A 60,948-nucleotide genomic window follows, 5' to 3' on the forward strand; every position below is an offset into this window, starting at 1 on the left:
TTCTATTGTCAATGCTTTCCTCACTTTGAGATTGTTTCTATTTTTATAGTAAATTTTACTTTCTTTCTTTTGATAGGTAACTATATCCTGCTATTTCTGGTTATATTTCTGCTCATATTCCTTGGAATAACTTATTTAATAATGCGTCGCAAAGAGACACCGCATATTATACCAGGACAAGTAGAAAGCTTTGCTCAGTTCCATAGCAAAGTTGGTGGCAAAACGGTAGAGTTTCGCTTTAGTATGTACGAACATTGATAGAAAGAAACATGACTCATTTGCAGGATTGTTTCAATATTATTATAATACATTCTCTTTACAGCATACATCTGTCCTCGATAAGATACGTCCGAAAAGTTTGGACAAAACAATTGGAATCGTAAGCTTCAATAATAACACACAGAAAGTCCACAAGGAAATGCTTCAGCGCGCTTTAAATTCAAATGATAGAAATACTGAGGTAAGCGTTCTTTGACATTTAAGTTTTACAAACGATTATATTGTTTGTAACAATCATCTACAAGTTCCTCACAAACTTGGATTAATTCTGTCATTTTAATTCGTTTTATTCACAGATTGTTGCTGTTGTTGTAGACAGAGCAGATAAAATTCTGACGATACATCCTTCATGTTTATTGTTTATTTTTGTGGATAGAAATGATCGAAATATCATTCTTGAAGACCCAGACTCGGAGATTGGTGACCTTAGGCGACTCACAACACAAGGTGTTATGAAGATGGGATGTAAGTATTGGAAAACCCCCCAAAGAAAAAGGTCCTAATGAAATCTTGATTCCCTCTCGTTTAATAGTTAATATGTTAAATTGATAAACTAAAAAACATTTCTATTTTATTTTGTTTCGAAGTTCATCTGTAAATAGTTCTAAGAAGATAATGATTGATGAAATATTATACATAATATAAGAAATATACATTAAATGAAAAAAGAATTCTAACTAGAAAAATATGAAAAGTCGTTTATCTTATATGTTGCTATCTTAGAATTGTTTAATGTTCTCGCTGTTTTAATTACAGGTACCGTGGCGGTAGTCTATGTACATGACAAAGAGTCTCGGGATTTAGATGGGCGTGACCTATATAATCCCTGCCTCCAGTCAGTCAAACGACACCCTGTATTAAAGGAATTGCAGGCAGATGGGCGTGTCTTCTCTGTGATGGACAATTTCAATCAAAATCAAAATAAACATATTAACCAACTGCTGAAGAAATGCGGATTGTAATGTGTTTAAAACGGAATGATTGAATAAAAACTATATCTTTTTTCCTAAATAAAGGGGAATTCGGGATAAAAAAGTTTAGTTTTACTTGGCTTTAAATGAACAATGCATGGATTTTTAGCTCTTTTGAGCCAAAGGCTCAAAGAGCTAATGCTATGGCATTTGTGCGGTGTGCATAAACTTTTTACAATATGGGCCATAACTCAAGAACCCCTTAGCCAATTATTGTCAAATTTGTCACAGGGTATCCTTTGCCCAAGGGCTCCCGTTTGTAATAAAACTAGGGCTGTGACCCTTAAACAAGGGGAGATAATTAGGAAAATAGAAACAAAAGTACTGGTTGCTAAAAAATCTTCTTCTCAAGAACCACTGGGCAGATTATCACCAAACTTACACAAAAAGATAAGGATATGTTGTAGATTAAAATTTGCACAGGAACTTACCCTGGGTCAAAGGGCGTGGTCTCAAAGATCACTTCAAAACTGACCAAAATTTACATTTTATTAAAATGTTGATATTTTGCTTACTATGAGGACTAGGATCATCAAGTCTTGTCAGTTGATGCATCTAAGGACCTCATATCATGTTGACTCAAAAGTAGGTCACGATGACCTAATTTTAAATTTTTGCGGCCATTCTTTTTCAAAATGATTTAGAGGCATATTTTGAACAATTTAAGGCCTATGATCATCAAACTTTGTCAGTTGATGCATCTTGGGTCCTCGGAGTACGTCAACTAAAAAGTAGGTCACCTTGACCTACTTTTTGAATTTTATGGCTAATCTTTTTCAAAACAATTAAGGTCATTAATATTAATTCGAATACTGAGAGGTTTAGAATCATTAAATCTTGTGAGATGATGTATCTTGGGGCCATAAAACATATTTATTAAAAAGTAGGTCACAGTGACCTAGGTTTTGAACTTTGCATGCATTCCATTTCAAAATATTTTAGAGGCATAATTTGGACATTTTAAGGCCTATGATCATAAAACTTTGTAAGTTGATGCATCTTGGGTCCCCCAAAAACGTCAACTGAAAAGTTGGTCACCGTGACCTACTTTTCAATTTATGTCTATAACTAAATATTTTCAGGTACTAATTGGCTTAGAATAATCAAACTTTGTCAGTTGATGCATCTTGGGTCTTCGGAGTAGGTCGACTGAATAGGAGGTCACTGTGACCTATTTTTGAAATTTTATGGCTTTAATTAAATATTCCGGGTACTAATCGGCTTCGAATCATCAGTCTTTGTCAGTTGATGCATCTTGGGTCCTCGGAGTACAAAAACTTAAAAAGTAGGTCACTGTGACCTACTTTTGAAAATTTATGGCACTAATGAAATATTTCAGGTACTAATTGGCTTAGAATCATCAAACTTTGTCAGTTGATGCATCTTGGGTCTTCGGAGTAGGTCGACTGAAAAGTAGGTCACCGTGACCTACTTTTCAATTTATATGACTATAATTAAATATTTTGGGTACTAAGTGGCTTAGAATCATCAAACTTTGTCAGTTGATGCATCTTGGGTCCTCGGAGTACGTCAACTAAAAAGTAGGTCACCTTGACCTACTTTTTGAATTTTATGGCTTTAATTTAATATTTCAGGTACTAATTGGCTTAGAATCATCAAATTTTGTCAGTTAATGCATCTTAGGTCCGCAGAGTTAGTCGACTGAAAAGGAGGTCATTGTGACCTATTTTTGAAAGTTTATGGCTTTATTTAAATATATCAGGTACTTATTGGCTTAGAATCATCAAACTTTGTCAGTTGATGCATCTTGGGTCCTCAAAGTATGTCATCTGAAAAGTAGGTCACTGTGACCTACTTTTGAAATTTTATGGTTATAATTTTAAAAATAATTTAGGTACTAATTGGCTTAGAATCATAAAAATTTAGTTGATGCACCTTGGGTCCTCAGAGAATGACAAGTGAAAAGTAGGTCACCATGACTAACTCTCAGGTACTAATTGGCTTAGAATCATCTTGAGTTCTCAGAGTGTTTCATCTAAAATGTAGGTCATGATGACCTACCTTTGGAATTTCAAGGCTTTATCTAAATATACAGGATACTTAGAGGCTTCAAATAGAAGTGATAGGTTGTACAGTTTATCAGAAGAGCGATTCAAGGCCCTTGGGCCTCTTGTATAATTGTGGAGTTCTAATTTTATAAATGACAGTGAATTATTTCCTACAATTAAGAACCCTCTATACACTGCACACTAAATGGGTCTATTTCTGTGAAATTTCATGCAGTTAGAGTGATCTGCCCTTAGTTCAAAAATAAAAAAAAATCAACACTAAAGTATTCACTTTGTAATCAATTCAAGCATTTTTGACATATAATAAAACAAGATACATTAAAATGAACACTGTATTTATACATGTGTGCATTTTTCCAGCTTTGTAAACAACAGTGATTGCTGGGTTTTTTTTTCTGTGGTAAATGAGAGGTACGCTATGTTGAAAATGAAATCGATAAGCTCAATTGTTACACCTTTATACAATAAAATTTTCTCAGTGTCCAAAATCGATCGAAGTGTTGCCATTGAAATAAAGCTAAAAAAACAAAGTCTTTTCTGCAGAATTACGTCATTTCCTTTATTTCTCCTCCAATACCTACCTGGTTTTCTTCTGTGTATGTTCCTCCCACCGACGTAAAAATGAAGGCCTGTACAGACACATAGAATGTAATGACTATGTTTCTTATTAAAAGGCCAGTGAATAGAATTACATATAGTAGTACAATGCTTTTATTTGACATAATATCAAATGTTGATTATGAAAATAAAATCTTTTCATATTCTATCCTGCATTTTCTAAATAAATAATTCAAAGTAAACATAAGCTAGTTTTCTTTTTAGACAAAACGGATGTTCTTCCCCCTTTTAAATTAATATTATATCATGTCATCACTGCAAATCTTGAAGACTCTCTTTGAATTAGTATTTACTGCAATGACCAACTACATTAATAAAACACTGGCTAAATTTTAATCAGCGGTACTAAGTTATTAACTCAGCAATAACCTTTTCATAATTTCCACATTCTGTTGCCCATGCAGTCACATTATGCTCTTAAATGAAATATGGAGATAACGAACAGTATTCAAGCTCAAAGTCTATTAAAACACTACAAATTTGGAGCAGAGCAAACGCGGACCTCCAAAAACATCAGAGGTGAGATCAGGTGCCATGGAGGAATGAGCATCCCCTGCCAACCGGTCCCACCCTCCGTGTGTTCCTTGTCATGATCGGGGAATAACGGAAAAATCTGTCGACAATTAGATATGATGCGAATGGTGAATTAACGAAAAGGGATCAATCTCAAAAATCCAGAGAAAAAAATGAATCCTTAAGATGAAGAAACAGTTAAGATTTATTCAAATTTAAAGCACCAAAATTTTGAATTGGAGACAACTAAAATAATCACACTTCCGCTTGAAAACGCGAATAAAAAAAATCAAGATCAGTTTGTTGGTAATCGGCACAACATTCTCATGCTTGACATTCCAAGCCTGGGATTTTTTTTTGGCATATTTATTAAATTTCATGCTAGTGTACCTTGATGAAGCTAGCCGTAAATTGCCAGTCCGAGATGTTATAAAAAAGTTAATTTCGACAACCAATGTGTTAGCACACTAAATTTCTAGACATATTCGTAAAAGTAGGAGCAAATTTAATATAGTTAAAAAATACTATTCATAGACACTTCAGCTGAACAACTAAATATTTTTGTATTTTTATTTTTATTGTTCCTCCTTCCATTAATTTTGTTAATCAATAAATGCAGATTTAGCAATATATATCTGCTGTTCATAATATTTAAGAATTCAGTGACTTATCTAATTAAGAAAAACACAACATTCATGCACCTGCTAGTACCTGAATTTCTATCAATTTTTGTTTCGTCAACATTGATTCCTCCAGAGTCTCAAACTTGGCGAGGTATGCCACCATATGACTACAGCGGGCCTTTAAAAGAAGAGGTACTGTGAGAACTGTGCTCACAGAGTGATACCACCCACTCCCACATGAGTATAATGGCAAGGTGAAAGTTTTGCAATGGGAAATTCCAAACATCTATCCAATTAGAACATGAAATACGATGTGCACAATGACACTATGTAACACAGATTCAGTGAAAATCTCATTAAATTACATTCAGTGGTATGGGGGGAGTTGATAATGGGTACTTCCGATATTGAAAAAATGGCACTGTCCCTGTTTTGATATGGGAAATCCCCCCAAAAATCTGTCCCATCAAAAGGTAAAATAGGAGATCACAACAGCACTATGTTATTAAGATTCTGTGAAAGTCTCATTAAATCTTATTCAGTGGTATAAGAGGAGTAGCGGATGAGAGATTGGTACCCCCAAGTTTATGGAAAGAATGGCCATGTTTTGCTATGGGAAACCCCAATTATCAGTCCGATCATAACTTAAAAAGAGGTTACAATGTTATAAAGATTCCAAGAAAGCCTCGTTAATTTTTATTTTGTGGTATAGGAGATGTGGATAAAGGGTTCCATTATTATTGTAGAAAGAATGGCAGTGTCCATGTTTTTCTATGGGAAACCTCAAATATTTGTCCGATCAAAACGTAAAATATGAGGTGCAAAGTGGCACAGTGTAATAAAGATTTGGTGAAAGTTTCATAAAATTGCATCTAGTGATGTAAGAGTAGTTACGGATAAGGAATGGCTACCCCAAGTGATTCGGAAGTACAGAGGAAAATAAAGAGGAAAATAAAGACCTAAAGAGGAAAATAAAGACCTACTGACCGAACGACGGACACCCCATTCACTGTTTATCCCCTTTTTCAATCGAGAGTTTAATAAAACCTTAATTAAAACAACAATAGTGTGTTTTGCTGCATGATGTTTGCTTACAAATGCCTCGTCTCCAGGAACTTTATCTTTGCTGATGTAATAACAGTTTCCCTCGTAAATTTGAAATGGAGATGAACATATGTAGGCTGTAAAACAGAAAATATAATATTTTTTATTGTAGAACTAGGCACTTGATTTTTAGACAAGTATAGCTTAATGTTCAGCAAGATAGAATTATTCGGCTTTAGATATTGAATAACAAGTTTTATCATTTTCTAACTAGAGAAGTACAAAATATGCTTTTACTTTTTAATGACAATATTACATGGCCGTAGGAACCAGGGGGCACGGGGGGGGGGGGGGGGTCGTGCCCCCCCCCAATAATTTTGCCGATATATAGTTTACTATAGAAAATAATTTTGCCGATATATAGTTTACTATAGAAACATAGCTAATATATACTTGTGCCTCCTCAATAAAAACGTCTGATGACCTTTTTTTTTTCTTGTCAAGGAATTTTTTGGTAGTTGATAGTGCCCCCTCAACTGAAAATGTATGGCTGTGCCCCCCCCCCCTCCATCTGAAATTGCTTCCTACGGGCCTGTAACATTATTAAATTTGTATGCACCGTGTAGTCACAGTCCTCAAAAATGAAAGAAAAATTGATTTCTTATCGGAAAATAAATATGGATTAGCCTCGTGATCAAGGACTTCATAGAAGATTTGACAGGTCTGGACGATTTCCATATATGGATGTCAAGAACGATAACTGAACGTTCCGCTTAAATTATAATCGCTAAATGCACGCTTGTGTATGAATATTGAACGCAAGAAAGATAAGTTTGATCAGTATTAAACATTATACATGTACATTAAACATTATATTTATGCCCCCGTATCGCAGATTTAGGGGTATGTAGTGTTTGCCCTGTCCTTCCGTCTGTTGTTTGTCCGCAAAAACTTTCACATCGCCCATAACTTTTGATTGGTTGGAGCTATGGCTTTCATATTTCATATGTGTATTCCTTATGACAAGACCTTTCTTTGAATACCATCATATTTGACCTTGACCTTGGAGTTTAACCAAGTTTTGTAAAATGTTATCGAACTTTAAATTTGGTCATAACTTTTGAAACGGTTGGTGCTAGGGCTTCATACTTCACATATGTAATCCTTGTGACAAGACCTTCCATTAGATACCAACAACTTTGACCCTTTGACTTTGACCTTGGAGTTTGACCTACTTTTGAAGAACTTTAACCTTGGCCATAACTTTTGAATGGTTGGTACTAGGGCTTTCATTCTTCACATATGTAGTCCTTGTGACAATACCTTCCTTTTGATATCAACAACTTGAACGGTTGGTGCTAGGGCTTCATACTTCACATATGTAATCCTTTTAACAAGACCTTCCATTAGATACCAACAACTTTGACCCTCTGATCTTGGAATTTGACCTACTTTTGGAAAACTTTAACCTTCGACATAACTTTTGAACAGTAGGTGCTAGGGCTTTCCTATTCAACATGTTTATTTTTGTGGCAAGGCCTTCCTTTGGATACCAACAATTATAATCCATTGACCTTGACCTTGGAGTTTGACCTACTTTTGAAAAACTTTAACCTTGCCCATAACTTTTGAACGCTTGGTGCTACGGCTTTCATATTTCACATGCGTATTTCTTGTGAGAAGGCCTTTCTTTGGGCACTATTAATTTTGACCATTTGACCTTCATGTTTGACTTGTTCTCCTGTAAATCATTCACTTCTGTACTGTATCTGAATGTATATTGTTTTATATTGTATATACTGATAAGCTGTTAAGCTTAAAGTAACAATAAAGAAGAAGACTTCCTTTTGAAAAAACTTTAACCTTTTCCAAATCTATTCAATGGTCGCTACTAGGGCGTTCATATTTCAAGGGTATATTCCTCGAGACAAGGCCTTACTTTGGGTACCAACATATTTGATTTGCAATTAAGAAAGTTTAACCTTTGCTATAAGTTGCCATACGGGGGCATCGGTGTTTCACAAACACATCTTGTTTTCATCTGGTATTTGTTTTACTCAAACTCTTGCGTAAATCGTTATACAAATATATAAACACACTGTCAGGATCTGCCATTTTACAATACATGAGTCTGAGAATTAAATATTGTATTGGCACATGCAACAATATTTAGCCTCATAAGGGGAAAAAGGTGAAGATAATTAATAGTGATCGATCTCGTAAATGTTGGGATCAGATGCACAGGATGAGGAAGACTCCTGCACTGACAAGGCAGACTGGGCAATCACTGTCAAGGCATATTGGGCAATCACTGACAAGGCAGACTGGGAAATCACTGACAAGGCAGACTGGGCAATCACTGACAAGGCAGACTGGGCAATCACTGTCAAGGCATATTTGGCAATCACTGACAAGGCAGACTGGGCAATCACTGACAAGTCAGACTGGGCAATCACTGACAAGTCAGACTCGGCAATCCGCAGTCAGCATTAAAAAATGGCATAACATGTACAGCTGGTATGAAACATACCAGCGAAAACATGAAAGTAGAAGATTGCATGGATACCAGAATTGTTTTGAATCTACCCAAAATCTAAATATGGAGATGGTATGGAAATTTAAAAATATGGAAAGAAAAATCCTAATAATCTGTAGTAACGAGGATTTCTTCAAAATCCATCACATTATAAAACTGTAAATAACTATAAATAAATTCAATTAATTAGCTGAGATCTTTTTATGTTTTTTTTATTACTTCGAAAAAGGGTTTTATGAAATGCATGATATATGCATCCAGTGGTTCTTGAGAAGAAGATTGTTAAAGATTTTTCCTATATAGTTCAATGTTAAAATTGGATTCCCTATTGCGACCCCGCCCTACCCCCGGGGTCATGATTTTAACAATTCAGAATCTACACAACCCAAGGATACTTCCACATAAGTTTCAGCTTTTCTGGCGTAGTGGTTCTTAAGAAGAAGATTTTTTCTATATATGCAATAATTGTGCTGTTGTTTTCTATTTATTCCTATATATGAAGCAAAATTTATTCAAAAGATTTCTTCATGAGAAAAAGAAAAGTCTGGCTGTGGCCAGAAACTCAACATTTAGATTTATCGACAACGTTTTATCAATTAACAATAGATACGTTAATTCATATATGTCTACTCGATTTATCCCTTTAAACTCGAAAAGAAAAAAAAAACACTACAAAGTTTGGCACATCTGTTTCATATTTGGATGTTTATAATTATTGACTACAGACGTTAATAGCCAACAAATAACTAAACTGTATGACAAACAGATTGACTTAAGCTTTTCCATTCTCAACTTCCCTTAATTATGTAGCAACATTCCAACATCACATATTGAATCAAATATCACAACAGCATATGGTGTTTATGTCTCCCAACTTATTCGATACGAAAGAGCATGATCTGAATACGATCAGTTTTAAAACTGAGTTACAAATGCACAGGACTTCGTGATAAAGTAAAATGCCTGGCTGTTTATAGTTCATGCTTCCTGTTACAATTCAATCCATTAATTTTGTAAATACCATTGCTCTTACACTGTATTCAGCATATATGGTTATTCCATCCGGAACACCACGGGTCTTTCTTGAAAGGCCCGATGTGTTCCGGATGATGCTTATTCCCCCACTTTTGAGGAGTAGCTGTTTTTTTCAGTATTTACAACAGGAAATCAAGTTCCCCCCCCCCCCCCTGATTTTTTCAACAAAAATCGTCATATATAATTTAATTTGCTTTCTTTTAGTTTTTTTGTTTGTTTTTGTTTTGTTTTGTTTTTATTAAATTAAAAAAAAACCTCCCCCAACTGACAACCAAACCAACTATCATTCTGCACAGTGTGAAAGGTATCACACCAGTAATTGACCAATCAAAATGAACTTCAATTGTAGTTCCATACATAATAAAGAAATATTTTTTGTTGTGAGAAATTTTATATTTTCCATTCTATTTTAACATTTCTGGTATCTCTGCTTAGGATATTTTATGTACTTTGTAAAATTTTGAAGGTATTTGACAGGAACTATTTCTCTCAGGGCATGGGAGGCCACTTCCTGGGGTGCACACACAATGTCTACAAACACATTGAAAACACGTGGTTTTGAGGGTATTCCTGATTGCAGATGGAAAAAATCAGAAAATTCCGTTTACGTACCCTATCTTTGGTGTCAGCTGATGTGACGGGTAATGTTTAAGGTCAGATGACACGTTCCTAGAAAATGTATAATTTTTCCCACGAATTTGTCATTGAAGTTTAACTCCCTAAACAAGTTGTCTCACCAAAGATTGAGGTATCTTACCAGGCATTTGGGCATGATACAAAAGGGCGATATTTGTTACATAATTCTTATGGGTAATCTTTTGCATTGCCAATGTCACAATTTTTGGTGTACTTATTTTTTTAAACATATTGAAAACTATTTAGAAATCACAAAAGAATGACAATTATGAATAAATTTTGATATAATACCAAGGTATGCAAAATATATATTTGAGGAACGTGTCGTCTGACCTTTACACTTCCTGCTAAATATTTTTTCATGAATTCAAATACCTGATTTTTAAAGATTTTTTTAAAATTCTATATAGGATTATATACTAGTAGTAAAACAATTACCGGTGTGATACCTGTGGCACATACAGCGGTTTATAAAATCGGGCTCGGTACTCCATACAGAGACGAAAAAAGTGGTTTATTTATAGTGTTTGGAAGAGGTATAATATGTAAGTATTAAGATTTTGATAGATCTGTTTGCCATTTAGAAACACTTGCAGAAATAATATGCTTTCTACCTAACTGACTCATATGCTACAAATCTCCTCGAGCGGATTGCTGTCAAAATGTGTCATTCTACTTTCGATTTCAGTTATGTTAATGGGTTGCTGTAGGCCTTATTTTTATTTACATCATATCTGCATTTTGTTGTCTACCTTGTACGTAAAATTTAAATGCTTAAATTTATTTGAGATGTATTTTGGCAGTTTTAAAATGTTTACGTTCTTGTGTTTCTTTAGTTGTTCATTAAGCATGGTAAGGACATTGGCAAGTCACGGTTATCCGGAGAAAAAAAGAGGTTTTTTTTCACTTATAAAACTGTGATTGAGAGTGATCTCCCGTGTAAAATTCTATACTCAGTGAAAACCAATAAAGTCTGTATTACAGAGATAAATCTAGCTATGTTGGGAATTAATTAAGGGCAAAGATTTGACAAATGGTGAGAACAGTTTCTAGTTCTTGTGAAGGAGGTGCTATTTATAGTAAATACGAATAAAAATTAAAAACAAATCCATGCCAATATTTTTATAACAAGTTTCTATAATCAAGTAAATTACATTATAGTTCTAAACAGACAAGCAGTCTTTTTGCCATTTATGAATAATAAAAGATTCTAAGGGAAGTAACTAAAAAATAAAGAACAGTGCTGGTATATCTGTGTCTTGTTTCTATATTTTCATTTTCAGCCAAATATCTAGATATGATAGGAAATAACGATACAATAATGTATATTAATCATAAACTTTATGAAATAAATGGGTTTTGGAGAAATCTTACAGTGAAAAATTATGTAAGTTCTTTTTATCAACATTTTACATAGGAAATACATTGAGAATTGTAAAAACATTGATTTGACAAAATCTAACAAGGAAGGGTAGTTTGTATGGAAGGGAATTACCGCCAAAAGTCTATTTATCTTGCTTTTATTCTTATTCCGCCTACTTCTTTATTCTTTGTTATTATTGTAACTATATGTCACTTTATTGTTTTCATATTCGTCTTCATTACATTTTATTTGAACTTTTTTCATTCTTCATTTTGTCCTTACTTCTATGTTGCTTTATTCTTGTAAATTCGTTCTTTTTTCTTTTAAATTGATACAGTTTCTTTAATAAATAATTATGATCATCTCTATTACAGATGTAGATTCAGTCACGCAAACCATGAAGCGCATTCAACGAAGACGAATACAAGTATTGTGAATTTAATGCGGCATTATAACGCTAGGTGGCAGGATGTTCGCTGCGATTGTTGGTAAAATTAGGTACGCAAACCCGGGCCGGGGTTATTCGTGATTTTTCAATTTTCTGCCTTAATACTTTATTAATCGAACCCAAATTTAATGATGTATGTTATAGGTTCAGGTATGTACCCGGTGTCGTTCCCCCTGAAGGCTGGCTAGATGGTACAGTAAGACTTCCCCCGAAAGACTAGCTATATAGTGAGACTTCTCCAGGGGAAGTCTCACTATATAGCCAGTCTTCCGGGGGGAAATTCTCACTATATAGTTAGTCTTATCTCCCTCATAGCGAAACTTCCCTCTTTAATTTAGTTTCCGAATATCTTTTTTTATTGTAAAACAATGTTTTTATACTAGTCTAACGTTTTCAGAGTTCGGATAAAAGTTCTCCGTCCTATATGAATGAATGAATAAATATATGAATAAATAATTAAAGCATTTTAATAGTGATTTTTAATTATAATTAAAACATCTTAAACATGCAGGTAAACATAGGTAAACTGCATGTTTCTACGGGTAATGACCTCTTTACTGTTAAACTAATTATGTCTTTTTTCTTTTGATAAGAATCGTCTCGAAACAATACAATAATCTGCTGTGCACGATAAATTTAATGCGCACTTTTATATTGATTCATTTGAAACTATACATCTTTATTTTTGTTTGATATATAAGATCATAACCTAATATGCAATATATACATCTTCGATGTAAATCAAATCCAAACCAAACACGGAAGGGGAAGTCTCACTATATAACCATTGACCCCCCCCCCCCCGGAGGGGAAGTCTCAGTATATAACCAGACTTCCGGGGGGGGGACTCACTATGGGGGAATTCTCACTATATGACACCGGTAGCAGGGGGGAGGGGGGAGGGGCTGGCCACCAAAATTTTTCTACCCATAACTTTTTACTACTGAAAATGTTCAATGAAAGTCTGGTTGCTCCCTCCCACTTTTTGTTGCAGTGTAGTCAAATAAGGGCCATGTATGTGGTGATGTATGAGTAAAATTTGGTACTGAAAGAAGTTGGACCCCCCTCCCCCCAAATAGAATTTTCGAGTTTGACGAAGTTTCCTCTTTCCTTCTTCTTCTTTTTTTTTTTTTTTATTTTTTATTATTATTATTATTTTTTTTTTTTTTGCTTGTCAAGATTTTAAGGTAAGTGTTTTTTTTCTCTGGCTGCCCCTTTCAAAAACAATGCTACGTCTCTAGGTTTTATCTGTAATCGCTGTAAAAATTGCCAATATTTATATTCATGTATTTATATTTTGAAAATCTCAATATTTTAGATTATTTTTGGCGATTTTTGATTTCCAATTTGCTAATATGGGTAGGCAATATCAAGCCGACATTTTACGTATTTTTTGCCAAACGAGACATTGACAAAATGATTTTCTGAGTTATTCTGATGTCAAACACTTTGTGCTTACTAGAGATATTTATTTCTTTATTGAAAAGTGCTATTTCTGTACAAAAAATTAATACAGATTTTCATAAAACCGGAGGAAGTTTCTAGTATGCCCCGGTCTAGCCTGGTTCCGGCCACGCCTACCCATGACGTTCCGCACTACTTTGCAGAGCATTATGGGTTGGCCAAAACCAGACTAGCCCCGGTCCCCAGAATCAGGCGACTGCGCATGAACAATTATTATCCTGAAATAAAGAAATGTGAGTTCAGTGGAAGAATATATAGGGGTCCTGAAAAACAACTCAATTTATAAGGGTATACTAGTAATTATCAAAATATTTAATATTTTTTATATCAATAAAACTGAAATTCAATCATCCAACAAATAACTTGAATAGAGTTATATTTTTCAGGTGACAGAAAATACACAATTATTTCGGAGTTTCCATCATTGGTCCGGTTTTAATGACCCAGATTTTCTTAAAACGTGTTATTTAAAGCAACAAAAGCACATTTGAAAGAAGAAATGCTTATGAATAGTTAAAATATAATGTTCAACATCAGAATAATTTATTTATATTAGCTTTTTGTCAAAAAAAAAAAAACACCTAAAAATGTCAGTTTGATACTACCTTCCCATTTTACCAACTTGGAAATCAAATATCTTTGATAAAATCTAAAATATTGAGCATTTCGGGGCAATTTTACCGCGAATACAAATAAACCTATAACTAACATAACTTGAAAATTTGGGTTCGATTGATAAAGTATTAAGGCAGAAAATTGAAAAATCTCGAATAACCTCGGCCCGGGTTTGCGTACCTAATTTTACCAACACTCGCAGCGAACACCCTGCCACCTAGCGTTATAATGCCGCATTAAATTTACACTATTCGTCTTCGTTGAATGCGCTTCATGGTTTGCGTGACTGAATTTACATTTGTAATAGAGATGATCATAATTATTTATTAAAGAAACTATCAATTTAAAAGAAAGAAGAACCAGAGACATATAAAAACCAGGTTTTTATATGTCTCTGGAAGAACGAATTTACAAGAATAAAGCAACATAGAAGTAAGGACAAAATGAAGAATGAAAAAAGTTCAAAGTGAAATGTGATAAACATGATAAAGACGAATATGAAAACAATGAAGTGACATATAGTTACAATAATAACAAAGAATAAAGAAGTAGGCAGAATAAGAATAAAAACAAGATAAATAGACTTTTGGCGGTAATTCCCTTCCATAAGTTTGGTGGGTTAAATGTACATATACAATATAACATGTTTAGTACCATTACACCTACGTCAAGAGTTCTTGAAAATTCTATACGAAAGCCAGGAACCTTGCCACTCTCTTTAAACTTCATTTATATGTGAGAGGAAAACGGAAGTTCAATTGGCACCTGACCCCACCTCTGATGTCTTATAGGTCCGTGTTTGCTCCTATTTTGTAATGTTTAATGGACTTTTGAGATCGAATACTGATCGTTATTTACACATGTTTCATTCAATATCCATTCATCTTATCTATAAATCATTGACTGATACCAAAAATAATCGGCTTTTGTGAGCTCCAGTGGAGAAAAATGAAAAGCAACAAAACTCTACGATTTTCATGTCAGGCACACAGGTACTTGTGAACAGGACCCTCCCCCCCCCCCCCCAATATTCCACCCCGCGGCTTGTTGGACATAAATCACAAATTATATTTATTAAACTTATTTGTCATGTATGCCATTGGAAAAAATCGGGAAAACTCCCCCAAAAAATCGTTCCACACAAAAAAAATACTCCACTATACATTATAAGAGAGAAAGGTATACCACTCCAGTTTGTTTGTAAACATTGTATCCCCGCTGGTTTTTCCGAGTCACAAAAAAATGTAATTATTTTATTTCAACCTTAAATGTCGGTTGACATTGTCTCTACATATATTTCTTAGTTTTCATGCTATCGGATTGACTCTGCAACTCGTAAGAATCCCACAATTAATCCTTAAAAATGATTGCAGGCAGTGCGTTGGAAAATCCTTATGTAAAAGCAAGGGAAGCGTATAAAGAATGTATTACCTTTTACGATAACACTGAGAGAGATCATTACGTCAGGAAAAACATATCTCTCGGATGTTTTCCTTATAGATAATACATGCTCGGTGTACATTCTTTGCGCTTTATAACACACTGACAGTAAATGTAATCGTTTTTGAGGATTAGTTGTGGAAATTTTATGGATCCAAAACCAGTTTAACTGCATAACTGAAGTCAGAAATATATGTAGAGACAATGTGATGTTTATGGGGTAACGCAAAATCCAAAGTTTTTTGACGTTATAGTAACAAAAATTGCTAATAACCTACTTCGAAACAATAACATTTTTGTGCTAACTTAGATTTTTCATACAATATATACAATTCAGCACATCTCAAGAAATTTCCAAAATTTGACTTTTATGGGGACAAAAGTATACATATATCGCATAAAGCTCTTTTGACTGTCAACGTTAACAAATTGTGAATATCTTTTGATCCATAAAATACTTTAAGTGACTTGGTACCTTTTTAGCTCACCTGAGCCGAAGGCTCAAGTGAGCTTTTCTGATCACATTTTGTCTGTAGTCCGTCTGTCTGTCTTTCCGTCCGTCCGTCCATCTGTAAACTTTTCACATTTTTGACTTCTTCTCAAGAACCACTGGGCCAATTTCAACCAAACTTGCCACAAAGTATCCTTGGGTGAAGGGGATTCAAGTTTGTTCAAATGAGGGGCCACGCCCTCTTTCAAGGGGAGATAATAAAGAATTAATGAAAAATTAATAGCATCATTTAAAAATCTTCTTCTCAAGAACCACAAAGCTAGGGAAGATGAAACTAACGTGGAAGCATCCTCAGGTAGTGTAGATTCAAGTTTGTTCAAATCATGACCCCCGGGGGTAGGGCGGGGCCACAATGGAGGATCCAAGTTTTACATAGAAATATATAGGAAAAACCTTTAAAAATCTTCTTCTCAAGAACAGCAAAGCCATGATGAGTCATATTTAAATGGAAGCATCCTCAGGTAGTGTAGATTCAAGTTTGTTCAAATCATGACCCCCGGGGGTGGGGCGGGGCCACAATGGAGGATCAAAGTTTTACATAGAAATATATAGGAAAAATCTTTAAAAATCTTCTTCTCAATAACAACAAAGCCCAAATTGGTCATATTTATATGAAAGCATCCTAAGGTAGTGTAGATTCAAATTTATTCAAATCCTGACCCCCCGGGGTAGGGCGGAGCCACAATGGAGGATAAAAGTTTTACATAGAAATATGAAGGAAAAATCTTTGAAAATCTTCTTCTCAAGAACAGCAAAGCCCTGATTGATCATATTTATGTGGAAGTATCCTCAGGTAGTGTAGATTCAAGTTTGTTCAAATCATGACCCCCTGGGGTAGGGTGGGGCCACAAAGGAGGATCAAAGTCTGAAATAGAAATGTATAGGAAGATATCTTCTGATGAAGAACTGCAAAGCCATGATTAGTCATTTTGATATGGAAGCATCCTCAGGTAGTGTAGATTCAAGTTTGTTCAAATGATGACCCCAGGGGATAGGGATGGGGCATAATGGGGGATCGAAAATTTTACATAGGAACATACAGGAAAATATCTTCTTCTCAAGAACTGAAAATCATGTTTAGTCATTTTGATATGGAAGCATCCTCAGGTAGTGAAGATTCAAGTTTGTTCAAATGATGACCCCTGGGATAGGGAGGAGCCACAATTGGGGATCAAATTTTTACAAAGGAATATATGGGAAATTTTTTAAAAAATCTTCTCAAGTACAACAAAGCCATTTGTTATATTGACATGGAAGCATCATCAGGTAGTTTAAAATCAAGCCCCCCCCCCCCTCCCCCGTAATCTTTTCTATACTGAACTGATTTGTGCTTTTGCCTTGCCAATGTGCTCAGGTGAGCGATGTGGCCCATGGGCCTCTTGTTTTGAAGAAAAAAGGCCAAGCTGAGGTATTTGTCCATTTTGGACAGTTCTGATTAAGGTTTGACATTAAAATATGATTAAGCTACTGTGGATGCCATTTTTTCAGGGGACCTAAAAAAAACAAAAGAAATAAAACACCAGTACAAGGTGAAAATACACAGGAGATTGGTTACCAAGGTGCAGTGGGTAACGAGAAAAAAGAGATGAAAAATTGTCCACAAGTCATCCATGGAGATGGTGATGAAAACAATGGTGACAAGACATATTTTAACCAAAAACAGAAAAGGAACAAAAATGGTTCAACAGAACAAAGCGATTATTGTACTAATGATGCTGTAAATTCATCTGTTAAAACCACAGAGAATGTCAAAAACACCCAGAAAACGACCGAGGTAGCGAATGCCTTGGGCAATTCTACAAGAAGCACAGCTGATTTCAAAGTTAGATCATTTACAAAAACTCCTGATGAAAACACATGCAGACCGCATGGAAGAACTAGTAATGGGGACACTGACAATCATTCTGAGGGAATTGTTGATAAAAGTCCAGGCAAAAAAACTGACAATCCTGATGAAACGAATAATTCGATGGATTGCCATTCTGTGGAAGGAAGTAAAACTGAACGTACTGACAAGGGAGATAAGAAAGGAAGTGGTACAAAATGCAACGAAGAACCCAACGTTTATGAAAATCAAAAGAGTTTTGAAAAAAGAGACGAACCGATCCGAACACAAAATGAAGCAGAGAGCCGTAAAAAACTCGAAGTTTCTGAAAATAAAATTTCGATTCTGGATAAAAGAGATGAACAGACTCAAACACAAAATGAATCAGAGTTCCCTGCAAACATAAAAGTTTCTGAGAATGAAATTTCAATTTCTGATACTAGTAAAAGAGATGATCAGACTCAAACACAAAATGAATCAGAGTTCCCTGCAAACATAAAAGTTTCTGAGAATGAAATTTCAATTTCTGATACTAGTAAAAGAGATGAACAGACTCAAACACAAGATGTACAGATAAAGAACAAAACAGTTACAATTGTGTTGGTTCTCTATGGGTAAGGGTTATAGTCGAAAAATCCTAAAAGTTCACCTGATTTGTATTTTGTATTGGTTAAAATTCAATGTGTTTACTACTTTATTTTTTCAGTCTTTTGATTCTTTTATTGTTATATTTGGTGCTGAATGCATCTTTTTCATCGATCCATGTACCAAGAACAACAGATGAAGGTATAAAACTATATGATAGTAATAATGTTTTTGTCCTTGCTTTTCCTTATATTAATAGTCAACGTTTCTTTCAAAGGTTCATTTTTGAATATAACTTTGATATGAGTACATTGATATTATTAAAGGATAATAAATACTAAATGTATAAATGTTGAACATTTCAGCATTAAAGAAAATTTCTGATATCATTGAGGAGTTTGGACCCCTAAAACTAGAAAATTCAAAACTCGACAGTAAAATTGACAATCTAGAAAAAGAAGTACAGAAAAAGAAAGATGAGATTAGCAGACTGTATGCAAAAATGGTAGACCTTCAAAAAATGGTGGATAACCTGAGAGAAAAACTTCCCTTCCTGGCCGGGAAGATGAAGTGGATGGAGCAGGAGCAGACAGAGCAGGGTAAGTGAGATTGTTCTCATGGCTTTGTAGAGAAATGTCAGTAACAATTGATGACAGAGCAGGGTAAGTGAGATTGTTCACATGGCTTTGTAGAGAAATGTCAGTAACAATTGATTTACTCCATATTTTAAGGGAACCTATTATCTTTGTAATTTGTACACAGTTTATTAAGGTCTTCCGTTTCCAACGGAAGACCTTCTACTGATTGTGATGATTAAGATTATTCTTTTTTTTTTTTCCTAGACGCCAACTTTGACGCTTCATATCTTCCTCATTTTTAAACAGATTTTGTTCAAATTTTCAGAGCTTTTAGACTTTACAAAACACTGTCAGAATACCGTAATACAATTCGGAAATTACCTTCTGTTCACGAGTTATTCCCCTTTGATTGAATTTTGCATGCCTCCGATTTCCAGACAAAGGCTCAGAAATGGTTATAATTGGAGCACAAAACCCTTTGAAATTGAAAAGAGGAAGCATTGAAGTTGTGCACATCGGTTTTTGTTTTTTGATTTTTGCATTAAAAATGGCGCTAGAGAGGGGTCAAAAGTTAGAACGCGGAAAACAGCAAAAAATTTGACATATTTTCCTTTATATCTTGAAAACTAGAAATATTTTGTTAAGACATGTAGAACAAAAGTTGTGCATAATTGCAAGGGCTTTCATATTATACTATTTAAAAGGGGCTGGCCCCTATGATTAGGGATCTTGGGCCCTTAAAAGTTTTTGCTTTATAACTCAAAAATGGTAAATATTTCGATCTGGATCTTGGGAACAAAATTGTTCTTTTACACCTTTTTGATCTAATGAAAATGTTGTTTTGTTCGAGTATACCATGGGTATTGCGTAATACGAATTAGAAAGCAGGCCAGGTAAACAGGTAACGTTTTTCATTCGGCAAGGAAATCAGACCTCTTCATGTGTATAACTTAAACAGACTTGCTATCAATAATATACCCTGCGGTATTTAATGTTAATTTTCTTTCTAATAAGGTTTAAAACGTGGTTTATGGTTCACTATTAAATTATTTATTACAACTAGTCTTTCTTTTCTTCTTTTTTAAATTAGATTAATAGTGTTCAAAAGCGGAGAATATTAAATCTATCTTTCTACGTTTATTATTACAACAAACTTTGTAAGTGATTTTAAACTGTATGCATTGAATAATTCACGATCATTAGCTGTATGCATATTACGGTCTCCATGGTCAGCTCGATGTTTAGTTATGTAACCCAACGCGCGAATCCCACGCTGTTGATTGAGGTCACCAGTGTACTAGCCACCTGTGGCCATATACCAAGCTAGTATTTGTGATCGCGTATAATGTCAATTTTGTACAAAGAGCTATTAATTTATGGAACGTTATGTTTTTAATTATATCGAATCAGTAAGATTACTTTAGCGATCTTTTATAATCTTAATTCCAAACACTGGTGCATAAAAATCATTTTGAATTTTAATCGCTGTTTTTGTCTGTTCACGCAACAATACATTTAAAAAAAAGTATTGCTCTATCCCGTGTTGTTGTATTTTAATTCATCTGCAATTGTAATTGAATGGGGGCTTCGGTAAATAATTGTAATTACTACGCATGCTACGCACATATTATTTTTACCATCACTCTTGTGAATGTCCATTTATTATTTATAGAATTAAATAAACATTAACATAAATAAAAATTCCTTCAAACATACATGTACTATAATTCAAGTCTTTGTAATATAGCAAACAGTTTCATCCATCTCTGCCGCTTTGTGTCTTAAGTGTTGTAGTCCAGTCCTCGTTTACATACACGTGGCTACAGAGAGCCGCGGGCACCTCGATGTTGAAATACATTGTGTACTCTGATAGTTGCTCTACACAGCACAAACAACTTACGTGTACATGCAGTGTAGTAATTGGCAAAGATTGTTTGAAAAATATAAACTGGCATGTGTTCGCTACGAAGCATTCATTTTAAAATTTTATTTACATGTAGATACCTTATAAGAACAAAATAAAGTAAATGTATAACACTTAGAACAATGTTTAAACAGGTAAGCGTTTTCATTCGGCAAGTAAATCAGAACTCTTCGTGTGTATAACTTAAACAAATTCGCTATAAATAATATACCCTACTGTATTTAATGTTAATTTTCTTCTAAATAAGGTTTTAAACGTGTTCTATGGTTAACTCATAAATTATTTTTTTACAACTTTCTTTTCTTTTTTAATTTAGTTTTAAAGAGAACAGCGTCTTCTAATAAAGGAAGGAATTAAATGTATCTATATAACTATATAAGTAATATTAAACTTTAAGCATCGAATAATTAATGATCATTAACTGTGCCTTTTTACGTTCTCCATGTTCACCTAAATGTTTTTAGTTATGTAACACAACCCGCGATCCCACGTTGCCGAGGTCACCATCGACCAGCCACCTGCGGTCATAAACCATGTAAACAAAACAAATATCTGTGAAGACTGTGATCACGTTTTTAATCCATCGTGCAGAAACAACGACTAATGAAACATTATGTTTTTTTTTTATTTATATTGAATCTTTAAGATAACTTAATCTCATCTTTGATTTAATCTTAAGCGTTCCAAACACTAGTGCATAAAATCATTTCGAATTTTAATCGCTTTTACCGGCCTGTTCACTGTCGACACAACAATACGATTTAAAAAAAACAAAAAAAAAAAAAAAACAACAAACAAACAATTTATTTCTCTGTCCCGTGTAATTGTATTCAATTGTTATTGAAAAGGTGCTAAGGCAAATAATTGCAATTAGTGATGGAAGTATTAAGTATTAATACTTGTGTAAAGTATAATTTTTACTATCAGTCTCTTAATTGTTTCTTCATTAAATATTAAACTATATACATCAAATAATACTTTTAAACATACAATAATTCACGCCTTCTTACAGCACAGGTTACATTCTGCTCTGTCGCTTTGTAACCCAGTCTTCGTGCACACGTGGCCGCAGAGAGCCGGGGTCATATCGGTGTTAAAATACATTGTGTACTCATAGCGATTAATGGAAAATTGGGTTTGAAATCATTTCGAATCTTACATATTATTTTATTTTACTCTATCTCACGCTTATTTTTATCAATCCTTACCGCCCGTGCATTTATTCATTTCAAGTTTTACGCATTTTAATTGCCGACTTAACCATTAAGTTTGCAACAATTTATTTTTCTGTCTCGTGTTTTAAACTGCATGTACACATGCATGATAATTGTAAGTGGAGGTGACTTTCTCAATTCTCGGCATCCTCACAATATCAAGGTATTGTGATTTCGGAACCTTAATTGACATTGTGAGGATGAATTCTCGGGAAAATCGGAAAGTTTTACGGATACATACATACATACATGCATGCAAGTACAGAACATGCTCTTTTTATAAGCACGATCATGAATTCGAATGTACATGTATATGCAAGAGCGCCCCAAATGTACGCATATCGAGTGTTTAAAATACAGAGAAATACAAAATCCCCGGTCTCTGTTTTACATTATCTTTGCAACAAAATATTAGTTTTATTTATTTTTTATTTTAAACATATTTTATTGAAACATAATCAATAGGATTGGACACAAGTTTTACCAACTTAGAATTGTCCTCTCCAACACAAACAAAATGATATATACATATACACGTGATGTACAACCAACATATGTACAATACAAAAAAAGTGCAGGGAAATAAGAAAAGAGTGGGGAGGGGGGTGCAAAGAAAGAAAGGAAAGGGGTTTTAATAGGTACAGAATGGTTACGCTGCGTATTCATAAAAATCTTTTCGATTTTTTAATATATTTGTGTACGGCTTTAACTATGTTCATATTATTTTGTTGGTTAATCTGAAATCAATTTTATTGATCTATAGCTTATTTTGAAGTAAATTATCGGTCCACTGAGTTGATAATGAGTTGTTTTTATAACGGGTACATTTAGAGTATTCCGAATCACTTTTTACTTTTTGACTGTAAACGATTTTATTAACAATTTTATAAATGGTTGGTTGGTATTAAAGGAAAGCCAATTCAATGAAAAATCAAATCTACATTACACGGCGAGTCTATCTACGATACAGGCCTTGACAGGGGTTATATTTACATCACCTTTTTAGTGTATTGCAGGTCACTTCCGGGTATTTCGAATAACCAGGTAAATGGCTAAAAACAGTCAGATAACAACATTATAATTAATGAATTAGTTGGTATTGTTTACCAAAAGTATAAAAAAAAATAAAAAGAATTATTTTCTTGTTGAATGTTGTTGTTTTTTTTATTAAGTTATTAAAGCCCCCCCCCCCCCCCCTTCTGTAGACACACTATAAAACAGCGTTCTCAGAGGCGGATCATGCAGAAAAGCAAATACCAACAGAATATTACTTTCTGAAATTACCTGATTGTAAATTGTTGTCCTGTAAATATAATCATCATGGCCGTAGGAACCGGGGGGGGGGGGGGGGGGGAGGGGGGACACGGGGGGCCGTGCCCCCAATAATTTTGCCGATTTATAGAATACTATAGAAAATATAGCTACTATGTGTTTGTGCCCCCTCAATAATAACGTCTGATGACATTTTTTTTTTCGCTTGTCAAGGAATTTTGGTAGGTGATAGTGCCCCCCAACTGAAAATGTATGGTTGTGCCCCATCAAAGTGAAATTGCTTCTTACGGGCCTGATCATGATAATTTTGTAATTTTTTTTTTTCCTATGTGATTTTTTTAATGCAAATAATTAACATTGAACTGTCATAATTCTACGAGTAGGCTACCAAATAATGATATAATGATGATAAAAAAAATTGTGAAAAGGAATTAAACCAACTCATGTTTAGATTTCATGATTATTAAGAATGACGTATATCACTGCATACGTGTGCTCGTACATATCAACATTGATCAACACTGATCACGTGTATACCGGGACCCGGGATAGTCTTATTATAGCTCTTGCTTTGTCAAATCATTACTTTCATACCCCTTGCATTTAAGAAAAACAATGTTATAAAAAAAAAATATTAATCTGACATATAACAAGTATACATGTAGCGTGTGCAATTTATTTGGCTAGGGGCATGTACACACGTGGTTCGAAACTGTAGGGGGCTACAAATGCGGCCATAACTAGTATATTTTTGAGGTGTTATTAAAAACAAATAATACTCATAAAAGCTTATAAAATTGCCGTTCTATCGATACCTTATATGCCATGTTTCATCCACCAACAACGCCACGACGTCGATGAGAAATACCATGCAACGTTTCTACACGGGCATTTTCTTCGAAAAGGATAGGAAGTTAATGAATTAAAATAATTAATTCTTTTAGTTAACGCATTCTGTTTACCTCTTTATTTGTTGTATGCAATAAGTATAGACCTTACTAATAATGACTGTTTGGTTGTCACACTTGTGCATGTGTCGTGCGAGGTACAGCGGTAAGGTAAATTACCGAGAGTCGCGATATGCGGGGTGATTCGGAATACCCTAAATGACAGTGGTCCATTGAATTAACCTGTCAAATCTAACATGGGCCAACATAATACGACTAAATTCGTTTCATGAATGAACTGGTTCTACAGTATACAATATCTTTTCTTTAGATCTGTTTGTTTATTATTTTCAACCACAATCTGCAGTACATGTATAGTTACACGAAATCCATGCACAACGGCGCTACACCTGTCAATCAAAATCACTCGATATTGTGAACTCAGTCTGGTGCTACGGCAGCATTTCTGAAGTGATTCAAAATATTCTTTCGGCTTATTCTAATTTTTCGCGTTGAATAATAATATTTTGGAACAAAGTTGGAATTAAGGCTGGAGCTGCATGATGTGAATTTATCACACCTGCAGTCTGCAGTCTTCCCATCTTACATGTATATGAAGCATCTGTTGAGTAATGTTGTTTGTTGTTTTACTTGAACCAGAGACATTACATCTCATAGGTATACAAAATATGTACATAAATATTTATACATAAGCTTTGCACAGGATAAGTGTAGTATATGCTATACAATATACATTACATGTGGCATTTACATAAACAATAGCATTAATGTATTATCACTTCTTATTGTACACTATTTAAAACATCATTTCTTAATTGATAAGAAAAATACAGAAATTTACTTAGGTTACATAGTTCTTTAGTATTTGTGGAACTCAGTAACTGTACTAATTTAAATACTGATGGTTTTTTAAAATAATAACTCTTCATAATTATATTTAATTCTTAGTTCTTCATATCGAGGACATTTTAATACAAAGTGAAATTCGTCCTCTATCTCATCTGATATACATATTTCACATTTCTATCTTTTCTTTCTATGTTACAATACCTTCCCCTCTCTATCTTTAAATCATGCGCTGATAGTCTTAAACGACTAATAGGTATTCTATACTTTGAATGTAATGGTTTTCTTAAATACGTCTGTAGTACAACATTATCCACTAAATGTTGATATAAAAAATATTTAGGAGAATTACAAATTCTTGCCATAATATCTTGTTTATAACCGTCATACATTCTTTGAAATACGATGTTCAGAGAATTATTATCAATACAATTGCTATTATACATGTCAGTTAAACCAAGCCTTTGAAATTCTTTCTTAATGTTTACAATCCATTCATCATTATTTTCCACCATATCTTGATAACATGATTGTAAAATACAATTATCACTGTTTTTTAATTTCACCCAATATTTCAAAATTTTCTTTTTCCTTTCTAGTATAAGTGGAAATCTACCTAATTCACAATAAACTGCATCATTACTGGTGCTTTGTCTGACTTTTAAAACTCTTTTACAATAAGTTAAGTGAACATTTTCTATATCTTGACCCTTGTGAAATCCCCATACTTCAGCTCCATAACTCATTACACTGTTAATATAGGTATCGAATACTGCTAATTGTGTTTCTACGTTAAAATGCAAATCCCTGGTTTTACTATTTACACCATACATAGCTTTTTTACCCTGACATGAAAAATGTTTCTGTGTTTCAGCAAATTTGCCATTATAATTGAACAACATAATGAATCAGAGAGCATAATGTGCGGAACAAGTTTGATTGAGATTTTCACTTTTCCTTTAAGATAAAATGATTAATAACATAATTTGTGCATCTAATAGATACATATAAATGTACATGTATAGCTTTTTTTTAAAAACAAGAATCTGTAATTGAAAATGTGAAAGTGAAGAGTTTAGGTAATAGTTCTTAACCAATCAAAATTTAACGACAGTTCATTCCTTCCTAGTCTCTATATAACTTTTAATTACGGCCGTGCCCTCTCCCCTTCAATTGATGTCTTATACATGCTTTTAAATTCTGTTATGTATCAAGAAATTTCCACAGGTACTTGTGGACAGGATCCCCCCCCCCCCCAATTCAACCCTGATGTTTGTTGGACATTTTTTTCCACAAATTATATTTATTACACTTATTCATCATGTGTACCATAGGAAAAAATCGAGAACAAGTACCTGTGGAAATTTCTATTTGCCCCCCCCCCCTCCCAAAAAACTGAAATTGCTTTCTACGGGCTTGACAACAGGTACTTGTGGACAGACCCCCCCCCCCCCCCCCGATATTCAACCCCGGGGCTTGTTGGACATTTTTTCCACAAATTATATTTATTGCACTTACTCATCATGTGTACCATATGAAAAAATCGTGAAAACCCCAAAATAATCGTTCCACACAAAAAATGCCTCACTATGTACAGTTAAAACATTAATTTTTCATATTTCTTGATGAAATTAACATTAAAAAATCAACACAAAATTAATACCGAATTACATATCACTTGAATTTATCATAAAGCAGAAAATCTGTTCTGCGGGCTTCAAGGCCAGCTCAGGAACCTAAAGATGTCCTCATTTTCCAAGTCCAGTACAGAACGTAAAATAAATGAAATAAATCACACGATCACTGGGATGGACTCAAAGAAAGAAGACTCTTGAGGAAAAGATATTTTGATTCGACTTATAGACTGAAATAAACCGATATTCTCTTTTTGCCACTCTTTCCTGGTGCCCTGGGACTCTGAATGTAGGATCAGTATTTTTTTTCACAGGTCCGTTGTGCGGATTGTACGGGGGAGGGGGGGGGGCAGACCTTCTGAAAATAGTCTTTTGCTGTAGTTTTAATATGTAAATTTTGATTTAGTTGCTGCTTGCCCCCTCCCCACTCTTTGTTTCTCTACGGTCATACATAGGCGAATCCCAGCAAAAATGTAATGACCCCCCCCCTCCAACACACACTTTTTTTAAATGTGTATTGCGATAGGACTTAAAATTGGAAAACATTTTCTGTATATCTCTACATCGAAAAATATAAAACAAATATTTTTTTTTATATTTCCTTTTTAAAACAACATAGATAATTATGCATAGCTAATTAAATACTGAATTAAATATTTATCTTTGCAGACAATATGCTCTGGGTTATAGAACATGATGTGAAAGCGTATCGTAATGCACCTTGTAATCCTTTGGATTTTCAGATTTAAGGCCAATGCAAAAATCCAAAGACGTCGACATTTTTTTATGCTACTGTAATCGAAGATCCGGGGGCATACAGTTTTTGTCCTGTCCACCTGTCTATTTGTCTGTTAGACTGTGTTAGCCTCTTTGTCCGCAAAAACTTTAACTGTGCCCATAAAATTTGATTGGTTGGAACTACTGCTTTCATATTTCTTATGTGTATTCCTAGTAAAAAGGACTTCCTTCAGGTACCAACATATTTGACCTCTTGACCTTGAACTTGGAGTTTGATCCTCTTTCGCAAAATTTTACCAAACTATAACCTTGGCCAAAACTTTTGAACAGTTGGTGCTATGGCTTTTATACTTCACATCTGTATCCCTTGTGATAAGTCTCCTCCTTGGGTATAAATATGTTTGACCATTTGACCTTGACCTTGGAGTTTGACCAACTTTTAAACAACTTTAGCCTTGACAATAACTTTTGAATGACTAGTACTAGGGGTTTTATATTACATAGGTAATTTTCTTGTGACAAGGCCTGGCATTGTATACCTATAATTTTGACCATTTTACCTTGACCTTTGAGTATGTCCTACTTTTGAAAAACTTTAACCTTGGTTTTAACTTTTTGGTGCTAAGGCTTTTTTAATACCACATGTGTATTCCTTGTAACAATTAAGACCTTCCCTCAAGTACAAACAATTATGATCCCTTGACCTTGGAGTTTGACCTTTTAAAGAAATTAACCTTCGCCATAACTTTTAAACTGTTGCTGCTGTGGCTTTCATACTAGTATATATTTCACAGTATATTCTTTGTTCAAGACCTTTATTTGGGTAATAACATTTTTTTTATCTTTTGATCTTGACCATGGAGTTTGACTTGCATTTGAGAAACATTAACTTTCACCATAAGATGCCATATGGGGGCATCAGTGTTTCAAAAATCACGTTGTTCAGTATCCAAATCGGGCATAAAACATTTACAATGATCCTTTAAAGCAGTGAGTTGAACCTAATAAATTACAACTATAGAAATTATGATAATTTATTTCGATGTATGGTCTAAAAACGTTTATTATACCTCTGTGAAAACTAGCTTACAAGTGAAAAATCACTAGTAAAATAGAATTTGATTGGCCGAGAAAGTCACGTGTCCATCATGTTTGCCCTGCAACAAAACGTCGTGTTTCACGATTGTGACGTCACAATTAAACGAGTGAGGAGTTAGATTGTTTATAGCGACGCTGCTAACTTCGTTCGCGCGGTAACAACAACTAAAAATTCACCCCAAAAAATCACCTTAATTAATGGAATTGCATACATATAGTAGATTAAACGTTCTTTGTTAAAATGTTTGCACTTTTCAAAATTCGTTTATGGAAATACAGCTAACATACGTCATGAGACGTCACAGTCTAGACGTTCCAAATGTCTCGTGCTGTTTGAAGAGGAGGATCTTAAAATTAAGTGAACAATGCACTCCCCCCAACGGTCGCACCGTCAACATATTATCGTTGATTGATTGTGTCGATTTAAATGTGTAAAAATGAAATAGTGGTGTTTGAATGTTACTGGTGTGATCACGCAAACTTGTCACGTAGGATTTTTTTTAATGAAACGAGGAAGCAAATTCAGTTTTTTTTTTTTTTTTTTTTTTGGGGGGGGGGGGGGACAGCCATACATTTTCAGTTGACAGTTGAGGGGGCACTACTACCATAAATTTCCTGACAAGCGAAAAAAAAAAGGTCACCAACTACCAAAAATTCCTTGACAAGCAAAAAAAAAAGAAGGTTATCAACGTTTTTATTGAGGTGGCACAAGCTATAGTATCTATGTCTATGTCTACTATAGTAATCTATATATCGGCAAAATTATTGGGGGGTACGCCCACACCCCCCGTGCCCCCCTCCCCCGGTTCCTACGGCCATGTTGATTAAATTTAGGGTCACTAAGGAAAGAATGTTTTGACTGGATGAATGGTCTGAAAGAACATGTGTTAACTTGTCGAGTCGGTAACACATAGATGGGGTTTGCTTATAACCAGAGTGTGTCATGGTTTGATGCAAGGTCATTTGAACGAGTTCAAGGTCATCAACGGAGAAACAACATTCCTTAACTGTCTTTCTACTGGTGAGACATTGCAAGTTGATACCCCTTACAAGATTGCTTATAACCTTAGAATGTGGCATGACCTTGACTCAAGGTCACTTCTTCCTGTTCGCAGCTCCAACGGAAGACCTACTCGTTGCTTTGCAACGAGCTCTGCTCTAGTTTAGATTATTTCTATTAAAACCACATTTCATTAACTTTCTCTTCTTTTTTCTTTCTTTCTTTTTTTGGGGGGGGGGTCTTTGATTATATTTTCTTTTTAATTTTTGTTTTATTTCTTGAACGGTTTTTTTTCTTTGTTTTTGTTTTATTTACTTTGCTTTATTACAGGAACCATCTGTGTGTAATTTCATTTGTATACATGTTTTGAAAATTTATAAAGTAAAATATCTAATTAAGCAACATCTGTAAACAGAGCACCAATACACAACACTTTATAGTGACACTCAGTCCTAGTACAATTACGGGTCAATAGAGACAAAACAGTACTTCTAATCACTAATTATGTTGTGTTCGCTCATACCATGGTTTATATAACTATCGAATACTGTATCTTCACAAGGGAATACGCGTGAGTTAAGAAATTAAGGATTATCTCCATCATGCGTAGCTCTGATCCTTTGACGTATTTGGCTCTATTCTTTGGCACCCTTTTTTCAGCTCTTCAAAGTTTATTTATTTAATTTAAATATTTCGGATCTCCGCGTTTCGGCATGAGCGTCACTGAAGAGTGACGCTCATTTTAATTTGTCGAAATGCGCAAAACTGGTACCGTATAAGGTTTACTTAAAGAACAATTATGATAATATGAACAATTTACATAATGTATATCGTTTCTGTTGTGATTTTTGTATTTGTAAAGTGATTAATTTTGCAACTTTTTTCCCGATTTCCCGTTCCGTTCCGCTGTATGTTCCGTTTTCCGTTTTAGCAACTATGCATGTAACCACTATTTATGGCTTATCAGTAAAGTTAACATGGATTAGATTTGTAAAACAAATTGGGAAGAAATTGCTGAAAACAATGCCTCTTCCTTTAGGATTTGATTTTATTGTCTATGATTTTAAGCCGGCCGGGCTCATTTCTCTTAGAACAATAGCTGGCTTTTGTCGCGATGTTCAACCGGATATGCTGCTGCTTCACACTTAAATTACATTTACGGTAAGAAATACAGTGCCAACTCAAAACCTTTGTTGAAACAACCCAAACACTAATTAAATGAAGTAAAGTAAACGGGAGAATTTTCTTAATAAACATTAATAGTAATGATTTTTCTCCCATTTCTTCAATTGGCATTGGATCGGGAGGCCCGGGTTCGATTCTCTTTCTCCGCGCCGCATCAATCCGAAGACGTAAACGTAGGTAGTGTTTTTTTCCTTTGCCAAGCGCTCGGCATTAGATGTGAAAGTTCACGGGTCTTTCGGATGAGACCTTAAAAACCAAGGTCCCTTGTCACGATAAAGAACCCTCATTGCTCAATGGCCCTGAGTGCCGAGTATAGGTTTAAACTTGAAGCCCTTCGCCGGCTTAAGGTAACGTCTCTATATGAGTGAAAAATTCTCGAATGGGACGTTAAACAACACACAGTCAATCTATTGATACTGTCACCCGCGTGGCGCAGTGGTTAAAGCGTTTGCTTTAGAGTCGCAGAGTAAGGAGTTGACCCATACATCGTGGGTTCTTTTCCCACTGCGGGACATGGAGACCGGTCCTTTATACGAGACCGTATAAACCGAGGCCCCATGTCACAGAAGGTGCTGGCACAAAAAAGATCCCTCACTGCTCAATGGCCCTGAGTGCCGAGTATAGGTATAAATTTGCAGCCCTCTACCGGCAAGTAGCGGCGTCTCCATATGAGTGAAAACTTCTCTAGAGGGACGTTAAACAACAAACAAACTTCCATCATGGATCTTTGGATCATGGCCCTTTCTGCATCACATTCTGTAAACTTTATTTTATTTAATATTTTTTGTTATTTGTCAAGAAAGCTTTTCTGATCACCTTTTGTCTTTCAAGAGGAGATAATTAGGAATAAGTGAAAATTTACTGGTATCTCTTTAAAAATATCTTCTAGCTTAATTCTCAAGAACTACTGGGCCAAAAAAGTTGAAACTTACACGAAACCTTCTTTACATAGTGTAGATTCGAATTTGTTCAGATCTTGATCCCCGGGGGTAGGATGGGGCCAAAATGGGGGGATCAAATTCTTACATGAATTTATAGGAAAAAATCTTCAGAAGTGCTCAAGAACAGAAAAGCGATGTTTAGTCATATTGATATGAACAGTTTCCATAAGAAACATCCTCAGGTTGTTTAGATTCAATTTTGTTCAAATCATGACCCCCTGGGGTAAGATGAGGGCATTATGCACTATCAGAGTTTAACGTAGGGATGTATAGGAAAACATTCTCTAAAATCTTTCTCTCAGGAACAGCAATCTCGTGTTTAGTCACCAGGCCCGTAGCAAACGGTTTCAAAAGTGGAAGAAGGGGGAGGGGGCAACTTCCCCAAAATATCTGACAATTAAAAAAAGGCCCCCTGCGTTGTACGGGTCTGGTCACATTGATAAGGAAGTTTCTTGAGGTAGTGTGGATTCAAGTTTGTTCAAATCGTGACCCTGAGGAGTAGGTTTTGTTACATCTATAAAAATCATGACAGCTGGGGGTAGGATGGCGTCACAATATAGTCACAAAAGTTTTACATAATGTATAATAGAAAAAAAATCTGCTGACCATATGACAGGGACATGTTGATTCAGGTGAGCGTTGTGGCCCATGGGCCTCTTGTTTTGTTTTATTCCATTGAAATATACTTTTTTTGTATTTTATATTCTTCCAGTTTCTGAACTTCATGTTATCTGTTATTACTTTGCATGTCTCATGAAAAACGGTCTTTATTTACTACTCTGTAAATGAGCCCAACTCTCTGTACTTCTGAGAACTTTGATTTACTTAGAGATTGTTTCCATTTTTATAACAGATTTACTATCTTATTTTAACAGGTAACTATATCCTGCTATTTCTGGTTATATTTTTGCTAATATTCCTTGGAATAACTTATCTAGTCATGCGTCGCAAAGAGACACAACCCATTTTATCAGGACAAGTCCAAAGCTCTGTTAAGTTCCATAGCAAAGTGGGTGACAGAACGGTAGGATTTCGCTTTATTAAATATGAACATTGACAGAAACACAGTCATTGATAGGATTGTTTCATCAAGATATTATTGTACTACATTCTCTTTACAGCATACTTCTGTACTCGATCAGATACATCCGAAAAATTTAAACAAAAAAATTGGAATTGTTAGCTTCAACACTAAGACACAAAAAGTCCACAAGGAAATGCTGCAGCGTGCTTTGAATTCAACTGATACAAATACTGAGGTAAATTTAAGTGTTCGTTAACATTTAAGTTTAAATATTGTTTGTAACAAGCACCTACAAGTCCTGCTTAGACTTTGACGATCAGTTCTTTCATTTGAATTCATTTGTATTCACAGATTGTTGCGGTTGTTGTAGACAGAGCAGATAAGATTCTGACGATACATCCTTCATGTTTAATGTTTATTTTTGTGGATAGAAATGATCGAAATATCATTCTTGAAGACCCAGACTCGGAGATTGGTGACCTTAGGCGACTCACAACACAAGGTGTTATGAAGATGGGATGTAAGTATTAAAAAGATTTAAAAAAAAACAAGATGTGTTTGTGAAACACTGATGCCCCTTATGGCAACTCGTATCAAAGGCAAAACTTTCTCAAAGGCAAATCAAATATGTTGGTACCCAAAGTAAGGTCTTGTCTCAAGGAATATACCTTTGAAATATGAAAACCCTAGCAGCAACCATTGAATAGATATGGAAAAGGTTAAAGTTTTTCAAAGTAAGTCAAAACATCATGGTAAATTTCAATTGGTCAAAATTAATGGTGCCCAGGTAAAGGCCTTATAACAAGAAATACACATGTGAAATATGAAAGCCCTGGCACCAACTGTTCAAAAGTTATGGCCAAAATTAAAGTCTTTCAAAAGTAGGTCAAATTCCAAGGTTAAAGGGACAAAGTTGTTGATATCCAAATGTAGGTCTTGTTACAAGAATTACATATGTGAAGTATGAAAGCCCTAGCACTAATTACTCAAAAGAAATGGCCAAGTTTAAAGTTTTGCAAAAGTAGGTCAAATTCCAAGGTCATGGTCAAAGGGTCAAAGTTTTCGGTATCTACAGGAAGGTCTTGTCACAACAATTACATATGTGAAGTATGAAAGTCCTAGCACTAACTGTTCAAATGTAATGGCTAAGTGTGAAGTTTTGCAAAAGTAGGTAAAACTCCAAGGTCAAGGTCAAAGGGTCAACGTTGTTGGTATCCAAAGGAAGACCTTGTCACAGGGATTATACATGTGAAGTATGAAAGCCCCAGCACCAACGGTTCAAAAGGTTATGGCCAAGGTTAACGTTTTTTTAAAAGTAGGTCAAACTCCAAGGTCAAGTTCAGAGGGTCATTGTTGTTGGTATCCGAAGGAAGGTCTTGTCACAAGGTATACACATTTGAAGTTTTAAAGCCCTAGTACAAACTATTCAAAAGTTATAACCAAGGTTAAAGTCTGGAAAAAAATTGAAAAAATGGGTCAAAGTCCAAGGTCAAAGGTCAAATTTTATAGTACCCAAAGAAAGGTCTTGTCACAAGGAATACAAATGTGAAATATGAAAGCCCTGGCAACAACCATGCAAAAGTTACGGCCAAGGTTAAAGTTTTTGCGGACATATAGACAGACAGACAGACACATAGACAGACAGAAAGACGGACGGACTGGGCAAAAACTATATGCCCCCGAATCTTCGATTACGGGGGCATACAAAGTTCCTGATGAGGTCTTGATTTCCTCTTGGTATAATAGTTGATATTTTAATTAAATGGACAAATAACAAAACTTTTCTTGTGCATTTTGTCCCGAGGTTCATCTGTAAATCATTTCTATGAAAATTACAATTGATGAAATATTATACTCAACATTAAAAAAAATATTCATTGTAAAAAAAATACTAAGAAAATATGGAAAATCCATTTATGATATGTGTATAGAGCTAGTGTTTCTTAAATAAAATATTTTGATTCTGATGTTGCTATCGCACAATTGTTTAATGTTGTCTCTGTTTTATTTACAGGTACCGTGGTGGTAGTCTATGTTAATGACAGAGAATCTCGGGATTTACATGGGCGTGACTTATATAATCCCTGCCTCCAGTCTGTCAAAAGACACCCAGTATTAAAGGAATTACAGGCAGAGGGGCGTGTCTTCTCTGTGATGGACAATTTCAGTCAAAATCAAAATAAACAGATTGATCAACTGCTGAAGAAATGCGGATTGTAATGTGTTTAAGATGGAATGATAAATAAAAACTATAAATTTGTCATTTCCTTCATTTCTCCATTTTTGACCCATCTCCAGTATCCTCCTGGTTTTCTTCTGTTTATGTTTCTCCCACCGACGTAAAAATGGAGGTCTGTACAGACACATAGAATGTAATGACTATGTTTCTTGTCAAAATGCCAGTGAACAGAATTACATATAGTAGTACAATGCTTTTATTTGACATAATATCAAATGTTGATTATGAAAATAAAATCTTTTCATATTCTTTCATGCATTTTCTAAAAAAAAAAAAAAAAAAAATTCAAAGTAAACATAAGCTAGTTTCCTTTTTAGACAAAACGGATGGCTTCCCCCTTTTAAATTAATAATATACCATGTCATCACTACATATCTTGAAGACTGTCTTTGAATTAGTATCTACTACAATGACCAACAACATTGATTAAACACTGGCTAAATTTTAATCAGCGGTACAAAGTTATTAACTCAACAATAACCTTTTCATAATTTCCACATTTTGTTGCCCATGCAGCACATTATGCTCTTAGATGAAATATGGAGATAACGAACAGTATTCAAGCTCAAAGTCTATTAACACATTACAAATTTGGAGCAGAGCAAACGCGGACCTCCAAAAATATCAGAGGTGAGATCAGGTGCCATGGAGGAGTGAGGATCCCCTGCCAACCGGTCCCACCCGCCGTGTGTTCCTTGTCATGATCGGGGAATAACGGAAAAATCTGTCGACAATTAGATCTGATGCGAATGGTGAATTAACGAAAAGGGATCAGTCTCATAAATCCAGAGAAATAAATGAATCATTAAGATGAAGAAACAGTTAAGATTTATTCAAATTTAAAGCACCAAAATTTGAATTGGAGGCAACTGAAATAATCACACTACCGCTTGAAAACGCGAATAAAAAAATCAAGATCAGTTTGTTGGTCATCGGCACAACATTCTCATGCTTGACATTCCAAGCCTGCGATTTTTTGGCATATTTATTAAATTTCATGCTAGTGCACCTTGATGATTGATTGATTGATTGTATGCTGTTTTACGTCCCATTCGAGAATTTTTCACTCATAGAGAGACGTCACCATAAACCGGTGAAGGGCTTCAAATTTTTTACCTTTACTCGGCACTTACGGTCATTGAGCGGTGAGGGATCTTTATCGTCCGAAATGTTATAAAAAAAAAAAGTTAATTTCGACAACCAAGGTGTGTCAGCACACTAAATTTTTAAATATATTCGTAAAAGTAGGGACAGCTTTAATATAGTTAAAAAATACTATTCACAGACATTTCAGCTGAACAACTAAATATTTTTGTATTTTTATTTTTATTGTTCCTCCTTCCATTAATTTTGTTAATCAATAAATGCAGATTTAGCAATATATATCTGCTGTTCATAATATTTAAGAATTCAGTGACTTATCTAATTAAGAAAAACACAACATTCATGCACCTGCTAGTACCTGAATTTCTATCAATTTTTGTTTCGTCAACATTGATTCGTCCAGAGTCTCAAATTTGGCGAGGTATGCCCCCCCCCCCATACGACTACAGCGGGCCTTTAAAAGAAGAGGTACTGTGAGAACTGTGCTCACAGAGTGATACCACCCACTCCCACATGAGTATAATGGCAAGGTGAAAGTTTTGCAATGGGAAATTCCAAACATCTATCCAATTAGAACATGAAATACGATGTGCACAATGACACTATGTAACACATATTCAGTGAAAATCTCATTAAATTACATTCAGTGGTATGGGGGGAGTTGCTAATGGGTACTTTCGATATTGAAAAGAATGGTACTGTCCCTGTTTTGCTATGGGAAATCCCCCCAAAAATCTGTCCGATCAAAAGGTAAAATAGGAGATCACAAAAGTACTATGTTATTAAGATTCTGTGAAAGTCTCATTAAATCTTATTCAGTGGTATAAGAGGAGTAGCGGATGAGTGATTGGTACCCCCAAGTTTATGGAAAGAATGGCCATGTTTTGCTATGGGAAACCCCAATTATCAGTCCGATCATAACTTAAAAAGAGGTTACAATGTTATAAAGATTCCAAGAAAGCCTCGTTAATTTTTATTTTGTGGTATAGGAGATGTGGATAAAGGAGTTCCATTATTATTGTAGATAGAATGGCAGTGTCCATGTTTTTCTATGGGAAACCTCAAATATTTGTCCGATCAAAACGTAAAATATGAGGTGCAAAGTGGCACAGTGTAATAAAGATTTGGTGAAAGTTTAATAAAATTGCATCTAGTGGTGTAAGAGTAGTTACGGATAAGGAATGGCTACCCCAAGTGATTCGGAAGTACAGAGGAAAATAAAGACCTACTGACGGAACGACGGACACCCCATTCACTGTATACCCCCTTTTGGATACCCCCATCACTGTTCATCCCCTTTTTCAATCGGGAGTTTGATAAAACCTTCGAACAACAATAGTGTGTTTTGTGCATGATGTTTGCTTACAAATGCCTCGTCTCCAGGAACTTTATCTTTGTTTATGTAATAACAGTTTCCCTCGTAAATTTGAAATGGAGATGAACATATGTAGGCTGTAAATATATATCTTTTTATTGTAGAACGAGGCACTTGAATTTTAGACAAGTATAGCTAAATGTTCAGCAAGATAGAATTATTCGGCTTTAGATATTGAATAACGTTTTATCATTTTCTAACTAGAGAGCTACAAAATACGCTTTTACTTTTTAATGACAATATTATTAAATTTATATGCACCGTGTAGTCACAGTCCTCAAAGATGAAAGAAAAATTGATTTCTTATCGGAAAATAAATATGGATTAGCCTCGTGATCAAGGACTTCATGGAAGATTTGACAGGTCTGGACGATTTCCATATATGGATGTCAAGAACGATAACTGAACGTTCCGCTTAAATTATAATCGCTAAATGCACACTTGTGTATGAATATTGAACGCAAGAAAGATAAGTTTGATCAGTATTAAACATTATACATGTACATTAAACATTATATTTATGCCCCCGTATCGCAGATTTAGGGGTAAGTAGTGTTTGCCCTGTCCTTCCGTCTGTTTGTCCGCAAAAACTTTCACATCGCCCATAACTTTTGATTGGTTGGAGCTATGGCTTTCATATTTCATATGTGTATTCCTTGTGACAAGACCTTTCTTTGAGTACCATCATATTTGACCTTTTGACCTTGACCTTAGAGTTTGACCCAGTTTTGCAAAATGTTATCGAACTTTAACCTTGGTCATAACTTTTGAAACGGTTGGTGCTAGGGCTTCATACTTCACATATGTAATCCTTGTGACAAGACCTTCCATTAGATACCAACAACTTTGACCCTTTGACTTTGACCTTGGAGTTTGACCTACTTTTGAAGAACTTTAACCTTGGCCATAACTTTTGAATGGTTGGTACTAGGGCTTTCATTCTTCACATATGTAGTCCTTGTGACAATACCTTCCTTTTGATATCAACAACTTGAACGGTTGGTGCTAGGGCTTCATACTTCACATATATAATCCTTGTAACAAGACCTTCCAATAGATATCAATAACTTTGACCCTCTGACCTTGATCTTGGAATTTGACCTACTTTTGGAAAACTTTAACCTTGGACATAACTTTTGAACAGTAGGTGCAAGGGCTTTCCTATTCAACATGTTTATTCCTTGTGGCAAGGCCTTCCTTTGGATACCAATAATTATAATCCATTGACCTTAACCTTGGAGTTTGACCTACTTTTGAAAAAACTTTAACCTTGGCCATAACTTTTGAACGCTTGGTGCTACGGCTTTCATATTTCACATGCGTATTTCTTGTGAGAAGGCCTTTCCTTGGGCACAATTAATTTTGATCATTTGACCTTGATGTTTGACTTGTTCTCCTGTAAATCATCCACTTCTGTACTGTATCTGAATGTATATTGTATTATATTGTATATACTGATAAGCTGTTAAGCTTAAAGTAACAATAAAGAAGAAGACTTCCTTTTGAAAAAAAACTTTAACCTTTTCCATATCTATTCAATGGTCGCTACTAGGGCTTTCATATTTCAAGGGTATATTCCTCGAGACAAGACCTTACTTTCGGTACCAACATATTTGATTTGCAATTAAGAAAGTTTAACCTTTGCTATAAGTTGCCATACGGGGGCATCAGTGTTTCACAAACACAATTTGTTTTCATCTGGTATTGGTTTTACTCAAACTCTTGCGTAAATCGTTATACAAATATATAAACACACTGTCAGGATCTGCCATTTTACAATACATGAGTCTGAGAATTAAATATTGTATTGGTACATGCAACAATATTTAGCCTCATAAGGGGGAAAATGTGAAGATGATTAATAGTGATCGATCTCGTAAATCTTATCACCATCAGAGTTGGGGTCAGGTGCACAGGAGGAGGAAGACTCCTGCACTGACAAGGCAGACTGGGCAATCACTGTCAAGGCATATTTGGCAATCACTGACAAGTCAGACTGGGCAATCACTGACAAGTCAGACTGGGCAATCACTGACAAGTCAGACTCGGCAATCCGCAGTCAGCATTAAAAAATGGCATAACATGTACAGCTGGTATGAAACATACCAGCGAAAACATGAAAGTAGAAGATTGCATGGATACCAGAATTGTTTTGAATCTACCCAAAATCTAAATATGGAGATGGTATGGAAATTTAAAAATATGGAAAGAAAAATCCTAATAATCTGTAGTAACGAGGATTTCTTCAAAATCCATCACATTATAAAACTGTAAATAACTATAAATAAATTCAATTAATTAGCTGAGATCTTTTTATGTGTTTTTTTTATTACTTCGAAAAAGGGTTTTATGAAATGCATGATATGTTTACTAGTCAATAATAGAAATGACATACTTACGTACATGTACAACCTTATTAATCTCAATAAATACAAGTGAAATTTTACACTGATTAATATATATACGCAGGAAAGAAACAACATATGGTTCAAATCCGGTAAACACATATAAAACATTTCATTTTATAGCTTTCTAATACGTTCTATTTCCATTAGTGAACTCTTAAGGGGCGCGTTTGGTCGTCTGACTGGGACAGCATGGCGTGGCGGATAATACAAAACATGCCAATCTCAATCCAATTTTAAATGTTAAATGTATTTGTCATTCCAATTAAAGAATAGAACAACTAAAAGACATGTAAGAGAGCGAGAACCCTAAATTTATCATCCATTAATAAAAAATACGACATTTCCGAGACATGTGTATTGTATTTAGATGTACCATACGATAAATAGATACATACGATCAACAATAGATATAAATTGATATCGTTGTCATTCCTACTCTTGATGTATATAAAGTCCACAACAATAAAATATTTCATTTGCATTTTCTTAGGAACTATTCATCGACATTCAACATATTGTTTACATGTTTATGTTACGTTTGTCCCAGAAATCCCGCGAGATTTGTACTTTTTCCGACTTTTTCACGAAAGAGCGACTAAGAAGTATAACTCTTCCGTAGTGGAAATAGAACGTATTGGAATGCTAGGATACCTTTCAAGCATAAATATTCAGCATCCGTTTGAAGAATGCAATGTGAGAGCAGCAGACGTGCTCAAAAGCCAAAATTAAACAATGCATAAAAATTGTGTCAGAATGGATAAAGTGTCTTGGAAATATATTGAAGAAACCGTATTAGAAAGTTAAAAAGCAATATGCGAACACCTGTCCTCACGATAATCAAAAACTAGACTTTTTGATACCGCTTCACAGACAACTGCTTCTTCAATAAAAATGGAACACTGAAATTTTCTTGTGATTGGTCAACAACAAAATTATTTTGTTGAAAATCACTCTGATTCTCTCTACACAAAAGTACCTGAGATTGATATTCACCCTCAAGGATACTATCAAAAGGATGCTAGAGTTCCTCTTTGACAATATTTATGCAATCTTCGGAGACCAGGTCTTCCAACAAACTGTTGGAATTTCGATATGCTCTAATTAGGCTCCTTTATTGGCTGATTTGTTGTTAGATTCCTATATAACGCAGAATTTATTCAAAAACTTCAACATGAGAAGAAGAAAACACTTGCTACGTCCTTCAAATCAACATTCAGATATGTCGACGACGTTTTATCGATTAACAGTAGTGAGCTCAATTCACAATACAACAATACACAATACAACCCATTGAACTTGAAATAAAAATTACCACAGAGTCTGCCACATCTGTTTCATACTAAGTATTTAGATGTTTTTACTGACTATAATAGACGATAAGGGCCAGCTAACAACATAATTGTGTGATAAACGATTTGACTTTGAACAGCGTTTTCATCGTCAACTTTTCTTGTATTAGTAATATGCCAGTTTCACCTGCATATGGTGTATATACTCAAGATCATGCTCCGAGTTCGATTAATTTTTAAACCGAGGCTGGCTACTGACATATAAGTTGATGTTACAGTTATAATTTTATAAGAAAATATATATAAACATATAATTATACATTACAATATAATTATAATAATTATACTTATTGTTATAATGACCTTGACATAACCTTTTCACTGGGTTGTATTTTAGCGGACGTGTTTCTTAATAATTGTTAGGCCTTTGTTTTTATACTGAATTTGACTACGGAATGTTACGTCTACCTGATCAAAACATAAGGACTCACATCAGATGTGACCGGTCAACAGGGGATGCTTACTCCTCCTAGGCACCTGGTCCATCTCTGGAATTTCTGGGGGTCCGTGTTTTATGCCTGTTCACAGATTTGTATTGTTTGTAGATTTTTTGAGATCGATCACTGTTCGCGAATCCATAGGATGCCATTATTATTTGAAATGATTAAAAATGTATTTAAAAAATTACCATATATTATTTGAAAAATTAGAATTTATTAAATGCTTTTCCCGTTAATCCCGTCTAAGTTTCGTACACAATGAATTGATGTTCATCCTGGTTTAATAAACTAGTATTTTATTTTAATTCTCACCAATAATTTCAACATTAATAACTTAAATGATCACTATATGATTATAATGTTCATCATTACCACTATTTAAGTAAATATATTCCAAGTTTAACATGCTCAAATAAAATATTTTCTAATTCCTAGAGGTTCACAATAGTATAGCCGTGTATGGTAATAATTATTCAACCGTAGCACGTAACTATTCCTTTGATCGAAGTTAGATCAGTTTCATGAATGAAAACTTACATTTAATTACTTATCATAATTGAGAAACGTACCTTTTGGTCTTTAAAAGTGTTTGGTGTAAATGTACATTTATGAAAAATTATGATTTGTTAAATATTAACTTACGAAAAGCCCTTTGATCCATAAAAGTGCTTAAATTATCATGCGAGATGATTTGTAGATAAATGAATATGGAATTACATAAACTTCCTTTATCGTTTGTATCGCATGAAACCTGTTTTACAGTTTTAGACCTATCCAAATTTTACGATATTGAAACGCAAGGACCTGGACCATTATTGAGCGTCGGGTTTGGGATTTAACTTTTAAACCGAAAGTAAAACTTTTTCGTTGTTTCACTAGTTGCCAACTCAGAACTCTTTTGTTTGTTCGCTTATAATTTATAAGCAATGAATTCGTGATACAATAACAAGAAATGGAATTGTGTTACTAAATTCCGTGATCCGTCTGTAGATGGATTTAATCTGAAATTATACTTTCATTTTTTCCTGCGTATGTTTGTGAAAACTGTTGTTGCAATGGCGTGGACGGCAAATTTCATTAAAACTACTTTCTTTCTGTGCCTAACAGTCAGGTAATGGCGTGAAAATCTCATGTAATATTTTAAAAGCAGAAACTGTTAAGAATCACCATATTTGACTTATGAAACTCATTTTTGATAACATGTAAAAAATATGATCATCAAAGAAAAGAAATTTTTCAGTCAAAGGTAAATTTCCAAATTTCTCGGCATTAGATGATGAACAAAAACTTGTTTGGTTACTCAATACTGAAGACAAAGAAACTCTTAATTCTGTGGGCAAATTCATAAAAGATAACATGTTGTAGTAGTCATACACTTTTATGTATACAGTATTCCCTTTAACTGAAATACATGTAGTACAATATTATTGTTGAAATGAGCAATGTCATTTACAAATTGTTATATTATCCTTGGCACATCTTTTCTTTATTATTGTAATAATTTCATACTTATCTGTTTCGGGCTCTAAAAATGTAACTAGTTAAAAAATCACCGAATCCACATTCTTTTCTTAAAAGTCCATCTGAAATGCAATTTTGTTCCCTTGCTCGTTGATATATTTTCGAGCGATGTTTGAAAATCTTGTCGGAGTCATATTCGCTGGCCAAACACTTTGCTTTAGTGACTGCACATTTTAAGGCCACTAAAAAAAAACTGAGACTCCCAACTGACATGTTTTCTCTTATATTACACTTTTGAAAAAATAATCCCTTTCTAAACATTGCTTAAATTGACATAGTATATATATAAATTATATAAGTGCAACTGATTAAAACATGAACGAATCGCTGGTATTCTGTGATGAAATATCATAATATTTTAAAATATATCTCCATGCCATATTTCCAAATCTAGTTTACGACTACATGTAAAATGCATTTATTTACAGCTCGATTGTAAATTGCAAAAGGTCCAGTGGCTGTCACACAAAACCCAGAAAGGATATTTATTCTGCTGAAGAGAAATGTTCATTTGCAAAACACAGTCGTGAACAGAAAAATGTTAGACTCGCAGAAATGGAAAACAAGCTGAACAATTTACAAAGAGACTTGGAGAACACGGGAAAGGAGTGTGATTTAAGAAGTGAAAGCAATAAACAGCAATTAGAACAAAAAATGGTTTCTTTAGAAAGTGCACTGAACGAAGAAAAACGAAATACCATAGAAATTCAGAACAATATCAGGCGGTTCGAAGAGATGTTGAAGACTTACCAACACACGGGCCAAAGAACCAGAGATATGAGTGATAAATTAAACTTAAATATAACTCTTCTTCATTCCAAGACTTTAGAATTGGAGAAAGAATTCACGGAGCGCTTAGGTGATTAATTTCAACCAATAACATTTACATAGAGAATAATACATACCCTTTTACATATCACATCCTGTATCAGCCCGAGATACCAATATCAGCCAGATGGCCGAAGGTCCGAGGGCTGATACAGGATGTGATGTGGAAAAGGGTATGTTTTATTATGTTTATTACATACTTAGTAATAATTAAAATACAGCACAAATCAACTTGAGAAAAAACAAATAAATAATCATGCACTGACTACTGACATGTACGTATCTTATTGTATCAAAGAACAGTAATTTGAAATTAAAAGAATGTGAACCTAAAATATGTGCATTTTATTTTAAGTACTTTTTTTAAAGATTTAATTTACAAGGGGTGTGATATTAATCCATATCAGCCCCGCAGATCCATATCAGCTCTGCAGGGCTGATACGGCTATTGTGATGTCAGGCATATCGCGTGTGCAAAAATCCAGTATTTATTTCTAAGTATGTAATAAATTTATATATTTGTTTTTGAAAAACTTATAAACGTAAATTGCGTTAAAAGTGATACCTGTATTAAATTACAAGTAAATAAGTACATTGTATTCATACAACATAAAAAATCATCTTTTTTTTTAAAGATCAAAGTTCGCAAGCAAACAATAAACTGAAGGATCGTATAGGTAATTTACAAAATATCGTCGCCGACAATGGACATACAATCAAAATACAACAAGAACTGATAGAAAGTTTACAGAAGAAAAACATGGAGATGCGAGAAAGCTTAGCTCACCTGACGGGTAATTTATCGGAGGTGAGAAAGACTGCAGAGTATTTTGGAGGTAAAATTCCAGACTTGGATAGTAAGCTCACATTGAATGATCTCAACATACAGGAAATGGTCGCATGTGAGTTTTAGTTTCTAACACGATAAATTGAATATCTCACTCTTAATGTAGATTGTAAAAACTTTACTTTTCAAAAAATAACTGACAATTGTTTTTTTTTAAATACTATTTTAGATGGGAGATTTGTTTTTGTAATTTTGGTGTTGTTCATGGTAATTGTATATGCGTACAGACGAAGAATGTATCAAGAAAGAGAGGCAAAAGAGTCAGCTCCACAAAACAACCCCGTCCCGTTAGAACCAACACCAGGGCAATACAAGGCGGATCCTCGTAGAATGGTTAAGGTATATTCGCCAGTTTTACATGTACCTCTTGTGAATTTAGCTTTTCAATCTCATATTCTTCAGAACTTTTTACACCCACGATAATATTTAATTTTATTAAATAATATGTTTATTGTAAGCAAATATAGCATTCTTTAAACAAAATCATGTACAGATATAATTAAGGACATATGCAACGTAGTTTGACCTTTATTGTCCTTTTCCCTGGAGTTGAAGAGTTCCAATACTTAAAGGAAATGCGTGCTACATTTTAATGTCTATATATGCTGCTGTACATTTCTCCTAAAACAAATTTGGATAAACAAAACATCTAGAATATATATTTAGTAATTTTTGTGTATTTTTTTTGATTTATACAAGAATTTTCATCTATTGATACATTTTCAAAACCCCTGGTAATGCATGCTGATTTTTTGTCTACGAACATCTGATGGCACTATAATCTTAAATTAAGAATATCTTGAAAAAATATCAGTAGGTAAGGTACGTTGCGTATGTCCTTAAATCTGAGAATAAATATTTTAGCACACTTCAAAAGAGTTTCCGGTCTCTAGGAGACTAGAAAATTCTGTGGGTATTGTAAGCTTCGGTGAGTCCGGAAGTGACGTCCATAGAGAAATCATTGACTCTGTTATATCGAAAGCCAAGATTTCAGTAAGGGTGAGTCCCATTCATATGAATGCTAGAATTCTGATGTCGGTAGTTTACAATCTCACATAATAATTTACAATTTAGGTATTTTGATAGACGTTTTACAACTTTATTTTAAGATTAGACATACCAAAGTGAAACAAGAGGACGAAATCTCGATGATTCCTCCATCAAAGATAGTTTTTGTTTTTGTGGACGCCAATAGCCGCCATATTATCCTGGAGAACCCGGATCAGGAGATCGGTGATTTCCGGAGACAGACCACCGAGGCGATTCTCGGAATGGGATGTAAGTAAACAAACCAAATACACTGATAAATACAGAACATTTACTACATAATTCTGCAAAAACCGTATATATACAAGATGGAAGATTGGAAATTCTGTCCATAAAAAGATTAGTCGATGTAACCTTGTTGAATATAATCTCTGTTATTCTGTTTTTAATAAATTTGGCCCTTTTAGAAATGATGCATCTGTATAAGAAATATTTTTGCCTTAGTTTTAAGGAGGAAGTGAATTGAAAGGGGCTTTTATAAAACTTTGAAATTTGCAGGTGACGTATTTGTGTTATACGTCAGGGATGAGGGAGTTCCGGGAGAATCTCTTTACCACAATAGACTGACCTCCATAGAACGTCATCAACTTCTGTCGTCACTGAAGTCAAAGAACCGTGTCCTTAGTCTGAATCTCGCTCTCTCTGATTATCAGAAAAGGTTTCTTACAGAAGAACTTCAGAAGACCTTTAATTAAGATATTGTCATACTCTATATTGATAATATACTCTTGCAAAGGAGTTTGTACTAATACCGGTGATGAGTGTCTGAATTGGTTTTTTTTTTTTTGCAACATACATCATGATACATGTATGTTTTGATTCCTGCTTTATTTTTTTTTAAGTTTTAACAAACATGTACTGCTAACAATCACTGTGGTATTTTGTGATAAATTAAATCGTGTTTTACTACATCTTTGTCTTTTGTATAAATAAAAAAAGAACGGATATTTCATATACATAAAATGTACTAAATGCAAAAGTTGTAAGATGAATGCAGGTCCCGGTGATTTTAGGAAATCGGTAGCCTTTTTATACTCGTACGCCTGTCTTTTGATGGAACATCACGGTACGGACGTTCCCGTCCATCTATCTGTTAGCTTATGCAAATTTAGTTAATAACTTTTACTGTGAGACCTATAATCAAGTTGATACATGTGTCGCAACCCAAAGTAGGTCTTAATAACCTTAATTTAGAAATGTTATGGTTATCATAGCCGAATTGTTTCCGTAGCCCGCATCATACGTTGTACAGTGTAGCCCGCATCATACGTTGTACAGTGTAGCCCGCATCATACGTTGTAAAGTGTAGCCCGCATCATACGTTGTATAATGTGAGATCTATGACCATCAAACCAGTTCATTTGATGTATCTTGGGGGAAGGTTTGTCATGACCCATATCAAGGTCACATTAACCTAATTCTGAAATTCCACAGGTACATGGTCTACATGTCCTTAGTCAAATCATATTCGGATCAGATCTTGTAAAACTTAGAATCATCAGGTATGTCGTGACCCAAACGTTAGAATCATCATGTCGTGACCCAAACGTAGGTCATAACGACCTCGTTTTGAAATTCTTTAGCTATTATTTCTGGGTCATATCAGCCTAGGGCTCAGACATTGTCAGTTGACGAATCTTGAATTGTGGTGTTTGACGTATCAGCCTAGGACTATCAAACATTCAGTTGACGCATTTTGTGTGAAGGGTGTTGGACGTATTAGTCTTGGACTATCAAACATTCAGTTGACGCATCTTGTGTAAAAGGGTGTTTGACGTATCAGTCTATGACTATCAAACATTCGGTTGACGCATCTTGTGTGAAGGGCGTTTAAAGCTAAAGAGGGTTACTTTGGCTCCCTTTTGCATTACTGGCTATGTGTTTAAAAATAACTTCCGGTTTGTTACGTTATCTTTATTCCAGTGTGGTTGCAAATGACAGGGACACACCTTGTGTATATCTACATGTAAATAAATATGCAACATGGAGTTGCAGATTGAGGTATTTTGTACCCTATCAATGGATGTTTTTGGTGAGGGAAAAGAATGCTTCAAGCCATCATAGACTGTACAAAGTCGAAATATTATAGAGCCAATTAAGCTAAAATAAAATTACTTGTATATCAGTTACAGTTCAGTTGGATATTGCAATTGGATATACAATATAACGCTTACTTTCAGTTTATTTATTGCTATAAGCAATATAACATGAAGAAGTAAAATAAGTTAAAACTTAAAGGTTTTGAGCAATTTTTGGTTTACTATACATACATCTAGTTAACAATGTTAAAGTAATCTGTGTCATTTGATACACATCGTCATTTCATTTACTGCGCAACCTAAAGCCGCAGACCGGAAGTATGCTGTTGGCGTTGGCTTCACCTCGGTGCAGGCAGAACATGTACATGTATGATCAATGAAGATAGTAAATGATTCCCGAGTAATAATATATAGAACTATACAATCATAAGTTTATTTTGATTAGCTAAACCATTTCCAGGCGTAAGCCCTCGTCATATCTATCTGTGTGTTTCATTTTTACGAAAAACATGGTGTCGATGAGAAGAACACACGCGGTGAGATACATGACTCCAATCGGTATTAAACTGGCAATGATAGAGGTATAGAACCAGGCTGGAAAAAATATAGTTGACTGAATTATCTCAAATGCAAATCTAGGCACACTTGAGGTCAATTTTTTATAGCAAAAAGAATTAGAAAGTGAAAGTGTAAAAAGAGCCTGCTAGATTTAAACCTGAAATGTACTCTAGATAGACACATTCATTGAATCAATCTTACAGTAGTCTTTTTTGGGGTCTAACTCTTAAGGATTGAGTGTTTACAAAATATCCAGTAAGATTTACTCGAGCTCTAACAATTGATTACATACTTGGTGGTTTGTATAAAAACTTTTCTTTGATCTGCTCCACGTCGATCTTCAGTATACCCTTAACTGTCCCATACCCGTCCTCACAGCACACAGTCAACATATAGGAGTTCCACGAGTTGTAGTCAAAGACTGGCTTCTCCGTGGTGTATAAGAGAAAGTTTGTATTGTTGATAAGTCTAATCTCAAAGTTCTGGGTCTGGGGCCGAACGCTTTCTAAGGTACAGCAGACTGGGTCAGGGGGCACTGTCGGGTCATAAACAGCCACTGGGTACACAAAAACATTACCCCCAGTGTTCTCCAAAAGCGACAGCTCTTTAGGGAAATTTGTAATGATTGGAGGCTATAAAAGAAGTCAAAATCTTCAGATTATATTAAGATTTCAAATGTTTTGAGCTTCAAAGAGGAGTAAACGTTAAAGCACAAGAACTCTTGACTACAGTAAACATGGCTGATGACCTCATGTGTGGTAGGAACAATGAAAATTAAATATGGTATACATAGGAATTTACCCCATTAAAGGTTTCCACCGAGAAGGTAGTGGACGCGGTCCAGCGACAGGTGTCCACCGCCCTAAGAACCGCTTTGTATCCTGCCATTCCCTGGGCGGATTCTGACGGCTCTAACTGTCTGGCCACTTGTATAAAACCTTCAAGAAAAAACAGCAACACTTAATCATGTATTTATTTTTCCTTTTATTTGTTAATTTATACATTTATTTTCCTGACAAAGAATGCCATAAAACTGATCAGACAATTGATTTTATTACATTAGCATATATATAGCTACATGTACCTATAGGAAACTAGAAACTAGAACAATAATAATAAATATACATACTATAGGATTCGTTGAGGTCAATATAAGCGTTTGGTTGTTGCCATGTCAGCGTGATATTTTCTTTGTAATCTACACCTGTCAATTCATACGATGAAAAACTGGTTCCTATTGGCCAATGATCTGCAGCGGCAGTCAGGTAGAGCGACTCGACAAACTGCACCTGAGTATCTGACAGGAAGTAATCCGAGTTAGTGATGTTGTACTGTTAGTGTACTTAAATAAAATTACGCTACAAATCCAAGCAATCTTTTTAGCCGTTAATACTTCATATATACTCACTATTATTTGCATATACTTTTAAAGTATATCCTCTATTAGTTAATTGTGTGACATTTTCATTGGTTTCATTGTCGTATCTAACCGACCAATCAAATTGCATGTATTCATAGATATCATCTGATTGGATGGTAGCGTAGATATTCTGAGGACAGAATCGGTCTTTTAGAAGGTCACATGGCTGATAAGATATAATATTCTGTGTCGACACTCGCCTGAAAATAACAAACCATCAAAGAATTGAAGTCCTGTTATCGCTTTCCAGAATCTTTGTGGATGTACAAGGATGAGACAAAGTAACAACCCATTCAACAAAACTCAAGACAAAAACAATATTCGACTCACAATATAATAGCAAGGGTTGTCTTTGTCGTGCCAACACCTTTTTATGGTAAGAAACCTAAGTTTCAACATTTAATCCTAATGCCAATCTGATATATGATTTGGAGTAGAAATGTTTTTTTCCTGCATGTAACCTCTCTCTCTCTTTCTCTCTTCCACATTTCCAATGACAACCACTTTTGTAATATTTAAAGAGTTTTTGTCAAGGAATTTGATTTCAGAATAAGTAATTACAGAATTTGTTCTTTCTTGTATATTCACTGTCGATTATTTTTAACCTACATACCGGTATTACATGATAAAGTTCATAGTTACCATCCGATCCTGTCATGCTCTACAATGGAAATTCTCTCTTCCTCTGGTACTGTGAAGTTGATGGACTTTATGGTGCCATTTAAATCAGATGCTGAAATGAATCATCAACTAGGGAGGGGATAATCAAATCAAGGTAATGTTAAACATAAAAATTCAAATGACATCATTAATTTTAATTCAGTTCAAGGTCACTATACAATCCACCTAACGACACTCTGGAAGAGAAATAAAAATTAAATTGGGTGTATTCCAGATATGAATTAATACCATGCATGTTCTGTTTTTGTCCTTGATTTTTGAGTTGCATGAAAGCCTTAGTTCAAAATCACCCAGGAAACTTTATGAATGAAGTGTGAATTGCTCTTGGTCTCGGAAGAGAGACCATGTTCCAGTATAACATAGATCTGTGAGAAAGGAACTTTCTTCAACAATACAACACATTCTTTACCCTAGTGTGCTATATATGGGTGAAGTATAAATGATATCTGGCAAGGGGAGAAATCTTGACAGATAAGTCAGGGGGACAAAGGGACCTTTACGGTGCCCACAGAGAGATGCCTTTATTGAATTACCTATAACCTCTACAACATTTATGCCTTTGAGTTCGTACGTGTTTCCCGACTTCTTGGACCAGACCATGAATTCTACCTTTCCTACAGCACAAGGGTAGAATTCCCAGGCGGAAATTACACCACAGCAATTAATCTGGAAGAGCGGATCGTCCATCAAATACATCACACCTACAGTAATAATATGACTTTTTTATTTATTGTAAACCCTCATTTATACGTAAATATACAAGAAAATTAAAAAAAGTATGTAAAAGAACAAGAGACTCATTGCCACATGGCTCTTCTGAGTCCCCTTCAAATGGAACCCACTATTGGTTTTATAACCTTAAAAGTCTGTGGTTTCAACAAATTTAATCTATAATATACTGATATTTGAGATCTTATATATACATATATCAACTTTTTTGTTCTTGAGAAATTCTACATTTCCCGGTATTTACTTAGATTTCTTAGCTTAGTAGAGTTTTGATTGAGATGGTCTTTTTTTTACTATTCATCATTCATTGTCGCTGGGATGGGACATGACTATTCATCTAGAAATATACATGTAAGACCGTCGCCCAAAGCTGTACAATGTTAATTTCAAACTTATCTCGTATCTTAAGGGAAGGAGTCGAAAATGTGAAAAATTAAGAAAAAAGACAGACGGACGACGGACAAACTAGATCAGAAAAGTCCAAAGGTTGTAAAACCTTAATTTACCGATTTCGGTTTCACAGACTTCAGTGGTAGCAGTTGCCTGAGCCGGGTCTTCAAAGTATAAAAAATTAGGTCGGAAACAATCTGCAAGTATACCATAAAACTTTAAACAACCAATAACGGTCAATATTTTAGGACACTTTCTTTAATAGTATACATTTATTGACTGAGTTCGAGGGCAAAATGCGTTTTGTCGGACCCAAGAACCAAACTGTTTGCCTGAGGCCGTTAGGCCGAAGGCAAACAGTTTGGTTCGAGGGGTCGACAAAACGCATTTTGCCCGATCGAGAACACAGTCAATAAATGTTTTGTTATACCTTTTATTTATTTATTTATTTATTTTTTTTTTTTTTTGGACATACATTTATGTCGAACACCAACGAAGGCAAATGAGATTTAGCTGACCCCGCCCATTATGTGACGTAAGCGGTCCAACATCTCATCGACAGGTCCAATATCTCACTCCGCGGTCAAACCTCGATTTTTTTTTTATGCTCGCTCGTAAAACATTGGACATGTTAGACTTTTATAAGTATTGATTTATATAGGAACACATTTTTAAAGGTATAACAATATAAAATATTGCCGAAAACAACGAGATCATGTAGACCTAGAATCCCTCAAAGACAAAATAAATAGATGTATGGATTGTTACATATATTTTTGGAATTCTTTTAGTTGTGAACGATGCAAACATTTATATCAAAACTCTTAAATATTAAGAATTTGTAGACTTTTAAGCAAGGTGAAGAGGATGACGAGAAAAGAGTTGCAAGCCTTCTCTCTTTTTATGTATCAGTCGAAAACGATATACATATACTTAAAAACAGCTTATTGAGACAAAAGGGTTACATCATCGATATCATGTAGTGCATATTAGAATACAAAAATAGGAAAAAGGTGTGTCGACCCCAGTTTTAAAAAGAAAAAAAAATGGAAGGGAGATCCAGCCCCACATGCAGTACCTGTTGTCTAACCGGCATTTTATTGCATTATTACTTACAGTATTTAGATTGAGCAGGATCCACTGTAGGACAACCAGAGAACTTTTGGTAAAAAGCTTCTGCCTCGCTCTCTGAATCTAAACTCGCCCATGTACTCCCGGTGTAAAAGCCCCCGTCGGACCCCACGATATTGGCCACTTGACCAGTGGCGCTGCGCACCCCGATTGCCCAGAAATAATTTTCACCAGCGTTTCGCAAGTTCAACGCAGTATTATAAAGTTTGTTATTGTTTAACTCCTCACTAAAAATAGAATCTGTCGTGAAAAAGTAGATGTTGGGAGCGTCAGAGCGGTCACCACTACTTGAAACGAAGTGCTTTTGGGCCTCCTCAATGCCCATGTGTATATAATCCGTGTCGTTTTCGTAGATCCAAGAATTCCTTGAGGGACTTACACTGTTGATTTGATTTTGGATACTGGAAGTTGTAGTGTGATCGTCTAAATCAAACCTATGAAGAGCGTTTTCATGATAGGTGACAAGGCCTATTCTTATCCCATTGTCTTTGTTAATGTAAAGTTTTCCTACTATTCTGCTGAGGACAGCCTTTTGGGTGTTAAAGTCGTTATATTGATGATCAGTGCTGTAAGAATCTTCCATGATGAAATATATGTCCGCTCTCTCGAACGGTCGGCACCAAGACTCTGCAAGAAATGAAATTTTTTCTTATCATTACTCTATGCCTGGCTTAAAATGTACATCTGTTGGTGTTATTGCATCGTCGGAAACCCACGGTCGGTCTCGCTTCTCTTAGGTAAGGGAAGCGAGACCGACCGTGGGTTTCCGACGATGGTGTAATTGTTTAGATGTTAAAAGGATCACAGGTCTTGAATCTTAGAACGTCCTCTCCTTTATGACAACTAATTGCATAAAATATGTTCAAAAAAATTAAATACATTGCATGGGACGAAAGGTCAAATTTCATTTTCGTAAATACTAATCGAGTTATCTCCCCATAATGAACTAGAAGTTTTGAAAGGAATACGTGTCGCCTGCTCTATAAAATCATTAAAATTAATGTAAATAAATCTAAGAGAAATGTGATATTTATTTGCTACTGGCATTATAGTTCATGCATTTGCCTGCAAAGAAAAAAAAATCCACTTTCAAAAACGATGACCGTTCACGGTGGCTCAGTCGGAAGAGCGCCCGCTCCGTGATCGGGAGGTCGTGAGTTCCAGCCGCGACTGACCTAAGTCGATAAACAGGAATAGATATGGGTTACCCCATACCCAAGATATTCGACTTTTAATTTATTCGAATTTTCATTGTGCTCAGATGATTTCTAATAAAAAAAAAGTATTTACTGACAAAACGTCAGAGATACTCAAGCTGTAGAAAGTCATAATAAGAGTGCCATAAGTATCCTAAAACGACAAAATATTTAGGCTACTGAGTTTCAACATCTTTTGTTGAATAAAATATGCATGTACTAGGAAACAAACTGCATGTACATATATAACGTTAGATGCATGTAGTGACTATCACAAAGTTGCACATGCCTAAAAAATAGTTAAAATTTCACATAGAACATAGACTAAATATAATTAATCGTATAATTTTAAAAATGTATTTAACACCTCACTCATTTTCAGGAACATTTAATCCAAATAGCATGTTACAGGCCTGTAGCAACGTTTTCAAAGTGAAGGGGGGGGGGGGGGGCTCCGAAAAAATCCCGCGTACTTTGGGCCTGTGCTACATGTGTATACCATCTAACTTTCCAATGATATAATCTTCTGTAAAAAAAAATCCAAAACAAGTCCAAGCCGTTATGGATTATCAAAGATAGCCGAATTTTTTTAAATAGCAAAACTATAGATCTATCCTGGATAGATTTTAATTTATTTTTTAATTTTGTGCTATTAAATTACTATCACCCATAGTATAAGCAGATGTTAAAGATGGTCAACATGTCACCTTTTAGAATAAATGAACTTGTAATCAATGAACTTGTCCAGAGATGCATTGACGGCCGTTGTTAAACGCAAAGGAAAGCGCGAGATCGGTTGCGGCTATGGAGCATCACTGAATATTCCTTCGTCATAGAATAAAATCCGACATTTAACACTTAATATAGATTCTGATTAAACAGATATTTTGAAGATAAACTTAGTATATTTTCGGCGGTGCCCGGTTTGGACAAATTATATATTTTACTTGTTTTATCTGCTAAATACCTAGAAGAAGAGAAGATTTTCCAAGAATGAATGCACTTTCACTATCTAATCAATAGAGTCCCCCTTCCGTAGGACCCCTCACCCTGGGGCCACAAATTTTACAATTTTGGGAAAAGAATCCTCGATCATCATAACCACGCACCTAGTTAATCTACTTTATATACAGGGGAGAAGAAGATTTTTAAAGAATTTATGCATCTTCCCTATATGGTCATTAGAGCTCCACCCTAACTCCAGAACCCCTGACCCAGGGGCCAGGAAATTCACAAGTATCTTAATGCTTATTACAATCATGCCAACAATTTGTCTGCTTGATTTCCAGGAGTAAAGAAGAAGATTTTTAAAGAATGCAATCATTTTGATGGTTTGGCCCCGCCCTTAAGGACCCAGGGGGCAGGAACTTTAAATTCACAATTTTTGTTCCCCTTCACCCATAGATGTTATATGCCGAAATGGTTCAGCAGTCGCAGAGAAGAAGCTGAAATTGTTCAAATGCTAACGCACGACGACGGACGAAAACGGATAGCAATAGGTCACCTTAGTGACTCAGGTGACAGAATAAAGGGAGTACATGAGCTACCTAACATGTAAGTGAGTATACTAATAAACCAGATGTCTCTGAGGAGAATGTAGCTCTTTGAAGAAACGTAATTGGGTATATAACCTTTGTGTTTTATTTAATCTTATGTGAAATTAAATCATTCTGATAGGAGGTACAAGTAAAATAATGTTTTTGATTTCTAAGTGATGAAATATAGATCATTCCTTTTAGTAAAATTGGAAAATAAAAACTTATTTTGTGTATTTACATGTCTTTTAAGGACGATGTTTATTGATATGAGCTAATTTGTCGTTATACCTTTGAAAATAGTTTTCTATGAAAATGTAAAATTAAAAAAAAATGTTGGATTGGTCGGTGAGATGTTGGACCGTGACTCCGCTACATGTTTTTTACGTCACACTTGATATTAATTTGGCCATCTTAGGCGGGAAATTGACACGAGCCGAAGTGACAGAGTTAAATCTGAATTGTGATTAAATATTGTCATGTGCATCGCAAAGATTAGAAACAGTGCAAGATTTTTATAGGAATGAAATATGGAGATAACGAACAGTAATCGAGCTCAAAAATCTATAAAACCAATACAGATCGAGAGCAGAGCAACACGGAGCTCAAAAAAAAAAAAAAAAAAAAAAAAAAAAAAAAAAAAATCAGAGGTGGGATCAGATGTCATGGAGGAGTAAACATCTCCTGTCGATCGGTCACAAGGAAACGATTTTAAAGATCAAATCATTGATATAAATTGGGTTTTTAGGCAGAATGCAATGGTCTCAGGCAATAATTACATTTTGATTACGGGTATGACAAAACGCATCTTGGTCCCGAGCCCAGTCAATAAATGTGGGAAACATGCCAAAATGAGAGAAGACAAGAATTCAGAGCGTGTTTATGATAAATATATAGAATCGTCCGTTCTACCAATGACAATGAAAATACGAAAACATCCTTTTATTATGAAATTACATGACATTTATCAATAAAGAATTGCACGCACCCAATTTCTTCCATTCAGTATCAGACATGCTTGTAAATAATGTAAACTCCCCCCTAATGATGAACTGTGCTGATAATAAACTTTGGAATTATTTGGTGTTATTTAAATCTAAAAATAATGGTTGCGCACATTGTACACGACGTGTTAAAATTTTGACAGTCAGTTATTTTCAAAAGGTCTCAGTGTCTATTATGGTTGTAACCAATTCTATAATGCATGTATACCAGGCGTGGCTCTTCCGAATCATGATAATGGAATTGTACGTATAATTAAATCAACTTGTTTATCGAGGGAGTTGAAAATGCTTCTGTGGAAACATTGGGAAGGTGTGTCGGGAGACAAGGAAAGAACTGAAAAACCAGCAATAAATCAACTCACACCAGGACCATATACATGCATCAATGATTTCTTTAGACCGAATTCTAAAAAATATGCAGTTTGAAAGTTATCAAGATTTTGAGTTGATATTTATCAACATATTTTCTACATATGGTACGTGCCATTCTCCCACAGGAATATCATTCAAACTAATGATGAACAGAAATCACTGTTTCTTACATTAATGAAGAAAACACATGCCTAAAAATATATATATGGATATATATTGATTATATTCAATTAACTCATCTTTAATTTAATGTTAAGAATACTTATATTTGATATATTTAATCGAGTATTAACTATGTATTGTACCTTAGATTTTTAGAATTAAAGGACAGATCACTTTCAGTGGCGTAGCTAGGTACAAAATGAAGTGCATGCTGAAAGTGGCAGGGGGTTTGGGGCCGCCCTGAGGGCCCCAGTGGGTCCAGGGCGAAGCCCTGGTGGGGGTCCAGGGGGCGAAGCCCCCAGAAGCTCCTGGATTCTGACGATTTTAACACGCATAAAATCATTAAAAAAATCGAAAAAGATGTTGATTTCCATTGGATTCTGTATAGCTTGAAATGGATTACAAGATGCTGATTTCTATATAGCTTGAATTGGATTACGAGATGTTGATTTCTATATAGCTTGAATTGGATTACGAGATGTTGATTACTATATAAAATGTATTTATAAATTTTGTCTATTTGTTGCCTTATTCATTCGTTGTGTAAAAGCTAGGTGACGTCATCCTTCACATAGTCCAATATTATTTTTGGAGTACAATATTAGATATAATACTGTATACTCCTGAAAATGATATTGAACTATAGCTATAGTATGTACAAGACATTTCAAATCTTTTATTTTTTTTGTTATAAAAGAGAAGATCGGATGAAACCTTCATGTATCGAAAGTAATTTTTTAGTACTTTACAGTGAAATAAATTTCAACCAATTTGGGACTTGAATTTAGAATAAATTCATAAGCTATTAATTATTATACATACCGGTATTTGACATGACGTCATATAGGCATCGGGGCATGTTTGCAGGTCACGGAAGATGTTTGATTACTCGCTTTAAAAGATGAAAAAAATTCTTCGCTTTTCGAGAACAAGTAACTGTTTAGAGGTACTCGCTGTATGTCAAATCAAATTTGTTTATATAAAGACAATTTATTCCAATTTTTCATATTGAAATTGCGATAACCTAAAATTTCATTGAATGGGACATCCTAAAAGAACTTCGTTTTAGTGGTTTTCCATATCCTTTCTCTGAACAAAGGTTCTCAACAAATATGTTAGATCCAAATGTGATGTTTTAGAACAATCCTGTGAAATTTCGAAAAGCTGTGAGGAGATTTTGTACTTTTTCGAGAAAAGGTATCTGTTGAAGGTGCTTCTCTTTATATTTTGTACCTAATAAATGAATGGTACGATATTTTTAATCATGGTAGCATTTTGAAGGTGTAATCAAATAAACATACTCCACCAAAGGAATCTACAAAATTTTGATTACTGTCCAATTTTTTACATTGAAGTCTTTGGGCAGTGCATGTTTTACTAAGATATTGTAAAAAGTAATTTGAACTTCATATAAATCTCTTGGTGAAAATATGCAAAAACTCCCTCTTTATTAATATATGAAATAAAATGAATCATTTACAACAGATATTTTGACAAATTTTCTTCTTTTCATCAAGGGCAGATAACTCTTCAAAAACGTTTAAGCAAAATGGCCGGCTTCATATATGTTATCAGTCTTATGAATTTAGTTCATTTCACTTTCATCGTTTTCTAGCAAAATATATTTAACTAATTTAAAATGATTCAAAATCGTTCAATATCCCTTCATTATACATTGAATACCTTAAGCAAGGACAAGCAATAATATATTTACTTTATTGGGCATTTAAATTAGGAGTTACAGGTGTATATCAATATTTCCTTTATTTATTTTATTTCAATTGTAAATACTAGTATTTGTAATTCCGTCATTTTTGTTTCAGAGGTGGAACCAGGATTTTTTTTTCCGGGGGGGGGGGGGAGGAGGGGTGTCTCATGTCAGAATTGGAATTTTTTGCCATGCAACAACCCCCCCCCCTCCCAAAAAAAAAAAACGAAAACAATTTGCCCAAACCTGGAAAACCCCGGGGCTAGGAGGTACTTTTCCTCAAATACCGTTTTATGGTCGATCCGTTTTTACTAAGGGGGGGGGGGGGGTCCAACTTCCAAAGTCTTTCTCCCGTTACTTTTACATAAAAATTTAACAACTCTTAGAATTCCAGCCCCCACCCCGATCCACCCTCTACATATACATCTGCCCCTGTGTTTATTTCAACCTAACCTCACATTAATGTCTTATTTTTTCTGAATGAATGCTATATAAGTGGTAAAGTTGTTATCGATAACTTTAAGCTTCTTGTGCAAAGATTATCGAAATCTATATATATTTGTTTTGTTGGTTTTCATTCAATATGTAGAAAATCAATATTATTTATTATGTTAAAAAGTACTCTCTGGAAGGATTTGATATAATTTATAAGTATATATTAAAACGAAGCATTTATCTGAATAAAATTATGATAAAATTTCTTCTTTTAGTATATTAACATTTGAGATGTTTTAAAATATGAGTCTTGAATCTCAAGAAGTTATATCTTCATCATATTTTTCCCTTTGAACGTTGTCTTACACTTTGAATTAAATATCTCTATCAAACAAGACTGCTGTATTTCTATAATAAGATACAAAGTGCTTTTTCAAATCACCACATTTTCTCTGTTCCAATTTGATTTTTTTGCAAGCTCATCCCTTAATAGCTTATTTACTAGAAAATTCTGAACTCGAAAGGGGAATCCGGTGTAAAATATACTTTCTCATACAAATTCCAATGTTTTGAGTTTTGTAATGTTCAAAATTGTCATCCATGTAAAATTGAATAGTTAGAAAAAATATACACACGTACAGACAAATGGAGGAAAACAGTTGTATTCTAATATTCCAATGGCATACTTTAATGGCCCAGCATTTGATTTACCATAGAAGAAATTGTTTTAAAAAAAAAAGAACACAGAATTAACCCCCCTCCCACACCCACCCCCAAAAATTTAAAAATTCCAAAAGTTCCTAGCTTTATAAATAAAATATACCTGAGAGAGCAAAGTTCCCAGCCAGACAGAAGACCGCTAAAATCCATTTCTCACTCATTATTTGCCCATTTACTGCTACCTTTTAGTCGCTAATTAATTAATTATGTTGTTCTGAAGAGTCTCTTGTTGTTTTGTTTTTTATTGACCTGGTGCATCGTGAACTGATTCCTATCTCTGGGGGTCGCTGTGTCTTTTTGCTTTGGTGTTAAACAGACAAACATTTATCATAAAACATTATCTATCAGAGTATTTGTACCAGATACTGGGTTCAACAATAAGAAACACAGGATTGGATTTTAAATCTAGCTCTTCAGTAATTACGTTAACTTTACTATGTTAATAATATTGCGTAAATATCTTCTTAAGTTCAGTGTAGTTTGATATTTAATCTTTTATACATCATGAAAACAATTAATTATAGAAAGACATAAAGGGGGATATCTCAACAGCACCGATGTTTTAGTTAAGTGATTAGAACAAAAAAAAGTTTAACAATCTATCTTTAAATTAATTTCTTATTACACTTATAGGTGCAAGTGGACACCCCTCTCCATTTTTCACTCTCAGCTAAATATACCCAATGTCCAGGTATTTTCAAACGCGGATCTAGAGGGGTCCGGACCCCCTCCATCCACTTTGATATTCAGAATTATTTTATTTACATAGTGAATGCGACTTGTCCTAGTGGAACCCACTCCCCTTCCCACGG

General features: G+C 34.6%; 4 protein-coding genes across 5 annotated transcripts in view; 3 read left to right on the forward strand and 1 right to left on the reverse strand.

The window, feature by feature from the left end:
* The window catches only part of LOC133174159 (uncharacterized), a 13,353-nt gene extending 12,053 nt beyond the window's left edge, over positions 1-1,300 (forward strand). The window contains exons 4-7 of the mRNA XM_061309218.1: positions 77-225; positions 323-460; positions 576-744; positions 1,036-1,300. Of these exons, the coding sequence (XP_061165202.1) occupies positions 77-225; positions 323-460; positions 576-744; positions 1,036-1,241 (662 nt within the window). The 3' untranslated portion in view covers positions 1,242-1,300. The remainder of the gene's footprint in view (positions 1-76; positions 226-322; positions 461-575; positions 745-1,035) is intronic.
* A 9,510-nt stretch (positions 1,301-10,810) lies between these two features.
* On the forward strand, positions 10,811-35,161 carry LOC133174156 (uncharacterized). Its single transcript, XM_061309214.1, has 8 exons — positions 10,811-10,830; positions 17,615-18,565; positions 18,658-18,737; positions 18,902-19,135; positions 32,750-32,898; positions 32,996-33,133; positions 33,250-33,418; positions 34,913-35,161. Coding segments are annotated over exons 1-8 (1,929 nt in total). The 5' UTR covers positions 10,811-10,828; the 3' UTR covers positions 35,119-35,161.
* A 7,580-nt stretch (positions 35,162-42,741) lies between these two features.
* LOC133174166 (uncharacterized) lies at positions 42,742-46,962 on the forward strand. 2 transcript variants are annotated; one of them, XM_061309228.1, is made up of 7 exons: positions 42,742-42,924; positions 43,763-44,193; positions 44,798-45,064; positions 45,179-45,348; positions 45,874-46,008; positions 46,119-46,287; positions 46,555-46,962. In XM_061309228.1, the coding sequence occupies exons 1-7, from the start codon at positions 42,845-42,847 to the stop codon at positions 46,749-46,751; spliced, it is 1,449 nt and encodes a 482-aa protein (XP_061165212.1). In that variant the 5' UTR covers positions 42,742-42,844; the 3' UTR covers positions 46,752-46,962. The 2 variants fall into 2 exon arrangements, with proteins under 2 accessions (XP_061165212.1, XP_061165213.1); XM_061309229.1 differs by having other exon boundaries at positions 45,179-45,342.
* A 1,578-nt stretch (positions 46,963-48,540) lies between these two features.
* Positions 48,541-60,300, reverse strand: LOC133174071 (uncharacterized). Its single transcript, XM_061309113.1, has 10 exons — positions 60,240-60,300; positions 52,990-53,631; positions 51,990-52,070; positions 51,288-51,455; positions 50,716-50,806; positions 50,062-50,273; positions 49,783-49,950; positions 49,455-49,591; positions 48,946-49,285; positions 48,541-48,689 (listed from the first exon to the last, which is right to left on the reverse strand). The coding sequence occupies exons 1-10, from the start codon at positions 60,295-60,297 to the stop codon at positions 48,541-48,543; spliced, it is 2,046 nt and encodes a 681-aa protein (XP_061165097.1). The 5' UTR covers positions 60,298-60,300.
* Positions 60,301-60,948: the final 648 nt, after the last annotated feature.

Source organism: Saccostrea echinata, unplaced genomic scaffold (genome assembly GCF_033153115.1).
Source record: "Saccostrea echinata isolate AGI-Se365-2 ecotype Australia unplaced genomic scaffold, CSIRO_AGI_Sech_v1 ptg000057l, whole genome shotgun sequence".
NCBI classification, from domain to species: Eukaryota; Metazoa; Mollusca; class Bivalvia; order Ostreida; family Ostreidae; genus Saccostrea; species Saccostrea echinata.

Bases quoted from the DNA above. Each gene is read 5' to 3' on its own strand.
- LOC133174156 (XM_061309214.1), top strand. The intron at 18,566-18,657 runs GTAAGGGTTATA...TTATTTTTTCAG, and splicing joins ATTGTGTTGGTTCTCTATGG to TCTTTTGATTCTTTTATTGT. The intron at 18,738-18,901 runs GTATAAAACTAT...TGAACATTTCAG, and splicing joins ACCAAGAACAACAGATGAAG to CATTAAAGAAAATTTCTGAT.
- LOC133174166 (XM_061309228.1), top strand. From the start codon at position 42,845: ATGTTTGTGAAAACTGTTGTTGCAATGGCGTGGACGGCAAATTTCATT. The intron at 45,349-45,873 runs GTATATTCGCCA...TAAATATTTTAG, and splicing joins ATCCTCGTAGAATGGTTAAG to CACACTTCAAAAGAGTTTCC. The intron at 46,288-46,554 runs GTAAGTAAACAA...TGAAATTTGCAG, and splicing joins GGCGATTCTCGGAATGGGAT to GTGACGTATTTGTGTTATAC.
- LOC133174071 (XM_061309113.1), bottom strand. From the start codon at position 60,297: ATGAGTGAGAAATGGATTTTAGCGGTCTTCTGTCTGGCTGGGAACTTT. The intron at 50,274-50,715 runs GTAACTATGAAC...TGTTATTTTCAG, and splicing joins GAGCATGACAGGATCGGATG to GCGAGTGTCGACACAGAATA. The intron at 49,286-49,454 runs GTAAATTCCTAT...CTTCTTTTATAG, and splicing joins CGGTGGAAACCTTTAATGGG to CCTCCAATCATTACAAATTT.